At 40.6% G+C, this 72,089-nt stretch overlaps 1 protein-coding gene and 1 long non-coding RNA gene across 2 annotated transcripts; one reads left to right on the top strand and one right to left on the bottom strand.

Annotated features, from left to right (window-relative positions):
- Positions 1-18,374: 18,374 nt before the first annotated feature.
- LOC119906290 (PDZ domain-containing protein 4-like) lies at positions 18,375-71,731 on the bottom strand. The gene is made up of 17 exons (XM_038723858.1): positions 71,602-71,731; positions 46,962-47,012; positions 44,294-44,396; positions 42,319-42,565; positions 42,114-42,198; positions 40,077-40,175; positions 38,916-38,978; positions 36,453-36,554; positions 29,624-30,117; positions 29,284-29,467; positions 27,323-27,773; positions 25,855-26,269; positions 25,683-25,753; positions 24,142-24,485; positions 23,227-23,367; positions 22,414-22,526; positions 18,375-20,660 (listed from the first exon to the last, which is right to left on the bottom strand). Exons 1-17 carry the CDS (start codon positions 71,659-71,661, stop codon positions 20,417-20,419), a joined length of 3,267 nt encoding a protein of 1,088 aa, XP_038579786.1. The 5' UTR covers positions 71,662-71,731; the 3' UTR covers positions 18,375-20,416.
- Positions 20,520-21,390, top strand: LOC119906291. Its single transcript, XR_005444958.1, has 2 exons — positions 20,520-20,602; positions 21,074-21,390. It is a non-coding gene; the product is annotated as an uncharacterized LOC119906291 (long non-coding RNA).
- Positions 71,732-72,089: the final 358 nt, after the last annotated feature.

Raw genomic sequence — 72,089 nt, 5'->3', positions numbered from 1 at the left:
TGTGAACAGATCTGTAAATCGTAATCTGTAAAAATAAAACACTTTCTGCAAATACAAAATGAAGATTTGTAAACTCACAAAAATATTTTGCAGATATAAAACAGATCTGCAAATACATAACCAAAGTCCACGAATATATTAAATAATTTACGATTAAATTAACCACATTTATGAGTCTAGTTTTAATTTATAAATTGTTGAAAGGCATTTGTGAATATCTTAACATTTGACAGAGATGGGGACTCCGACTTAAGTTGGACAGGCAGTGACTTGAGACTCGACTTGAGACTCGAGGTGCGGGACTCGTGAACAGTGTTTATTTTTCGGAAACATCTGATGAGCTCGCTGTAATTCCCCTCCAGGGCTTTCAAGATTTATCAAAAGTGTGGAATGAGATAACGCATGTTTGAGGAGGAGCCACTCAAATATTTGCAGCAGCAGCCCCAGCCAATTCTCTCAAGTTTTTACTAGCAGTTAAATTTTACCTATAGTGCATGATTGACCTGAACAAATATAACAATAACAATAGGTAAATCTGATAAAAGGCCATTTTTATATAAACTTGTATTTCAAAAATACAAATGTATCAAAACTAAAGAGAAATTTGGCTGTGTGTAGCACTGCTGGACACAGTGCTGGACAACTTGCCCTATGCATGCCAAGCTGTGTGTGTGAGTAGGCTACACATTTCAGCTTAAGAATGGTGTTTTGTGTTGTAATTGGTTGTTGCACATTTTAATTCCTTGATGACAGAGGTAGGGATCTTCCGCTTGAAGCCCTATGCTTCAAGGTCAGCCATTTTCACCATCATGATGGAAGCACTCTATCCAGAGCCCAAATTCAGAAAAACATCTCTAGGCCTTTCCTTAGTTTCAGGTAGCCAAAGCTAAGCCCAGTGGTGGACAGTAACAAAGTAGTACTGTACTTAAGTACACAAGGTATTTGTACTGAACTTTATTTATTTTATTTTCATGCCACTTTCTACTTCTACTTCCCCTCATCGCAAAGGGAAATATTGTACTTTTTACTTCTGACAGCTTCAGTTACTAGTTTCTTTAAAAAATAAGCTTATTACACACAAAATGTATGAATAGTTTGGTTCCATTTACTGCTTTTATTTGATTATTTTAATGTATTTTTAATCATTTTGAGGTTTGAACTGACAAAACAAGCATTGTAAAGGTGTCACTTAGGGAACTGTGAGAACATTTCTTTTCTTTTTTCAGAATTTATTACAATCAACTAATGGAGAAAATAATCAGCTGATTAAAAATAATTTACATAATTGACAGTCGCATCAGTCAATCAGCCCTAGAAATTTTAAACAGCTAGAAGTGCAAAAACAGCAACCACCATCACAACTGCCGTAGAGTCAGTGAAAGCTGAACTTTGCTTGTTGTTTCCTCGCTCCTCCCGTCCCCAGGCTCTTATTTGTGCTCCAAGGAGCGAGGACCGAGGAGAAATCACTGGGGAGCTATGAGCGAGGATACATGAGTGCATCTTTCACGGTCTTTTACTGACCGACACGCCTCCTTATTGGGTTGCCATTATACAGATTGGATGCTGCAGCTGATCGGACTGATCTGATACATCACGACAGATAACACATTAAAAGTGTATCACTGCAAAGTCTTATGTTTGATTTGTTTTATGATTCACTGTGTAGTTAAAATCCGTGTTCATTGTAGGTCTGAACCCCACACAACTTTCTTCATTTATTAGAAAGATTTTTATTTCTCCTATTAACTTTTATTATGGTAACAATTAAAGTCAGAAAGAATCGGAGAGTCTGTCAGCAAGAAAAATTTTTAACATAAGTTATCGTCATTTCTATTCAGTCACATGTGAGGCTGGTCATTCCTGTGTTTAGTCCAAATACATCACAATAAAACGTAGTAAACAAGTAAGGAGTCGGACAAGTCACTAAACTGCAAGCAAAGGAAAATAAAGCCTGCACATCCAGCCATCGATCTTATCGACTGCATCTGATGAAAGCAGACAGCAGACATGTTAGGGCATGTATCATTTCAGGTCTTTTGATGTTGCAATGATGCCATTATGTAGCATTCCACAATATGTTAAATATTGTTAGTGCTAATGCTAGTATTTGGGAGCAATGCAGTCAGAAGGGAAGTATTATGTCGGATTCAAGTTCAATTGAATGTTAAATGAGATGTACATGACCTGACTGAAAGATGACTATTGGTAAGCTGTAACTGAAGATACAAAACTATGTTATGATTAAGGATAATGATATGGAATTTGAAGAATATCCTTAAAATGGATTGTGATTTTGTTACGGCAGAATAAAGAAGGCGCTTGAGTTGGTCACACACGTATATCTGTTCCTTACTGCTTCGCAGCCATCCAGAACTGTGTAGCAAAATAGCTACTGGCCCAGGCAACCCTAGGCTTGAGGCCGGTGACATTTGCACCTTCCTTTAAAACGTATTAAATACAGATGCTGTTGCACTCACATGAAATTGCGTTTAGGCTTGGTAGATCACATTGCGTGTAGTAAATAAATGTATTTGCATGTTACCTTCCCACTACTTTGCATAATTTAAACGCCCTTAAATTGCGCATTCATTAAGCTCTCTTGCACTTTCGGAAGACGTCATTCTGCGTGCACACCGTTAGTAGATCAGCTTACGTGTTAATTTGCTGGTGATATAAAGTTTGTACACGTTTTTACTCAGGCAAACCTTTAGTAAATCTGGCCCATGGTGTGTATCCTTGACATCTAACAACTGACTTGAATGCAGTACCTTTTTCATAAAATCCATGTTTTACAGTTGGCATGTCACTGTAGATCAGTGGGATAGTGTCCTTCGACAGGAATGTTTATCGCATTAACCAGGTGTGCTTCCATTTGACCAAACACGTATAAATGTATAAAAAATACTCCAATAAGATCCCTTTCAAATTAGCTTTACTGGCAGGAATGTATAGCAACAATATCGCCAGATATCTTTTAATCCATGTATAGAGAATTCTCTCTTCCTTCCCAGCCCTCTCCTGTGTCCCTCGCACAGGTTACTTCTTGCCTCTGGTTGTGTGCCTGCTCTTGGTTTTTGTGCTGTTGGCTGTTTTCTGCTGGTCTGCTACAAACTGAAGACAAGGAGGAACAACAGAGGAAATGCAGATAGCGTACACATGAGGTGACGGTCTTAAGCTTGTTTTGTCTCCGTTTACATGGGTTTCAATGGTTAAGGGTGAGAACTTGGACTTTGGGGCAGAACAGTGTGGCTCTGTGGATAAATGTGTCAGCCCCTCCATTGGTCCACTACTTAACAATGACTATCTTAACAATGATTTCATGGATTGTCATGAAATGTAGTTCTGCCCAAACAATAAATCCTGGAAACTCTTGACTTTTCATCGAGAGCACCAGCATCTTAGAATCTCATATTTAAGGGGCCTTCAGAGAACGAGTGGTTGTTGCATCCACCGGCGGTGTTTTTAGGTGATACCACGTTGGCAGCAGTGGCAGACAGTGTGGGGCCGGATGCCGCTGTCAAGAACGAGAACAGCATTTTACCATTGCTATGTGAACATGGAAACCACAGAAACTACAGTAAGAGAAATGATACAGGAGCTGCCTGTTCACTGCCTGTTATCTGGATGATTGACAATGAGCGACATCAGTTTCAAAATCTGACTATCCAGTCTGGGACATTTATCCCAAACATTCTGTATTAACCATGTCCTGTTGCTAACTATTTCCTCTATTGGAAGTTTTGGCATTAGTTCCGATGTGCCCACCCTGAGTTAATGGGCTTGATGCCACTGGTCATCACAAGTATCATGACTTCCTTTATACCGTTTGTAATCATAGAAGATAACAAACAAAATGTACACGTACTGGCAGGAAGCAACATTTTTGCATTCACTGCAGCACTTTAATGAGTGAGCAAAGATTAAAAATGAACACAATATTCTTAAGCTTTAAATGTACATATCATAGAGAAACTGAGGTTCATGGCTTCATGCCGTGTCTGTCTTCGATGCTTCAAAACTTCAAACCTTTTTTCAACACAATCAAGAAGAAGCCTCAAAAGCTTCATGAGGCTTTGTCTGCCCATCACTAGTTGGCGGAGGCACAGGAGTTCTGAAACACAAGAGAAACACAGGACTTACACAGAGTACAAACGATCATTGAAAACAAGCTTCACAAAAGAACACTGCAGACAAACCGGCCGGCGGTACCGCACCACATGAAAGGGAGGGAAAATGAGAGAAACAAGGAACACACCCAGAGTCACAGAACTGGCTGCCAGAGTAAATGCTAAAGCACCTTCATCTTCCTGACTGATCAGAGTTGAAAGAGTGAAGTGATAGAGGCAGTTCTCCTGCAGTTGAATGATTTGTCTCCATCAGGATCAAATTCAGAATGAATATCCACCGTGTTCTGTTCTTCTGCTTCTTATCAGGTGAGCAACATTGCTCTTCTGGCACTTGCAGCTGAACTTCGCTAATGGCTTTTCATCTCATCTCATTCTCTGATTTTCATCTCTTCTGCTCACTTCATCTCATTATACAACCCTGTATTGTTCCTTGTACCTTCACCTCTGCTTCTCTGTGGAGTGGATCAGCCCTCATTATCCCGCAGTCAGTGTACAACACAGGAAGTACTGACCATCAGGATTCTCTGTTCATCTTTTCAACAGCACTGTGTGGTGGAAACACTGGGCTCGTCAGTGCAAAAGTCTACATATTTACAGGAGCTGAGGGAGGAACTGGTGCAATTAGTTGCTATTTGCCTCTGTCTGGAAGCAGGAAGTTCTTCTGTAAGAACGAATGTAAAGCAGAAGATATTCTGGTTAAAACAGATGATGTCAGAGCTCAGAGTGGCAGATACAGCATTGAATACAGAGATGGACCTTCTGGAAAAGGAATTGTGACTGTTACCATCACACATCTGACCAAGTCTGACTCAGGACGGTACAGGTGCGGTCTGGGCGGGACTTCGGTTCCAGAATCATTCATTGACTTTGAGGCCAGAATTTCAGATGGTGAGTTTCTACTGGAAGTCATAAGACCTTGGTTGAACTGGGCAGCTGACAGTGTGACTTTGTGGATCTGTGTTAATGTGAAGCAGGAAATATTGTGATCAGACTGCAACATCTTACAGGAAATACAGAAACTAACTAATGTTTGCTGATCTTTCCAACAGCACCGCTGGATGGACACTTTGATTTTATCCGTACAAATATTGAAGGAGAGGATGTCACACTGGGATGCAGCAATACTGTCTACGGAAGGCGGAAGTTCTTCTGTAAAGGTGAATGCAAAACAGAAGAGGACATCATAATTGAAACAGATGAGAACAGAGCTCAGAGTGACAGATACAGCATCGAATATATAGAAGGATCTGCATTTGGACTGGAAGTGACCATCTCACAGGTGACCAAGTCGGACTCAGGACAGTACAGGTGTGGTTACGGCAGAGCTCTGTCTCCAGATTCATACCGCACGCTTCAGATCATTGTCATAGATGGTGAGTTTTTGGTTTATTGAATGTCATAAAATGGGTCTTCATAATCCTACCTTCTGTTCAGTGCATGTTAATTAAAAAAAACGTCCATTGTGGATGTGAACCACAGAGGGTTATAGGTTGGCATCTTAACCTCTAATCGTACATTTTAATGAACACATTTTATGGAATGATCACATCCTATACATGGGAAATCTTATTAATACTTGTGTTGATCAGGAAAACTTAGAGCTTCTCTCGTCAGCAAAAATCAAAATTTTGTTTTTGTGGTTATTAATCAAATAAACCAACTTATAAACTTTTGTATATTTTTTGTGTATGATTTTTTTTAATAAGTAGCATCCAATGTTGTCACAGTTCTCTCTGTGTAAAATCTGCAGGAAGCATCTCATCATCACTGTCTTTGATGTTCACAGCTCCAACCACTTCAAAACCAAACTTGACTCCTGGACCTTTTTCAACATCTGTCCCATCAGCCTCCACACCAACAACAACTGAGAGTTTAAGCTCCAGTTCAGGAAGTTTCACATCTTTACCAGCTTACCCTGAAACCACCAACCAGCCAACAGGTACAGTTCACGGTGTACTGTTAGTCCTCCTGCCAATCACTTCTCTTTGCCAACTTCATCTTCAACGAAACATATGTTCTTAAAACAAAATAGATTAAATAGATTATATTCCTACCTCTTTCTCTACCTGTCCACCAGATGTCCTCTGACTCTGACTCCAGCCACTCCCTCTTGTTCGACAGTAACCCATTTCCCTCCAGTCCCAGTCACCTGACCTTCACCTACCAACTGTTCACTTTCCTTCTCAGCCCTGAAGATATTTATTCAGCCCTTTTCTACTCAGTCCCTGCCAGTTCGTCAAAGGAGATGTGACTCATACTTTCTTCTTCAAGCCTGAACTTGCACATCTACTTACCTACCAGCATCTGCCTGTAACCCTTTATTCTCTTATCTCTCTAACCTCTAACTTTTTTGGACATTTTATGGAATGATCACATCCTGTATATGTGAAATCATATTAATACTTGTGTTGTACCAGCATCTGCATGTAACCCTTCCTTCTCCTTCCTGCCTGCTTCATCTGCATTTGGGTCCAATCTTGCCTAACCCAAGCTTTTACAAAACTATGTTTGTGCTTACAGTCAGTGTTACTCACCAAAACACTTTGTGTGTATCCTTGAGGGTCTAACAATTGATTTGAATGCAGTGCCCTCATCATGTCACTGCCAACTGTAGCTCAGTGGGACAGTGTGTCTTTTGTCATGAATGTTTATCACATTAACCATTAACCATTAACCCGTGCTTGCATGAGAACAAACACAACAGGAACTAACATGTAGAAAAGAAAATGGTCCACAGGCCTGCTAGTGGTCAAAAAGTTCACAGGGCACCGTAAGTTCCCGATAAAAGACAAAGATCCCTTTCTTTTATATTGTGTGTATATATAACACTTGTCTCTCTCTCTCTCTCTCTTCCTTCCCAGCCTTCTCCGATGTACCTCACCCAGATTACTCCTTTGTCCCCCGTCCACGTTACTTCTTGCCTCTGGCTGTGTGCCTGCCCTTGGTTCTTGTGCTGTTGGCTGTTTTTCTGCTGGTCATCTACAAATGGAAGAAAAGGAGGAACACTGGATTGAAAAAAAGAGCAAATGCAGGCAGCGTACACATGGAGGTGACTATGTTTAACTTGTTTTGTCTTTATTTGCATGGGCTTTAATGATTAAGAGCGAGAACTTGGAGCTGGTTTGCATGGACCTCTAACTCAGTCTGATCTGCTGGGTCATTTGGGTGGAGCAGCAACTGTTCGATTAGGGTCTGAGCTGCTTGTATCTGATGCTGGCTGTACACCTCTTGCTGTGCTCGAACTGGCTGAGGCTGCCGGTGTTTCACCCAGGTCTGTGGGACTTTCTAAAGACTTCTGGACTGGGTCTGTGCTAAGGCTTGGCTGGCTGGGGCTGGTTGTGGATCAACTTTGCTAGCATTAACTGACTGGCTGGAGTCTGTGCTTGTACTGGCTGATGATCCAGCATCTACTGACAAACTTAAGCACAGTCTCTGTAAATTGTAGTAACTATACTTGCTTGATATTAATTTTATCAGCTGCATCAGGCCCATTCAAACAGATCCCACGGGTTCCCTTTAATACATTTTCAAATACACAATACTATTTATGGCTGAATACGTGATTCTTATTATTTACTGACAGATGTACATCCATGTGGCCCAGTCTGCCCTGCTAATCAACATTTTAACAGTCAACAGTAAACGACAATACATTGCATTCCATCTTGCATTAGTCTATTTTAAAATAAATATTGTCAGTTCTTTGCACCATTACTTTTACTGATTTATGCTTATGTTTAGGTCTAATTATGGTATAATTTACCTTGTTACATGGAAACAACCCTTCTCTTAGAAATTATCTTGTACTTCTTGGTCTGAAAGTCTGACTACTGCTGTGTATCAGGTTTGATGTCATTGCTGTTTTATTTTCAGTCCATCATCTATGAGGCGGCTGCGGCTCAGGAGATGAAGCGGGTTGCCTACTAATCAGAAGATGGAGGGTTCAATCCTTGGCTCTTCAAATCTGCATGTCAAAGAGGGCAAGATAATGAACCCCGAAAGTGTGTGTGTGGATTTGTATGCAGCAAGGAAGCATTTTATTCCTTTCTTGTTTGCAGATTATTATAAATGATATTATCAATCCGGTGATGATACTGAGGTAATTCTTTGTCTCATGGCAGACAAACAAAATGACGTAAGTATAAATAAATAATTAATGCATAAAAATGCATAAATCAATAAATAAATACATACATACAATTTAAAATAAATACATTTTTTCAATGAAAATTCTAACATACCCACTAACATGTGAATTGGGTTTATGTCACGTATTTTATTTCCCCTTAAAGCACTCTGACAGAACAGGAGTTCAAACTGGTCAGCAGCAGGTCCGCCAGCAGCCTCCCACTCGAGGCCATTGCAGGGATTTAATTATCTGAACCATTTGTGTAATAACTAAGGTTAGTTAGCTAGCTTGTGTCATGTAGATGAATCATTTGCTTCTGTCTGGTTTGCAGTGCTGCCCCAAGCTAACCAATCCTGCTACGGATTGATGTTGGCACCACCAACTCAATTTGGATGAAGGTACAATAAATAAATGTAAAAGTACAGAAATAAATAAATGTGTGCATAAACAAATGTAGAAATACAGAAATACATGTAGAAATACAGAAATAAAAAAAACATGGAAAAACAGAAATAGCTTGCTATCAAATGCATGTTTTTATTTAATGCGGCATATTTATGCTTTTTCGTCCTTAATAACATTTTGCCACTTGATTATTCTGAAATGCCCAATCTGTCTTTAGAAATGTTGGTGTTCTTGGTGATTCTTTCCTAGATTTGAGACAACTGAAGGAATAAATGCAGTCCAGCATTTACCAAGTCAGCCATGTGTCATTTTGCAATAAAAGCCAAGAGAAGCCAGATTTCCATTTGTATTTGTTTGTTAGTTATTTTACCAAATGAAGTCACTGTATTTGTCATCCTTTATTTGTATTTTGTTGTTCAGCCCAAATGTATGGATCTTGTGGATTCCTTTTTATGGTTTTGGGGATTTAGTGGTATGCGTAATTTTATGGACAGATACATTTAGGAATTTTAACCATTTCACATTAATCATTAGTCAAGTATTTTAATTATGTTGATATTCATTTTTGGGTGTGCACAGGGGCCAATAACTTGTTAAATGTTTGATCTTTGATGTATTTTTGGAGTGGTTAGCTGTAATAAAAAACTATGCATGGAACTTTGTATGTTGATGTTCTCTACTTTATTAGGTGTATTAATATGTTTGGATATAATTGTACCAGGGCCGCCCCAAAATAAAGATTTGCTACCCAACTAGTAGTCAGGTTGTCATGATGTTATGGCTGATTTGGCTTTAGCTCTGACATTTGCAGAATAATATTTTGAGACAAAAGTCGTAATATTAAGAGAATAAAATCGCAATCAAATGAGAATGAAGTCATAATATATTAACAAAATCTACCTGCCCCTCCTGTTATTGCTCTGCTGATATGGTAGTAGACAGACACAGTGCCTGTTTTGGCACTGCTCTTCATCAGAGGTGGAGAACCAAAACTGAAAACACTTGTGATCAGACATAAATCTCAACACAGATCCACACAAATGTCAAACTTCAGCACATCTGATAATGTGCAGCTCTCACACTTCAAAGGGAAACATCCCGGAGCAGAGAGACAGGCAAACAGAGTAAAAGTGTCTCTGAGCGAGGGGGACAGAGACAGCAGAGAGAGCGACAGGTGTCTGTGTCACGGCCAGCTGTGTCATGTTATTCTCTCACTACTTTACAGCGGACTGTGTAGCAAATCCTACAATGACTAGACACTGACTGATAACATTTATAGGCTATATAAATGTTTTGATTAAAATTATTGCTGGGGACAATTCAGTTGTTGCTGACAAGCCCTGAAGCTCTGAGCATGCTCTCTTTCTCTCTCTCTCTCTCTCCTTTCACTCTAAATGCAGTCAGGCTGAGTAACGGTGGGGGGGTTACTTGAACTTCAAACAAAATATAGCAATATTATTGCGAGTAGCCTCAGTTCTTTGAAGACCTGCGAGACAGGCTGTGTCATTAAGATTATTGCATATTAATACATAAAATATTTTTGATGTTGTTGTTGTTGAGTTACATTCAGGGCTATAGTCAAAACATTCGGGGCTAAAGCCCTGGAAAAACCACCTGGCGATGCCGATGATGTATAAATACCTTACATAATGAACAGTTGTGTTTTTATTACCTTAACATGAGCCACTTATATCTACATGCACCGCAGGTCCTCATGGACATCGGCATGTTGCACGCTGCTCTACAGAGCCGACACATTGAACCTTTAATACTGCTGTTTTCCTCTTGTATTACTAGTTGCACTGCAACATCAACAGTTATCTAATGAAATGTTCAATTGAAACAATTACTGGATTAATCAGTTGGTGTAATGGACTGGCTGTGCCACCTCCTCAATTTCTTGTGTTTCTACCGTTCCCACGAATTGTGTGTTTGTTTGCTCTGGGCATGCCAGTAAAGTCACTCTCTCCTGCAGGTGAGTCTTTAATTCTGGGTGTGGTGCTCCATCCTCACTCCTACCCCACTTCACTGGTGATTACCTGAGCATCTGACTCATCCAACAGTAGAAACCCTGCAGTATATCATCCCTGGCTCTTCACATCATTCTCTAATTTATATTACATTTATTCTTTTAGCTGACGCTTTTATCCAAAGCGACTTACAATTGCTATACATGTCAGAGGTCGCGCGCCTCTGGAGCAACAAGGGGTTAAGTGTCTTGCTCAGGGACACGATGGTGGATGGGACACAGTGGGGGATTGAACGCGGGTCTCTCACACCAAAGGCAGGTGTCTTATCCATTGCGCCATCACCACCCCCACACCAGATCTTTCAGTCAGCTTCTTGGTGTTTGCACTACATTTCTAGAATAATACATTTTTGTGGCTCATTAAGTAAAAAATAATAATTAAGAGCTTCTTAATAAGCATATGCAACTTTTTTGGTAGATTATAATACATTACCTTTCAGTAAAAATGCGCATAAACATTTTAAAACCTTTGAGTTTCTTTACAGCTTATACATGCATTACCTCGCTCTGCTTACCAAGGGGTTCAGTACTTGGGGAAACTTTACAGATTTGGCAGCTTTCACATATAGAGCTGCCAGCTTGAAGGACATAGAAAGCCTTTCAGACAGAAAGCCCTGCAGGCAATCTTCTCCAATGTTATATACTATCTCAAACATGTGAAAGCTGCTTTCTGGCTGTTCCTCATCAGACCAGCAGCTGTCACTGTTGACCACATTTTCCTAAGGCTTCTCTGACATCCAAAAATGGTCCTTCGATTTTTTTCCTTTTACTTTTCTCTTGAGGCTGGATTTTGAAATGGTTTTATACACCCATTAAACATGGAAATCATGGTTGTGGCATGCCTGGGTTGGGGGATTGATTGCAACTCCTAATAATGCTATAAAGATATTCTTTCACAGAATTTAAAACAATCTAAATCAAGCAACAAATACATAATAGTCTTATTCTGTTCTGTGTAGATGATCTATAAGGATGTAGACAAGCTGTGTAATATCCAGTCTAAAATAACAATTCTTAAATGATAACATTGTCATACATTTTATCTTATTGCAACAAAAACCAACAACATCTGTGGATCTCAGCTCCAAGCCCATTGGTGCATTTTTGGGGGATTATTTTCAGATGTGTATGAATGCACACGTGGTGCTCAAGTCTAGTGAGTATTTGGGGCAGCAGGACGGTGTATGAGGGACTTAGTCTAAATAAACTGCAGTGTGTGTTCATGGTGATGAAGTAACATTTTATTAGAATTTTAATAGAAGTCCCATTGAAATAGAATTTATTTTACAAGGGAGATCTGGCCAAGAGGGCAGCTCAATTAAAAGACATTTCAGCAAGTTCAAAATTACAATACAAAAACACAACTATTTTAAAAAATACATTCACAAGCAGCAATGACAGAGATATGTACATATAATCCACATAACTTGTTGGCATGAGTATGAAAGCAAGTGCATATGTCAATTTTGTAGGCAGCCATTGAGATCGGTGTTCCTAACTTAAGCTTAACCTGAAGCTTATTCCAAGTCCAGGCTACTATTCTACTCCGGTTTTGTTTAAAATCAGAGTTTTAAAACAAATACTGTTTCCGTCCACACCAGCGTTTTTAACTATGTATCAGAGTTGATCTCCATCTATATTAAAATGACTGAAAACGCACATCACAACACGAGTGGCCGTTCACGTACACTGGGCATGTGCGTGCTGGTGTAAATATGAAGCAGAGGGTCTGTTCCGTGGTTACAGAAGATTTGTCAAAAGAAGAAATGGACCAATAATGAGCTTGGACTGTTACTGAATGTACCACGGGAGTTAAAAGCAACTGTGGCGGCAGAAGACTGTGAGTCATCACAAAGTAAACGGCGGCCTGCACAGTTCAAATGTAGGCTGTGGACCTTTGGCTTCAATTCGCCGTTTATCTGGTAACAAAGGATAAAGATTAATCCTCCATCACAGTCAGTCTTAAAACTCCAGCACGTTTCTATAAACCAAATAATAAAATGCATTGAACTTAAACCAGAATTAACCTAGCAAAACACGACACACATTTTAAACAAAGGCCACAAAGTTAACATAACGCATTTTCACCGGCAACTAAAAGCTGACGTTCATATAACATGTTTAATATAAGTAATTAAACCAGACTTTTACCCACAAGAAGATGATTTAAAATAAATATTTAACGGAGCTGACAGCACATGTAGACTGTTAAATTTTGGGGTGCACCGCTCAAATCTGCAGGGGCGCAGCAGAGGGCGCCCACACCACACCCAAAGGTCTCCATGGCAACAATGTCCATCACACTCACAACGTACATAATAAAATAAACAGTATAATAAAACTAGTTAACAGTATAAAAATTAAGATTACATTTAATAATACCACACACAGTGATGGCAAGTGGAATCATTAACTCCGCTACATCTGGTGGAACAGTGGAAGTCTATGGCTCAGAAGAAGTAGAGATATAAGGCTTCAATACACACCCAGTAGGCTGCTCGTTAGGAGATACAATCAGTGCTGGTTTTGGTATTTTCATAGATGTTGGGAAAAGTGAAATTTCTTCTCTCAACTTGTTTATAATGGAAACACTAATGCAGTAACACAGAACAGATGAACATTAGCCCACACACACAGTATAAAAGCCATTCAGTTTGTTTTACACTATATAAACAGAAAAAAAGCAGCATGATTCTCTTGGCGATTGTGCACACGTTAATAAGTCTGAGATGGATGGATGGAGACGACCAGCTCTGATCCTCTCTCGCTCTCTTGCTCTAACATAAGTATAGTTTCTCACTCTCACTCGGCCTACATGTTGTTTCTCATCTGTCTTTCTCTTAGTATCCTTCTTCTGCTGACTGCCCTCCTTTTATTGCTCTCTGTTAGTGGAGATTACTTTGCATTTTTCATGCTCTTTTCTCTCATCATTTTTTATTTTACTGTTCTGGCATCTGTCCCAGTTTATTAACAAAAACATATTTCAGCTTCTTTTCTCAACACTTCTCCCAGCACTAGTTTTTCTTTATGCCACAGACAATAGGATGCCACACAGATAATTGTCCAGCACCTCTGGTGGAGCTTGACAGCGGTAATCTTTTATAAACTGATGCAAGATATTGATTAGTGGATGATATAAGATCATTTACACATTCATACAGACATTATTTCAATACTACTGTCACGATCCTGTCTGTGTGTCTTGTTGGGGAGTCTGGGTTTTGGTTCCATGTCTTTGTTCCTAGTCCTGAGTCTTAGTTCATATCTTAGTTTTTACTTCTAGTTTAGTGTGCTCTGTCTTCTGTGTTCTAGTTCTGTGTTCCCGTTTAGGTTTTGTCTGTTATGATCACTGTGTTATAGTTGGTCTGTTTACATGGGTTTCTGTTATTGCCCCCCCCTCCCCCGGCGTCTCTCGGCCGGCCTGTCTCGTTAGTCCTAATTCGCCTCACTTGTGTTTCTCCCGCCTGCTCGTTAGTCCCTGGTGTTAAATGTTTGCTGTTTCTGTTCACTCTCTGTCTGGTCATTACAGTGTGTTGTGGGGTTTTTTTTTAGCCTGCCATGAGCAGTCTTCTGTGTACAGTGTCAGCCTTGGATGTCTGCCTGAACCTTGGATCTGCGTTTACCCCGTGCCTCATTTTTTGGATTTATCACTGAACTCAGCCACTGCCTGTAAGTGCGCCCGCCGTTCGTTTGTAAAGGTTACACACTCTAACCATTCATCTTCTGTGTTGACAAGACACAGGTCACTGCACATGGATGTTGTTCATCAAGAAATAGTTCCAGCAGATAACAAATTGGTTTTTTTTGACATTTCAGTTTGTGTCCAGATTAAACAAATGTCTAAATGTGTTAATGATGTTTAGAGGTGCTGTTTGGTGCATTCTTTAGCCTTGGACATGCACAGGCTAGCCATGTGCTCCCAGACCTTCTGGGCCTAGCCCCGTACTTAACGCAAAGACATGAGAGCAGTATTGATTGTTTCAGAAAGAAAGCAAATGAGTGCATTTCCCAAAATGTCAGACTACTCCAGTAAATTTTTTTGCTGGACACATACACGGCCTTCACAGCTTCAGTCAGATGATGTTGATTGCTCTACTGTAGGGTGAGTGTCTCTCTAACCTTTGACTCCATGTTCTTAATAACTGTCGGAGAGGCTCAGACTGGTTCTGCTGTTCTGCAGGAATGACTTATGTGGTGTAACGTCTGTGTGTCAGTTATGATTGATTAGTCTTGTCAGAATGAACAAGCTGCTCTGCTCTGTCTGCTGTCACTGATGCCGCCTCCATCTACTGTTCTTTCATTCAAGCTTCACCTTTTTTATTTGTAGTTTTATCATTTCTTTATTCAGTATAATTTTGTCGTTATTATTTTCAGGCTCTCTCCATCTTCTTTTTTTTGTTTTTTTTTTTTTATCCACCCAGTGTTTCGACTTACCTCTCAGAACACTTTGGTGTTTCTCTTTCACAATCTGTACATTTTCATGCATCTGTTCAAGTCTTTTTTATCTTAAATTTCTTTAAAGAACTTACACTTTGCAATTTCTCTTCTTTCTGTTCAGTCATCTCACCCCCCTTCATTACCTTCTTCCTGCTGTCCATCCTCCTCTTCCTCTGTTTCCTCCCCCCCCCCAGCTGATCTCAGACTCCCTGAGCTTGTTACTCACTGGGCTGAACCATTTCAGTTTCCCTTTCTTTCCTTCTAAACCCTGCAATTGGCCTATTACCCAATTTCTCTGTTTCTCTCAGCTCAGTGGAGGAGGAATTTACATCAGTGCTGTTACACTGACTGGACATGAAACAATGTCAGATTCAGTACTCCTTGTCTCTCTGTCTCAGATCACCTGGGATTTTTTGTTTTTGGCGTGTGTGCTTACTGCCACAGCCGAGAATGAGAAGGTATTTACGTCAAACATGATGTCAGTGTTTTTAACAAAATTATAGACTTTTGCTAGTGCTCCCTAGAGACTACAGTGTTCATTAAAGCCAGAAAATCAAAGTGTTGGACAAGGCAAACAACATATTGGTCATGTCACTGTTCTTGGAGTCTTACCAGTAGTGGAGCAGATGTTTGTCCTGAAGCTGATGCTTGAGGAAAAGTCCCTGAGTATTTAAATCAAGACACTTTCCTTTTACGGAGCAGAAATGTGATCAAGAAATTTCATGGTAATTATTCCATTAGATTACAAAAGACTTTGTCATGGCACTTGACAAAAGAACAGGGAGTGTCAAACATGAAAAGGGCTCATCTGTGAAGCATTTTGTGGAAACGGCACAATTCTTTGTGGGGTTTTTTTGTTTTTTACTTCAATGTGTACAAACGTCATGAAAATTTCAGAATGTTTTTGTGTTGCTCTGCATATTTGGATGAAATTCAATAATTTTCCTGAATTATTCCTCAAGACCTTCGTAATATAATTCATCCTGTAAAAACAGATAGTCCAGGGAAAACCCTGTTAGCCTAGAGATTAGAGGCACCTACTATGAGCCACAATGTCACTGGTTTGAATTGAGTAATGTAATTGGCACGGCAGACATTCACATTGTAAGAATTTTGTGTCATTTAAAACTTAAAGAGGTAGTATTCTGCTCATTTTCAGGTACAAAATCTTATTTAGGGGTTGTACCAGAACAGGTTTACGTGGTTTAATTTTCAAAATACACCATATTTTTCTCATACTGCTCATTTCTGCAGCTCCTCTTTTCTCCCTGTGTGTTGTACGCTCCGCTCTTGAGCTACAGAGTGACGCATCTTACTTGTACAAAATCTTTGTTGGGAGTTGCACATGTGCAGTCCCCAGGTAAGGACCACAAGCCAATCAGAAGCAGAGAAGGGCGGGTCGTAAGAAACAAGGTAGTGTAGCTGCTTCAGACTGCGACCGTAACCTAGCAGATGGTATAAGTTACTCACAAGTTCACAACATCATTGTTCCACATCTTACCATAGACCACCTATAAAAATCACCATATTTCAACTCAATTTTACAAAAAATTGGCCAAACTATTTGAACGTTTGCTCAGTAGCTTTCACATCGGGTGTAACATTAGCATTATAGCTATAACTTTAGCTGTGTTAGCCAACGTTTACAACAACTCTGCACTTCAACAGTCTGAAGTTACATTGCTGTGTTTATTTTAAATATAATTCACAACCAATAAAGCCTACTTACAGGTTGTGAATTTCCATGCCCAAACAGAGTCGGAGTTGCATCGTCTTTTAGGACTAAACGTTGAACTGTTGCCGGTGTTCTGACGATCTCTGCTGCCTTTGCCAAAAAATGCTACCATAGCGCAAATCAATACTCGACTCTACTCGGCCCTGCTTCGTTTTCATTGCAGATAGTACCCAGTGATAGTACGTAGCTTCTCGTCAGAAACGCCGCACATAACTGCCGCAACGTAATGTTGAATGCGACACACACACCAGCGATCCACACAGCTTTCTCTTTTTTAAGTTAAAACCTTTCAACATTCCTCAGAATGTAAAGACAGATAAGCGGTATGAAAACCTTCCAGCTGTGTTTTCCTCTGCCGTTGTTGCTGCAGCGGTCTGTGTGACGGCGGGAGCAGAGGGCTCTGTGAGCGGGCGGCTGGCCGGCTTCACACGCTCCTCCCCACGGGTCACAGCAGGCTTCCCCCGCAGCCACTTGCAAATAACCTCAACTCTGAAAATATTCAATCACTTCTCGTAAAACTGTCAATATTGGAAATCTACACAGCTGATTTCTCACCTCAAAACTTCTCAGAAGTGGATTTAGTGATGAAATTCCATATAAAAACTGTAAAATATAAAACTTTCTGTTGCTGGCCTCTGTCTGGCGCACGCAATGTTGATGCAGTGAATAGTGAATATTCTCTCTGACCAATCAGGGATCGGTCGTGTTTTCACGTTACATTTTAGTATCCCTCAGCTCGCTTGGAACCTCGACGGAGGTGATACGAAAAAAGGTGCAACACTTCTACAATGGAAACCCAGACAAAGGGCCTCCGCTCAGACTGGCTTGGTTTGAGGGCGTCCCTGAGCCCGCTAGCCGCTTGGCAAGCTTCATGACGCGTTTTCATTGTGACATCACAAGTAAAGGAAGTGAAGGGCTGGACTACAAACGACCTGTTTTCAAGCGTCAGTGACCTTCTTCGTCATAGTCGAATCACCTTCATTGTCATGGTAACAATAACAAACGTGGTTAACATTGTGAAACTGTCACAATTTGAACAAGCTACTTTTGGTTAAGGAAAAATCAAGGTTTGGGTTCAAATGCTACATTAGTTACATCAGTTATGTTTGTAAGTTACGTTACGAATGTTGCATAGGTTAAATACTTTACTTATCAAATAAGTTAATGTTTGGTTTCACACGGGTCACAAACAGGGGGGCTCCTGGGAGCAACTTGTTGGACCTAACATACGCCATTTGATGACACCAGGCTGAAGACGCATACCCTGACACTTTTGATCTATTGGTTCTAATGCTGAGAATTTCTAGCCTTATGTTGCCTCGGTGCCCCTGTGTGGGGTAATTATGGTCTCTTTCTGCAGGTAATGTTACCCAGCAAAGAATTTCTGAATGTAGTTGTGCCTCGATAATTGCTGTTAAGTTTTTCACACGCCTTACTTTAGACAAGCAGACATGAGCTGACACATTTGTTATGTGACTCAAAGAAAGACCAGTGAACACTTCATACATCTCATTTCACTTCATTTAATTGTATTTTACTCTGCATTTTTTCACATTTTCACTACTTAAAATGTCTGCACAAGGCTTTGTACACTACACCACTTTAAATTCAAGAATTGTGTCCAGTAATTCACAACGTTCAATAATTAATTCATGCATTTAAATAATCAGCATTAATATCTCATTTGACATGGGTCCAACACAACCAGCTGTCTCTGAAGCCCGAACCACACTGTGAACCATCCTGCTGCCAAGGGAAAAAATCCTATAAACAACAAAACTGAATAGACTTACTATTAATATTTAAACATAAGGTTTTAAAAAAGTATAAAAACAGGAAGAAATCCTCAGAGCAGAGATGGCAAGACCAATGTCTGCTTTTCATAGGAGCAGAAAATAGCCCAAAAACAGTCTCAAAAGGCATTCTGGGAAAGTGGTTTACAATGGTGCACCTTTAAATTAAAAGGCAAGTGAGAAGTAAAGCAACTAAATGTCAAGATCGACGAGATCTGACAGCTTGATATTAAAGAGATTATAGAGTTTTTCCTTGAATGCACATAGAGTAGTGGTTTAATACTGAATGTTTAATAGTACAATCTTCCACTGTTTCAGTAATACTCATGATGATTTTGTCAATATACTTCTGCACTATACATTTCTGTACATTTTAATGTCCTCGGAGAATAAAGTCACTTAAATTCTGAGATGTGAAGGGAAAAATCACTCGACTTTCCTTCTGAATCTTCGGAGACGGAGAAGTTTAAGTTCAATGGTTCTTCACAAACAAATCTTGTCAATTCACATACAGATTCTGTTGAGCATTTCAGTGTCGGTACTCCACGCAGAGAAACCGTATCATCACAGATCACAAAGTTTCTTCCCCAGTGATTGGACACTTCAGCTAAGTTCAGAAAGTCAAGTCTGTTGCCTCCCATTACTTTTCCGCAAACTGGACAACAGGATTGTCAGCACTTTGGATGTGTGGGGAGAATAAACACAATGTACCAACTGTATGTTTAGCTGTAAGGTAGCAAAGAACTGTACATGTATTTAGCTGAGTGGCCCCAGAAGCCACCAGGAACGCAATCTTTTCCTACCATTTCCTCCAGTATCTCTTCTTTTATCTTGTTGTACATTTGTGAATGAGATGCATAAAGTTCCTGGATTGGACAACTTTTGCTCAAGATAAAACATTTTTAACTAACCTCAGTTTGCATGACTCTGGGTGAATTTGCATCTTTGTGCCCCCTCATCTTTCCTTTGACTTTATTTGCATTTGCAGCGTATTTAAAATTGACCTTTCATTCTGTCTTAATCTACCAGGACTAGGAGAACCTGTGAGAAAATAGTCTCTTTTGACCAGTCTATCATGGAGCATCTTCATGAGGTCAAAATGGGGGCAGAGAACAAGAACTAACGGTTTCCTTTGACTTTCAAAGCAGTTTCATGCTTTAATATCTTTGCTAAGTTTTAAGAGACGTCATGAAGGTGAGAGGTTGAATAACCTGGTTCCTAACAAGTGTCTTGTTTATGTCAAAGAAGTTTGGTTCGGAGACCTATGTCCTCCTGATCAGGATCCCGTTCAGATTTAAGAAATACAGACATCCAATCCCTTAAGTCATTTGTTCCCAGATTCAACCTTCAGGACTTGTCTTTGAACATGAAAAGTAACTCAACCATTCAGGTTTCTTCAGTTTTTCAGGATTATTCTGATTTTAGTTTTAGGCTTTTGTGGTGCGGCGTCTTGTTGGTCATCTCTACCTTTTCAGGGCTATTCTGACATTTCATCTCCTGCTGAACTTTTTCCTTTACTTCGTTGTATCTTTCTCATTCCACTTGTACTCTCTATCAAAGACACTGCAGGTTACAGTTTTAAGTTTCCATACACAAATGGTCCCAAGTTCCTCCCCTTCTCACTCTTTCTCCAAAGTCCCACTCTCTTCAACGGGATTTTTCCGTTTCATCTTCTTTCCAACTCAAATAAATCTGAAGCTTTAATCTTTTTTGAGTTTGTTTCTTTCCTCATTTCTCCTCTTCTTCCTCTCCGTCTTCAGATCACACCGTGGTCACAGAAAGAAGAGGGTTGTATATTTTCTTTCCGTCTGGCGACCTCGAGCCATGAGCCAGCAGCTCCTGGATGGTGATCCAGTTATCAAGGATGCGACGATTCCTTTTCTTCATGATCTTCTTCTGGCTCAGTAATAGAATATTGTTGCTGGGGGAGTCATGTTGGGGATGAAGGTGGGTAGTCTGGGATGAACCTGGGTCTTCAGCGCCTCCTGTTGATGATAAAGTGTCCCTGGACATAAAACCAAAAAGTGATTTAGCAAACTGTATCTGAAGAAACATCAGCTAAATTTGTAGTTTTACATATTGTACTATATAGACCCTGAAGTAGCCCAGAAGTCCACTAACAAAACATATTCTAAAGCAAGTCCTCAAACCTACATTAAGCTATATTTTTGACATTGACACAATTCTTCCTGTAATTAGATAAACTGCAAAAAATCTACTTGTCAAATATATTTCGGGGGTCAGTGGGATTAAACAAAATATCTTGTCAAGATCTGTTTTTTGTTTTTGTTTTTTTTGCCATCACGTTACGATCTTGTGCGCATAAGTTAAACTCTTCTCTGAACAAAATCATTTCTGAAAATCTTTGAGCAGTAAATCTTGGTTTTCATGACCTAATTTCTGCACTCTTTCTTACAGCCAATTGAAATTATTGATTTCTGTCGGTGTCAGGTTCAAGAACCAGTCACTACTTGTTGTCCCTAGAACGGAGGGGATCGAGCTTTCTCAGTCGCAGCCCCGAGACTGTGGAATGAATTGCCTCTTCATGTCAGACTGGCCCCCAGCTTTCCGGTTTTTAAATCGTGACTTAAAACTCGTTTTTTTTCCCCTTGGCTTTTAATCCAGGATCTGTATGCTGCTGTTATTTCTATTTATTGATTCATGTCAATGTACAGCACTCTGGTCAACCTGGATGTATTTAAATGTGCTAAATAAAGAGAAGATGATTCACTGTTTTCAATCTCAGTGTTATCAGAATTTAGGATTTCCATAAATTAAGTTAGGATTATTTTGTTTTATAAATTTTCACACTGCATGGCAGAGGGAGGTAAGAGTTGTTAACATTAATCTTCACATGTCATGATGTGGTGAACACAGATGGGTAAAGTTGTAGCTCTTCAGTGACCACAAATTAGGTCCTAATGACCCCTAGGTTTAAAAAAAAAAAAAAAAAGCTACGTAAATCAACCTGAAACTAAAATCTATTTAAAATACTTAATGACTCAAACAAAACATACTTTTATACAATTACCATAATATAGTTCTCATAGTGGTCCAACCCCATAACCCAAGCTGAAAAGCTCAACTAAACAGTACCTAATCTTTGCACACAGTCATCTTTTTCTTTATTTGTAATTAAGTTTAAATTTTTTTTTTTTTTTCTCCCTATCAGGACTTGAGGGTTATGGAAGAATAAACCTGTCTGTATTGAGGTTCCCCTATCATTCCATGCCCTTCAGACCACACCCACTGGGAATACTTAAACACAGGGTTTCTTTGTCTTGTCTGTAAGAGGGCCTGTGGGGGGTTGAAAGGAGCTGTTTTAGGCTTCTCTATATTTATCCAATCCAAGTGGGAATCATATTCTGCCCAGTGCCTAGCTAACTTGCTATTTTAAAATACAAAGATTATATATTTCCACTTCTGGGAGTACCATGCCGCCCTTTTCCTAAGGATTACACAGCTTCTTAAAGCTGATCCTCAGCCTTTTCCCATTCTATAGGTTCTCTTTGACAATTAGATTTTATTGTTTAAAACTAAAAGGTATAGAGACCCCAGGGTCTAATAAGTAATCATCTGCATACTGAAGTAATTTGTGTTCACAACCCCCACCCCCATACACCAATAACGTCTTTGTCAGCTCTTAATGCTGCAGCAATGAATCCTTCAAGTATTTTCAGTGCATGTAAGAGGAAAGCCCAAGTTACGGGTTAGCCCTCGTTAAAATTTTGGATTGAACTGGACTTTTTGTACTCTACCTGTCTCCTTTGAGGTAGTCCAGGCGGCTCTGCATCATGAACTCCCGTCTTCGTCTGTACTCTCTGGCTCTCAGCAGCTGCTGCTTCCTCTCCTCTTTGCTCCAGTAGCGTCCCTGTTGGAGCACATTTTAGAAGACGTTCAGCAGTGGATTAATGGGTTTGTCACACTGTACGTGGTCCTGGTTTAGAAATAAGGGATTAAAGTGACTTTGTTCTCAATAAGTTAAGTAAATAATGATAAATTGAGATATAAGTACAGTGCAAAGCGCTTTATAGCGATCACGGTTACAGTGATCAGCTGCGTACATGGATCCAAAAGCTTGGGACAGAATCATTCCTCTCCAAATGCTGTTTAAATGATGTACTTATAGTAATCAAGTAGTCCGCTTACACTGTTACATTTGGGTCTTTTCATACATGATAACATAGGGGGAATATGAATATTGTTTTTCATACTTCAGCTGGGCATTTAGAGCCTCCAGTTTATTTTCAGGTTGTTTAAACATGTAAAAATGCACTGAAACCAGTGCAAGCTGTGGATTAATAGCCAATTTCCACTAATTGTACAGCACAATTCTGATTAAAGCTATATCCTCATTATTATTGGACCTACAGTAAGCTATATTGTGTATATAGAGTACAATATTTATCAAATATATTAAATATTTCATTAAATATGTACATTAATTTGCAAAGCATTTGAAACCGCTGTAGGCTACTGTGTTTTGAAACTGTCACTACAATTCAGTGAATTGCAAAGCTGTCTGTTTCTTTACTTTATTTTCATACAATAATCTACAATTGCAGACTCGCCTGTTTCATCTCGCTGGCAGCATCGTCGTCTGTCGTCATGCCGCTGCGTTCCTCTCTGATCTTCATGGCTCTGGCCTTCAGGAGACGATCCCTTACCGGCCGCTTGGCCACATAACGAGTGCCATCGCTCCGGATCTTTACCTGGACACGAGGAGAAAAAAATCCATTGCCTGTTTTCCAACATCCTGCTAAAAGCGAGCATTTAGAGGTAATCCAGCATGTTTCCTTTAAGCTCTCTGGGGTTTCACTTGGCTTTATGAAGTCGTTGTTCTTGAGCTGCTGCTTGTCCTCAGCTTTCTAGCTCCCTTCTACCCTCAAGGCTTGAAGCTGGATTTAAGGAAATTGTTTTAATTTGATAACTACATGAAGCTGGGTTCCTCAGGCTCAGTTGGAGGGGGTCCTTGAAAATATATTACTGTGTATTACTGTATATACACGTTCAAACTTTTTATGACAAAATATTAATGCACATTAAGGCTGGTTAACATGGCTGAACACAATATCAAGATAGTTTTAAGGTTTTTCTTTCTTTACTCATTCCAGCCTCTCTTCTACACACATAACCACCCATTTCAAACTAGGCACCATAATGTAAAAAGATAATAATACCCAGATATATACAAAATGTTTGCCATTGTAAATATTGAAAAAATGAGTAAATCTGTCTGAGTTCTAGGTTTGATTTTCCTGCAACATAGTTCATTGGCTACTTTTGGCAGCCGACTCACAAATTTTTGGAGTTACAAATAAAATTTATCAAACAATACTGAGGTGACGGTGATAGATTACCAAGAAGGTTCAGTTCATTTCAATCATCATTCTATTTAATATTAGTCAAAGCAGGAGGGTGGCTTGGCTACAAGCACTTGGTTACCTTGACTTGTCTTTATTGTCATCAGTATGATCAACATTTACCTTCCACTCCATGCGTTGTGGTGAGGCAGTTGATGAGTGTGTCAACCCGAGCGGTAAGGCCAGTCCTAACCGCGAGGCACGTGTATGGTGGTCCTCCAGGCCACATGGGGCGCTGTTCACACTTCTGGGACTGGCTGGGCCGCTGCTGCCTGTGCCCATCCCCCTCTCCTCGCCCTCGGCCATCGCTCTGTCTCTGACTCGGTCTAGTGGGTCCACCAGGCCCTCAGATGGCAGGGTCATGCAGCTCTGGTAGCGCTCTAACGGTTTATTGTGGCTGTGGTGTCTTCTGGTGAAATAGGGACTCGACTCTGCGCTTCCTCCTCCAGGTCTGTCAGTGGCTCTAGCTGCAGTGATAACAGTAAAAGGGTAATAGATAGTCAAAAACCAGAACATAAACCATGAACCCACAGTTAGAGGGACAGTGTCTCTTTCTTTTAAGTTTTCTTGTTAACAAACATCTTTATAGTCAGTGTCACCAATATACTGTATGTTGTGTACATCGTTGAGGTCCAACGTTATTGCATTTCCTTCTTCATAAGCATCTGAAAAGCTGATTTTGAAACCAACACTCAAATCATGTTGACATAGCTAGTGTGTACTTCTTCCACCCAGTGTTGTTGACAGATTGCTGTTTCTTGGCTTGTTACGGGCGCCACCAGTCAATCAGCAGAAAACATGAAACCAAGGGACACAATATAGCCTCCTTTCACAACAGACAATGGCAATTTTTGAGGTTAAGTGCAGTTTCACTTATTTTCATATTTATTACGGTGCCCCTAAGGAGATAAATTAGGTTTTCTCTCTTGCCCACCATGGTATTTGTTGTTCATGAGAAACGAGATTGATTTACTCGATTTTGCTAAACTTTCTGGTACAGTGCGATTCACCCTTTGTTGTCATTGAGTGTGGCCAAAAGGCATTTTATCACCCCCCCCCAGTCCAATAATGGTATATTAGTAAAATTTAAGCAAGCAACCTTGCAACATGTGTCTTCAACACACATTTAGCATGGGTCATCTCCTCAGTTGCGATGCTGCTAAATAATGTCCTGCAGACTTTAAGTAAAGCAGTTTGTTGCTTCTGTTACGATGACACGGATCAAAGGTTGAGTGAGTTGGCCATCAAAAATATTGGTGGATCCTCAGCACTTCTTGTCCATGTGTGAATCTTTACTCAAGTGAGACACTGAACCCCAAATGACTCCTAATCAGTGTGTTGGAAAAATGTTGGACACTCGTCTAAGTTTGGATGCGTTTAATAGAGAAAATAAAGGAAGACTCCTGTGGTCTGTCTTTGATTGTAAAATTATCATTTTTTTGTGGCTTTTAAGTGTCCTGCTGCTGGTAATGACACTATTAGGGAACTTTTGCATATAAATGGCTACTTGTGGGCAACTAAAACGGTCGCAGAACTATTCCTTGTGACGAAGAAGCAACATTCACAGACTGGTTTTGTGTGGGTTCATTAAAACACAGTAACAGAACAATTAACACAGAGTTGGCATTTGAAATGCTTCAACTGGAGAAGCACGCATTGTGTACCTGCTCTGGAGCCCCGCCCTCCATCAGCCACACCCCTTCTTGAAGATGACCCCGCCTCTCTGGTCAGAGACCTGATGATGCAAACAAACCCAGATAATATTACATGCAGTTTTACAGAGTTTAAAGTACTAAGATGTGTAGAAAGCAGTGAAAGCAAAACCATGAAGGAGACCTGAACTTGGAGGGTGTAGAAGGGGTGGAGCTTGAGCCATGTGCCATATTTCCACTGGCTGTTTCGTACTTCCTGTAAGTGCTGGGGGAGAAAGAGCTGCTGAGGTTAGAGTGGCGTCTCTCTCTGTCTCGTTCCCGACCGTGACGCCGTGGGGTGAGGGGGGAGTTCAGAGGGGGGAGGCGACTGAGGGGAAGAGGAGGAGGCGGTGACATCAGTCGTCTCCCTCCATCATCTTCCTCTTCTTGTAAAGGCGGGATCTGCTCGGTGCTGACCAACGGCGTGCTCCTGCAGCTCTCCCCTCCGGTGTTGTAGGCGCTGGTGCTATCTTTGTCGTCCGATCGCTCTCTCTCTGGGAGCTCGTTGATGGCTGACAACTCGTGGCGATGAGGGTCGTCGTCATTATCATTATCAAAACCTTGTAAAATAAGGATTTTTTGTTTTTATTCATTTAATTATCATTTTTAAACATCAAGATACTACAATCCACACTTTTTATTTACTTAACATTTGGAGATTCAATCCCAGCTTCACCTTTAACCGGTCAGCAGTTATTTAAAGTAAACAAAGATCCAGGACTCAACAGGACAATCTTTCTGTGTGGTGTCTGCGTGGATTTCCAGTTTCTCCCACCATCAAAAACATGTTCGGTAGGTTCTCCAGTCAGTGCTGTTTGACCAGACACTGCATTTCAATCAGTTGTCCACTGCTCCCTTCAGGGATGGGCTAAATGCAGAGGGTGAATCTCGCTATGTGTGTGTGACAAATAAAGTACTTTCACCTTACCTTAGACAACCTTGATATCCCAAACCACTTACTAAATGTGTTGAAAGAATTGCAGTCTGGATTTTTTTTTTTTCTAGTGCAGGAAGTGTATTAGTTATATAACTTTATTTAATCAAGAAAGCCTCTCTTACAGGAGGAATGGGATGGGTGGCCAAGTTCTTTTACGAAACAGTATTCATGAGGTAGCTTAGTCTGGGTGCACGGTGTGCATACAAAGTGCTGTACCTTTTAACACTGGAGACTGAGGTTTGCATACTGTATATTTAAGCTGCAACAAGTTGCCAAAACAAAACTATGAAAACATTAATCATGCTTTATTTGCCAGGAGTGGAAACTTATCTAAGACTCAATCACTGTAAGTTTCCTAACTATGTTGATTAAAAAAAACTAGTAGTAGTTAAATGTTGTTTTTAGGAGACAGGGTTGGTTGTCTTTCATGGATAGTTCAACATTTTGGAAAATGCACTTCATGTTCTTGCCTAGAACAAGAATCAGAACCCCCGGTAAAACCACAACTTTACAAACATTTCCTCTTAGTTAGAAACGAGATTTCTCAAAAAAAAGAAGTCTTAAAATACATATGAGAATGTATTTCACATTTCCGAGGATACTAAACAAATAAGACAGGATGTCGGATTTGGGAATTTCTTTCACACGTTCCTGTGTCAGTAGTTGTCATGGTTACCTGCTTCTACAGGGCCTGGTCGCCCTGCTCCTGCTGCCACCGTCTCCTCCTCCATCATCCAGGCTTTCAGACATCTCTCTCTGAGCTGCTGCATCTTTTGTGCCCGGAGGATGTTGCGGCACTTGAACTCCAGGTGGCGCAGCTCCTCCTCGATCAACGCCAACTCGTGCTCACTTAACGTCACGTTGCAGTTCACGTCGACCACCAAGGCAGAAGAAGCTTCCACCTCTCCCTCCCTCTCTGCCTCTTTTCTCTCTTCCTGCTCTTTCACCTCTGCTTTGATGTCTTCATGTTCTTTTTTCACTGCTTCTCTTTGCTGTTTTTCGCTATTCCTCTCGTACTGGCACTTGATCTCCAGCAGCTCCTGGTATCGCTGGCACTCCTCCTCCGTCAGGCCCGGCATCATCATCATCAGAGAGGGCTGATGATGGTGGTGGTGGTGGTGGTAGTGCTGCAGGTCAGAGGTCAGACGTTAGAAGCCAGAAACATCAGGAATCACTATCTCTCATAGTTTTGAGTTATTATAATTTAAAACTAGAATTGTACTGGAGGAAAGTGCTGATTAAATACTGTGTGTGTGTGTGTGTGTGATTTATTACAGTAGTCAATCTCCTAATATTTAGTTTCATGTCTCTATCATTTTTAAATAAAACATCCAGCTCTGTGGTGGTGAATACTCGCCAAGTCTTATCTTCCCATTTTTCTCTGAGCTTAAAGTACTTAGTATTTTCATTACTGAATATTCTACTGATGACAGTTTTGGTGTATTAAATGCCAAATACAAGTTACCAGAGCAAATAACTGCATACAGATCAACAGAGTAGCTAGCATTTCAGTAGGCTCTCGGTCTTGTTACATGACTGACAGGAATATTTGTCAAAATGTCTTAACAAAAAAAAAGACAAATGCTGTCCAAACAGCAACCATACTGAAAGGGAACATTTGCTTTTAAAGATGTCTGCATCCCTACAGCTGGTATAATGTTTCATCTCTTTTTATCAAGCAGCACTAAACACAATGGAAGCACTGGTCTTGTTGCTATGAGACGACAGCCCAACTGAAGTGCACCACTCTAGATAACAGCTTAATGGTCTTTCTCAATGCTGAAGTACAGTACATAGGCTACCCCTAGAAGTCCATCTGAGTCATTAGGGACATTATAAGTTGTTAAAGGAAGTCGAGCTATATTGCATTTTTATTTTTTTTTTTTTTTCATCTGTCAACAAATCCCATGAAAAGCCCAAAACAAACAATGTGTTGGTTTATCTCTTAAAACTTTCTGACTTGCTGTCTGTGGTTCAAACCCCGGGTCCAAGCCCACTGGTTCCCACTGAAGATGTATATCTATAAAAACACTTCACAAATATATTGTTTGTTTAAAATAGGCTCTGTAATTTCCAAAAACAGCTGCTCACTGCAGTTTTTAATCAAACGTAACTGTTTACTTGTAAAGACCAATGTGGTCAATAGGAAAATAGAAAATGCCCTAAATCAATAATGTGTTAGTGTATCTTCGTCAATACTTTCTGACTTCCTTAATGTCTGTGGCTCTTGGCTCTGAAAACTAAAGGTTTCACTTTTAAAAAGGCTAAATCGTTTCCAAATCAGCTGGCCACTTTAGTCTTTAACAAATGTTACTCAAACAGAAGGACATAGTGGAATTGTTGGGGACTATTTTCAGTGTTGGATGATTCCATGTGTGGTGCATTAGTGAGTATTTAGGGGCAGCAGGACGTGTCTGTGAGACTGAGTCAGAATAAACTACACTGTGTGATCAAGGTAATAAAAGGTTCTTGGACAACAATGGAGTTTTATGGCTCAGAGGAAGAACAGATATCAGGCTGCGATACATGCACAGTACTTGTTAGAACAATACATGTTTTTATGGAATTTGATGACAATAAATTAAATGTAGAATATCACCAGACTTGTCCTTTTAACAAGACCTCATTTTAAAATACCTTGTGGTGGTGATGGTGGGGGCTGTACGCTGCTCCTCCTGTTCCTACTCCAGCTGTCCAGTCCGGGCCGGGGAGGGAGTCGGAGCTAAGGTGGAGGTCTCGGAGGTGGAGGAAAGGAGGGGTGGTGTCTCCTCGGCCATGCCCGGGGTTGGGGCCGAGGCCGGGGCTGGGTCTTGGACTAGGCCTGGGCATAGGAAACATGGAGGGGTTTGCTGTGGTATACTAAAATCTAAATCATGGTTGAAATCAGTTTAAAGAGTTTAGGATATTTAGCTGTTTTCTTGCTAAATAGTTCTCTACTCAAGATATGACACGGTTGGATTTAATATCTCTGTCCTACCTGGGGCTGGGTCCCGGTCTGAACTTCCTGGTGCTTCCTGGTGTGTTGGTGGTGTTGGTGTTACAGGCACTGGTGTGATCACCCAGCAGGTCGTGTTCGGAGGACTCCTCGTAGCGGGTGCTGTCGTCGGTCCGGCCCACTCCGCTGTCCAGCTCCTGGCTGTTGGACAGCAGAGGAGCCAGGCTCAGCAGAGGAGGGAGGGGTACAGGTGGGTCTCTGTCCTCCTTCTGTCCTCTCTCTCCGTCCTCCCCATCCTCATCCTCTTCCTCCTCCACGTTCACATCACCCCCTGCACCTTCTCTACCTCCTTCTCCTCCCCCCGGGCAGGCCAGTCCTTCTCCTCCTCCTCCTGTTCCTCCCCCCCGGCAAAGGCGATAATAGCCAGAGAGGTGAGAGGAAGTGAGGGAGCAGGAAGAGGTTCGAGGATTTTGGTGGAAGCCGCCTCCTTCCAGAGTCAGCTCCATGTCCTCCTCTGGATCAACGGGGTTGTCATTCTGGAGAGAAAATCATGTTGGAGAGAATTTTTAATACATTTCCAGATTCTTCGATATGCAAATGGCTGATATTTGGCTATATTTAATAACCATGGTAACCTCAAAAAGTTCTAATTGTATTGTAAAAATGTCTTCAGACTGGAACTTATTAGATACACAGGAGTGAAACCGAATGTATACATTTCAGCATGTTATAGCATTAATCTCATAGTACAGCTGATGACAGATCATTAGTGCACTAATCTGCTGGAGAAGTCAGATGAAAAATCAGACAATCACCAAATTCATTAGGATAGACCCTCTGGAGATTGGTTTTATCCAGCAGACAGACTGGACACAGTGCTCCAAGTTGGTGCCCCCGTCATTCCAGTGAACAATGCTTTCTTTAAGGCGTTAGTTTTGGGATCATTGCACATACTCAGTAGAGTCCTCCTCTGGCTGAGCTGCTCAGCTCTCCGAACACATGTATTTTATATTTGGGCCTAATAGCTGAGAATAGTTTTGGAGTGTTTGATTCTTTCAGGGTCCTAGCGAGTCCCGTTATGTGCAATTTCAACTATTGGCTTTGTGTCAGAAATGCTGCACAGCCTGACTGTTTCTGACGTCCAATGCCAGCAGCGTGGCTAAAGCTGAAAGACATGGCAAAGACATAAACCCCTGCGTATTATATCAAAATGAGATCGGTGTGGTGTGACATTTCACATTTGATAGAAGCTTTGTTATGAGAACCCTGAAGACCGTCATGTTTTTTGCCTGAGTGCACTGATTGTTTTGTTGTTGCAGAGGAAAACGTGCACAAACACAGGAGAGGAGGCAGAGAAAGAACCTGAGAGTCCAACTCAAGCAGTCACACATCACTGAGTGCAGGGATTTAAAAGTTGAGTTACTGCAGCAAAATAAATCACCAGTACTATTCCAGTCAGTTTCTCAGTTCTGTTCTGTTTTAATAGGATTGTTGAATATGAGCAGCTCTTCCAATTTGTTGCTGTTGGCAATAAGAACATCTCTTGTATTAAATTCAGGTCATTAGAATATTATTTATTGAGTGTAAACTGAGTGGTTTCTTCTTTAGAGGCTCGTGTGTCAGTGTTATTAAACAGAACAGAAGTTGTGGGTTCTCTGTTTTGTCTTCATGTCTCCACATGACTTGTCTTATTCTTAATCTTAAAGGGAAAGGATCATTCTGGTGATATACTATACTTTTCTAATTGTCAGTAAATCCCATGTGCAGATCCAAACCAACTATTAATGTATCTACCTACAAGCACTGTGTGCCCATCACAACCTGATGTCTCGTCTTCATCAGTGGGCTTGGAGCAGAGAGCCACAGACAGAGTAGGAAAGTCAAAGTATTGACGGAGACGGACGAACACGTTGTTGATCGAAGGCTTTTTCTATTTTCTTATTGTCAATAAGAAATATCACTTAGACTTTGTGTTAAAGTTGTGCACTTAGTTGTGATATTATGCCAGTATTGGTCTTCACAAGTAAACGTGTGTGTGTGTGTGTGTGTGTGTGTGTGTGTGAACAGATCAATCTTCTCTTGTATCTGTACTTGTGTGATATACGTGAGCGTGTCTGACCTCGAGGGAAGAAACTAGGTCACATGGGATATATTTCTACCCCTCCATTTCATCCATCATCCCTTCATCCCTGCATCGTTTCATCTGATACCTTAACCTCTGTCTCCTCTCTGTAGACTTCACAGCAGGTTGTTAGAAAGTAAATTCTGTTTCTCTGCTACAATAAAGATTTTACCATCTATATAAAATCACAAAACCACTACCAACAGTATTTGCATTTTACTGCATGAATGCACTTTAATTTTACAAGGTGTAATATCTATTTTTCACTGAGAAATCCACTGACAGTATAATTAGAACATTTCAAGCTCCACTTAGTAGCTTTTTCCAGAGCTTTTAATTGAACATTACAGTCTTGTAAAAGGCTATTAAGTGGATCTTGAATGAAGATGTTTTTTGAACTATTTCCGAGGTAAAAAATTAAACGTTCACTATCAGGACATTATTGGTCTAAGACTTAAAGCCTAGCTAGAGTCTGCAGAGTTCATCACACTCCAAATACATGTATAGCAATATTATATTATATAGCTGCAGTACCAGAGGCTGCAGTTTCATGGCCGTAGTTATTTTGCGACAGCGCAGTCTAGTGGATTGGTGGTGGTAATGCCCAGCAACACAAAGGAGGTCCACCCCGTCTGCTAGCACGTCGGCCGTGAGGCCAATATGCACAGCTGTACGAGTAGTATGTAGTACCGGAGGCTGCAGTTTCAGGACCCCAATCCTAGGACCGGAACTGCATTTCTAGGACCCTTGTTTCCTTTGATACTGACGGCTGGCTGGCTGGTTGGCTAGCTATGTTACTCTTGACAGCCCCCTGAAGCCAACTACCCTTACCACAACCATCACCGAGTGTGTGCCTAAACTTAGGTTATTGAGTATATGCATGTCAGCTGTAGGGTTAACAAAACTTCTTCATGTTGCTGTGCATCACAACCACCACTCCACTAGATGGCGATGTCGCCTAAGAATTACGGTCCTAGAACTGCGGGCCCTAGGATTGCGGGGCTCCTGAAACTGCAGCCTCCGGTCGTGCAGCGACATAATATTGATAGAGGCTGACAATATATTTCAAGTTCGTCCTGAGGTGCAACAAGAAACATAATAGGATCATTAAAATTAAAAGGGTTCATCCTTTCAGGAGATGGAATGTGATCAGCATACACAATAAAATAAACTTACTAGACTATATTTTCATTTTTGACTCAAAATTAGGTACAATTCAATAGTCACTGGATATTGGTAGGGACATGTCCCTACTGGCCCTACTAAATTCGACACCTTTGTTATTCAATAAGAAACACATTTATAGAATATTATTTTCTATGATTGTGTTATTTATTTTTGTTAGGGTTTTTTTTGCATTTATTTGATCTTTTTTGGTGGTTTTTTTTGCCTAGTCGATAAAACATCTGTCATCTCCTGTTCTCTCATTACACGGAGATCTTACCAGCTCAGTTGTCAGGAGTCTGAGGACTGACTGACGGACAATTTATTTTATTTTGGTGAGGGTGCACATGCACTCTGTTCACATTCATCAGTGAATATGTACACGTGTGAGTTTTAACTGACGTGTATGAATATGCCGTCTTGCAGTTCCTCTTCTGTCAGCAGATGTGGACACACACTCAGGGACCTGCTGTCATACTAAAAACATTCATCGTGTGTGTGTGTGTGTAATAACACAGAGTACACACGCAGCCATGAATTTTATGTATATGACATTTTGCTGTGAAGAAAAGCGACTGTGAATCAGAGTGAAAGTAAACGTATGTGCAGCTGCGTGCGTTGGTTTTAGATTGTGAGCATTCTGTAAAGAAACTGTACCTTCCTAACGAGATGAGTTTCATTTTTTTATTCATGATGGTTTAGTTAATTTACTAGATGTTAGCCAGGCAGCCCTTTTTTGAGGGGGTGGAAGGCTACTGCTGTGCAGGTTAGAAATTCATGTTTGCAGAGGTTGGTGCTTGACATGTAAAGCTACACATGTTCCAGATGATTCCAATCCACCAAGACCAGCCCAGGAAGGTGGATAAATGGGGGGGGGGGATAACCTGAGTGTTGATGATGACGATAGAAAAAGTAACAGAACTCAGCATAGTTACTAACTATGTAAACTATACGTCACACAAAACTGCGCAAAATGCATACATACATACATAACAATACGTAACACAAATGGCTTCAGTGGGGATGGATCTGATCCTCCAATATTCTCCCCAATTGTAACTTCACAATCAACAGTCTAGTGGGTGGAGGGCAGATGATTAGATAACAAAATACATCTAGTCAAGGTCTGGCTTGATGGTGGCATTTAGAGCAAAATCATGAGGGTGTCAAAGTCAATATTCAAAGTGAGAATATGTTCAGCAAATGTTGGCATTTACAGCAATCAGGGTTAGAAGATCCAGTCCTTCAAAAATGTAAAGTTTTGGCTAATGATAGTGCTAGACAACCAGGGTCACAGGGTCGCCAACATAAATCAATATTTGGAAAGCAGGGAAAGGACTGTGACCACACTGTGAACCAAACGGTGGCTTTTATAAAACTTTCACCTCCTGTTCGCCAGCCGCCGCAGCAGCAGCAGCAGAGCAGCAGATATGAGGAGAAAGTAGGTTAGAAAACTAGGCTGCGGGCGAGCTGAGTGATGAAACAGGAGAGACACTGTTCGACCCGAAGTTATGATGTGATGACTATTTCTGGACCTAAAAGTGAAGAAGACTATTCTCAGAAAGGGACTCACTCAGTTTAAACTTGTGGTGAAGTGACTGTTTGATTAATGGGTTGATCAACAAGTATTTAGATAATTTTTATTTATTTACATGTCAAGCAAGTATTAAACAGTTGGTACTAAAATGATCAGATTTGATTGAAAAGAGAATATCTTTTAGTTTTGGCCTGCTGAACAAACCAAGCTGTTTGAAAACATCCCGCTGAGAACTTGTGTTGCGTTTCTTTCTGTATAACATTTTATAGGCTAAACCCTGCTTTGAGCTAAATGCTAACATCAGGAAAAACTTAAAAGTCACAAGTGATTACAGTTAATTCTCTGGACACAAAATTACAAAATTTCCTGGCAATCCACCCAATAATTGTTGAACCTAAGTGGTGAACCAACAGGCTGATAGTTGAAACCTAACATGTCTATAAAGATTGACTACAAGGTTAAGTTCAGTTTAAAGCCAACATTCTTGTAACTGAAAGCAAGGATGGTTCCCTCTGTGTGGCCACACCTACGGCTCAGGTGATGCAGATTAGGGGACATTATATCGTGAAATAATGAGATGCTTTAGAGCAGAGGCAGGCCTACTCTGGGGGGGGCTCCAAACAGTTTTGGAGGAGACTTGGTAAATTAAAGTGGGGAAAAAAGTATTAAATTAGTTATCAAAAGCAGATCACATAGTACAGCCTGCGTGTGTGTGATTTTGTTAGAGAGATTCTTAATGATTATAGTGGTTTTGGGGAAGTTCACTAAATGTATTTGGTGTAGTCTGAAGTTATGTCAAACAGTAATATTTTCTTGGCTCACTTATTGAGTTTCTATGGGATTAAATAGCATCATCATGATCCCATGGGTATCCAGGAACTGAGCAAAACCAATGCTGCGTTCCATGTAACTCGGAACTGGGAAATTTCCGACCTCCAACCAGGAAAACTACCCTGGAACGCCACCTGAAGTCGGAAGTCCTACTTATGAACTCGGAGAAAAAAATATGTCCCCCAACTTCACAAGTAGCAGCTGAATTATGTCACAAAACAATGTCAGCGCCCATGGATGCACACATTGTAAATGGTAAACCATAAACTAAAAGGCAACAAAACGTATATTTGCATGTATTTAAATTAAAATAATACATACGGTCATTTAGTAAAACCTGTTCTGCATGTACATTAATGTAGAAATATGTTAGGCCTATTAGGTAGCTGGCTACAGTAAAGAATCTCATGAAGTCATCTTCTGTGCATAAAATGCCAAAACATTAGGAAGTGCAACCTACAACATTGACTGACTTGAGGGTTACCAACTGATGTAGGGGTACACAGAACTAGTAAAGTAGGCTATAGGCTATTTATGTCAGTTGTTGCAGTTAAGCTGCCATCTTTTTAATTAACCCCTAAAACGCTGCTGAGGGTGCAACTGTGTGCACACTTTGTCACGGTCAGCCCTGGTTTTCGTTCACTTTCGGCGTCATGCACCACCAATGCACCTGGAACACTTTGAGGTCGGAGGTTTCAACTGGGAAATAACCCAATTCTGACCGGTCTTGAACGCGGTATAAGCAAGTAAACTAACGCCGTGTGTGGGGGGGCTCCTTTTTCCAAGCTTTGTTTGAAGGGAGACCCCAAGTCTCAGACTTTCTAACCTCTGCTCTAGAGCCAAAGTTAGCTCTGATTGAAGTAAAACACAGGATTTAAATGCTACTTTCTGCATGTGAACAAGCTGTAGCACTCACAAGTCTGAACATGTTTTAGGTAACTTAGTCACACACACACACACACACACACACACACACACACACACACACACACACACACACACACACACACACACACACACGGCTGACATTCTTGTTCTGGAAGATGAAGACCAGTTGAACCTTGTGGTCGACCTGCATTGTACAGTGCGTGCTCCTCCTCTATGAAAGAGTATCACTAGTGTGAGTTAACTTTGGTTTCTATGGTTACCTGCAGTCTGTATACCCTGAGCATTGATTTAGGATGATGGTTTGACTGTGTCGTGTTGTGGGACATCACCTCTATATCAGGCCTGGCGAGCAGCAGTGAGAAGTTGATGCTGTCCTCTCGGCTCAAAATGGCCACCGCTTCCTCTCTGTTCTGAATATCCACTCCGTTAATCTAGAGGGGATGAGGCGAGGTACAAAGATCGGTTACTTTATATTCATTTATAAAAACCGCAGCCATTGTTCATTACTCAGTGTAACTTACTCTACATTTCAAGTAGCCCCTATTTAAAAACAAGATATCTTTGTGTGGTTCATCATTGGTGATAAATGATCCAAACATCCCGTGAGGTGCGGCGAGTGTTCCTCTACTGCCACTACACAATTTTGGATTTATTCACTCACATTAGAAACATTTACTAAAAGCTTTTTCTTTTTACATGTTTATTTACAGCATTATATGTTGAAATTGGCAATATATTAACTTATTGGGAGAAAACTGGTAGATCTATGCAAAATTGGGCGTAAGATCCTCGTTTCGCTGCGAAGCTTCGACTCTGAGATTGACATTCAAATCAGGCTCTACCCAAGTAATGCAAAGTATAATGTTATTTGCAGTACTAACACAGTCCCTATAATCTTGCTACTATAAGGTATAGCATTTTGAGTAACCTGAAATTGTGTTATATTTGATTAAATATAGGAGAGAAAAAATGGTACGAACAGTAAATTCTCTTTTCATGTCTCACTTAAACACCTGTGATTTATTTACAGATGTGTGTGTTGTGTTAAACGCATAAGAAGAATAGAATAAAATAGAAAATAAGACTTCAAAACATGATTATAAAATGTATGAACCATGTCACAGTTTGTTATTATTTGGTTGTACTGTATGTGATGACATCTATCCAAAAGCAGCTGCTGGTCTATTCTTTTCACATTTCAACGTCACCTTCCCTGACGCTGCTTTCACGAGGTCGTCAGTCGAAGGGCCAGGGGATAATGAACAAAGAAATGTCAGGAAGGTAAATTTATTCACACTCGTTTTTCATTGTCAAGCTCTCTCAGAAAGGACATTGAACATGTGGGGCTGTAGCTTTAGAGCGGAAACGAAAACATTGTTTTAACAGGATACAGGAAAAACTCCCGCAGACGGCTCCACTTGCTAAGTAAAAAAACAGTGAATGGCACCTTAAGAGCTTAAGAGAATGGAACACTATTGATCACCGGCAATTACATAGCTCGTAATGATAACAAATAAATGTTTGTACTGTAATCCTTGTTGAAAGATTTACAGGGAGCTTTCCAGTTCCGCAAGCCTCATTTAGAAGATTTTCAACTTTATCTAATATCTTCATGATGGGGTGGCGATGATGCAGTTGTTAAGACCCGTGCCTTTGGTGTGAGAGACACGGTTTCGATTCCCAATGTGACCCAATCTGAGCAATCTGACACTTAACCCCCTAGTTGCTCCACAGGTGCGTGACTTCTAGCAATAATAAGTGTATCACTGTGTATCATCCTCCTCTTATTTTGTGTAGGAAATGAGCATGTTCAGTTTCTTTTATTGTTCTATTCTTTCCTGTTTATGATGTCTGTCTTGCTGGAGGCTGTATCAGTGTAAGTCATCTGTCCTCGGACACTCTCAAATATATCTTTGTAGAGCAGTGTCCTCTCTCTTGTTGGTCTGGTGATTTGTCACCTGCATCCATTTGAGTGGAACAGTGAGTTGGTAACACAGGGTGACAACGTTGTCTCACCCTCCATCTCTCTTTCTGTCTATTTTTAGGACAGCAGTAACTGGGCTGCTGACAGCTCTCTCTGATTGGACAAGGCTGTCCCGGGGGTTCCAAGTATAAATTTACATAGTTTGATTTGAAACTATTTTTAACCCTCATAGAGCCAGCTAATTTTGCAGAGGACAACTTTGTATTTTCAATCTGCAGGAAATGTATTTAACGTATCCCTGAAGGTCAAAATTCTATATTTATGAATACAGAGATTTTTCTTTGACCTGAGGGTGAAGTAAAAGGTAAAGTTAGAATCAAAATGATTTGACCTCTGGAGTGCATGAGTGTGATCCGTAAATGTTAAAGAAATCTGTTTTGTTAAGTTTGATATTTGGTGACCAGAGAGAAAATGTTTAGAGTTTAGAGTCAGACAGAACCTACCAAAAAAAAACAAGATACAACCTCGAAAAGGTTCTGGAGATCTTACCTTGTTTGGCATGTTGTTACTAGTTTATCTACAACACAGATTACTCGAAACGCCATCCTCTGAATACCACTGAGTTGTGGTTGAATGCTCCAAGAAAAGAAGCTAGTAAGTTGACTTGAGTTTAGATTTTCGTTTTATTAGCTCAACTTTAAATTGAACTGTTTCTCTAACCTACAACCATAATCCAGCTACAATAGTTAGGAAGGGCATTTTAACAATTTAAGTGAAAAGATTTGTGCAACCAGACAAATGTCCAGATCTCTGGATGGGTCAATGGTCCCTATCAAGCAGAACAGAGTGTAAGTTAGTGTTTGTGTACCTGTAGTATTCGGTCACCCTCTCTGATGCGTCCATTTTTGGCTGCGATGCTGTTTGGATTAACCTAAAGTGATAGTGGGAGAAAGAGAGAGAGAGAGAAACAAACCACTTAAGAAATTGATGAACAAATAAATTACCTCATGAATTAAGAAACAAATTCATTAATAGTGACTGAATTAATGCATGAATGATTAAATTGGTACAAGTTGGCTGACTGAATGGAAAGAGAGTGACTAATTGGTTGGATGAATGATTCAAAGGAGAAGATAATGAATAAAGTGATTACTGGATGGAAGTAATAAATAAATGATAAGATAATAAAATATATGTATGAACATCCGTTCTCATTCCCAGGTCATCAAATAACGACACTGGTTGGTCCAATCCTTGGTGTCTCATACAGACGCACATGGTATTAGCATCTCTGTGAGGCAACCATTTAACACGTGGCTAACGTTGTGAAACGGGCCTAATTATTGGTTTAATTAGTTTTAGGCACCAAATGTACTTGGTTAGGTTTAGAAAAAGATCATGGTTTGGGATAAAATGAGTGCTTCACTTTACTTTGTGATAGGTGATTGCACAGTGGATAAGATAAGATAAGCCTTTGGTGTGGGAGACCCAGGTTGAATTCCCACTGTGACACCGATGTGTCTCTGAGCAAGATATTTAACCCCTAGTTGCTCCAGAGGCGTGTTACCTCTGACACGGCAATTGTAAGTTGCTCTAGATAAAACGGTCAGCTTAATTAAATGTTTACAGCGTTATTTAACTTTAAATAAGTAAACTGGTTTTGGTTTCACACGGGACACAAACCCCAGTCTCCTGTGTGAAAGTCCAAAGTGTTCCATCCACCCCGACCACCTCCCTACATCGACTTTATATGACCTAAAAAGGCTTTCTGGCAGCCCGGTGCGCCTCGTATAGACGCCAAAGAGTACCTTGTGCGTCCTGGGAACCTGGGAATGGGAACTTTTGAAGCTGAAGGAAGAGAAAGGTGAGCGAGTCATGTGAATAAATAAGCTGTGTTTATGCATCATTAACAGACTTTAATGCATTTTATTTGCAATCAAACCAGTGAAAAGATAAATGAGTCAGTTGGAGGTTAAATGAACGGGTGAATAAACTCTGGAGAGGAGAAAGAGTAGGATGAAGACATCACCTCTCCAACATAAATCCCAAGATCCTCCTCGTCTTCCGTCCTGTAGCAGACTGTCAGACCCAACTTCTCCTGCTGACTGGATTTGTACAGCTCCACCTCCTGGAGGAACAAGGGGAGGAAGACTGATTGACCGTCTGAGCTGGTCTGTAGGTGGTCTTCAGACCAGAATGCGGCACAGCAAAGTTCACCTCAGGAAATGGGCGATGGTTGAGGCATGGCGACGAGGTACAAGACTACTCGCAGGGCTAGATTGTGAACTACTGTAGCTGACGGGTTGGTGGACACAGTCTTTGTATGGTTTTTTTTTCCAGTCTTTGTAGGTTGCAGCTATTATTCAGCTCTGTCCTAAGCTTTAGAACAAATACTTAATAAATCCTAGGAGATCAGAGACCATCCCATCAAAGTCCAGTTTGGACCATCATTGCTGAAACCTCCTTTATATGGTTTTAGCTGAAGGGCATCGACAGAGGAAAGTCGGTGATTTAGGGAGGAAATGAGGGATGTAACAAAAGGAAAAAAGACATCAAGACATTAGAAAGTAATTTAGGGGGGGGGGGTATAATGATGGTGGAGATTGGGAAAACTAATGAGGGCGGAGAGAGTAGAAGTGATTTAGGGAGAACAGAAAGTCTCATTGGTATATGAGAAAGACAGAGCAAGAACGTTTCCACTTTGCTGACTTCTTTAATGACTAAATTGCCGTTTGCCTCAGGAAACAGCAGTGAACCAATGTAGCAGAAACAGAAGAAGTGCCACTCAGCCAAACGGAGTGGTCCATTAGGCTTTTGTAAACTGAACTTTTCAGTGGCTAAGACCAGTCTGACCATCACTCATCCTGCTCTTCTCCAACAGACAGCTTGTAGAAGTCAGTTTGTTTCAGTAACATGTTTGAGACGGAGTGATTTTCCAGCACCAGCAAAAATATCTGGATTTCCCTTTTATTTCCTCCTTCCATTCCTTTTCCGTCCTCCAGGTCTCATTTCTTTGATTCCTTGCTCAGTTCTTTGTCCGTGTACGTCTTCCTTTCCTCCCTCTCCGTCTTTTCTACCTTCTTTTCATTGATCTCTCATTTTTCCTTCACTTTGTCCTCATATCCTCCCTCCCTTTCTTTAATACCTCTTCATTCAATTTTACACTTCAATTATTTATCCCCTCATACTTCCAGCAGAATCCCATTTTGCTTTTCCATTTCTTTCCTCATCCTTCTTCTTCTTCCTTCTCCTCTAACCTTTTTTTTTCATTTCTTTGATATTTTCATCCCCAAATTAACCAATCCCTCAACCTAACCAGACATTTTCTAGCATAGCTGTTTATCTTTTGTACTGAAGATTCAACCAGGTGAGTTTATTGCTATAGGAGAGCTTCAGTCCCGTCTATCCGAAAATAATGGGATTTTTAACCAGGGACACCGAAACAGTTCCTCAGAATTTGAAAATGAAGCTTTGAGTGTTGGTTGTGCACCTAAAGAGTGATCCACTATGGGGCCAATGCAACTGTGTTGATAAAAATTTAAACACATCTGCTCCATGAAATGAAACGAGGTAGACAGCAAATTTCCCAGCAAGTCAGCAACCAGATTTTGTCGTATTTTGTTCATTTTTGTAGGGACTTCAAATATGCTGAACTACTAAAATGAGCCTCCCTCTCTTGCATTTACATTATATGGGTGAGAACCCCCCTCCAAAAAAAAAAATAGCTCATCAATTTGTGCAACAAAACAGACTTTCCTCTCTGAGCACGTCTGTTGTCGTAGAGCGAAAGTGAAGAACCACAGCTGGCTGCCCTGCTTAGTTTATATTCCAGATGTATTCATCAGCTAAATTACTTGCACCTGTCTTTGTCTTATGCATAGAGTCACAGATGCGCAGCTGGGGATGGCACTGGTTTCTCTCAGGTCTTAAAGCTCATTACAAGGGTTAAGTACTTGAAAATGGGAGACAGGCTGACAACCAACTGTGTTATTGAATGAAATTTGCCAGACATTTTCTTTTTATTAATGACAATTGGTTGCTGGTGATCCAGCAGCAGAGTTCTCACCTCATACTCCAGGTCTTCCTGCCTGTCCACCTCATGGTTAGAAACGTCAAAGTAGTCATCGGGGTCATTGTACTCAAAGACACAGCTGAGGGAAGGAGGAAGAGATGGGGAAGACAGAAAAATCAATACACATCATATCTAACATCATTGATTTTTCATGTCTAGAGACTTGTCAAAGCCAAAAACACAACGGGTCAGGACATACAACTCATTGATCCCATATGGTCCCACGAGGTGAGGGAGGGGAGGAGAGGGCGGAGGTGGTGGAGGGGAGGAGGTGCCGCCTCCCCGGTCATGGTGGTGGTGATGACCTCTGTTCCTCCCCAGCGTCAAGATGTTCTGGAAACTGATGTCCGTCTGCGTTGCGTTGTCGATGCAGTCGGGAATTGCCACCATGGCAACGGAGTAGATGGAGCTGCTGCCGGTGCCATTACCGCTGCACACTAACGTACCTGAGAAGAGGAGGAGGGTCGGAAATTTAAACGGTGAAATAACAAAATACTGATGAACAGATTTAAACACACATTTCCTGTTTCGGTGTATCTTCAGCTGGCTCTGACAGTCCTGCTGGCATAGAGTGGATAGACGTAATGACAACAGCACACAATGTCAGACAGGCATTCATTCAGTTGTTCACAAGAAAGGTGACAAAAATGGCTTAATAAAGGTGACAAAAATGGCTTAATAAAAAATTAAAAACTCTGCCTACTTTTACAGCTGGACACACCTGACAAATTATTGTGTGGGTGTGAAAGTCAGCTTGTGAGGGAAGGAGGTTTCAGAGGCTGTTTGACTTCCCGTGAAGCATACTGAGGCCTTTACAGTTCAGAGTCCTCCTTTGTTTAACTTTCACTGGCAGGTTCAGCCAGTAGAAACAATGACGCACTGAGTTGGAAATGGAAAAGCCATCATTCTAACAGAGCGGCGTCACCTTGTTTTGGTCAGCATCAAATTACAAGACTACCAAACCGGTGACCACACCTTAACACAATACAGCTGGACTTTGTTCTGATAGGCTTCCCCTCTAGTTCGTCCTGTTCAGCACAGTTGAAGTATTTGACGTTTAAGCTGATGCCGACTGATTATATGTTCCAGTAGGACCAGGACTTCAGTTAGTTAAAGCAGCATTTTGTAGTATTATTATCTTAAAATAACTCTGTCCTAGCCACTCCAGCCCGGAGCGCCTGGTGTTGTAGCACTGGAGCCTGGGCAGGAAACCTATTAGCTGGCTTGCTGTGTCTTGTGTTGCTGCACTTGCTTGATATTTGGCTGTATTTGCAAAGTTGGCATCTTGCTGGTTACATCACTAATGTAATCATAACCAAATGCACATGTAGCAGCTGTCCTTATTGACGGCAGCTGTGAATTACACTTTGAATTGTAGGTGCGCCAAATCGCACAAAATACTAAATCTTACATAATGTTGATTTTAAAAAATCTGTGTTCAACTTACAATATAATTCATCAATAATATCATGAAGACCTGTGCAAGATCAGATCTTCAGTAATTTATGTAAAATATGAGACCTAATACCTATACCTATGTGCCTGTAGTGAAAATAAACCAATAAGACACTCGAGAAAATCAAAGTAGATGGAAGCCGCCTTTTGTGTGTATATATTTTTATCTTGAGAACTGTTTGCTTGAATAAATGAAGGAGAAAAAAATCACAGGGTAGGAGAGGACAGATGGCATGTGACTGATATTGAAACAGAATTATAAAATGCTGCAGTTACATCTGAAAAGATGGTAAGAGTCAATTATTTGAGAGAAAAAAGATAAGAGGAAGTGTCAGGAGATAAAATAAGGGGAAAAGATGAAAGAGATGTCAAATTGTGACAAGGAAGAGGGCGCAACATGAGCTGAAACTAGATGGGACTAAGATAAATCAGATACATTTATTAGATGAGATGTAATGAGGCAAGAACGTGGGAAACACAAGAAAGAGGATAAAGCGAGGTTTGTTGGAAGTAATAAAGAGAGAAGATATTAAAAGATGAGACGAAAAAAGACAAGACAGGAAAAAGAGGATTCCCATCTGACAGCAGCTCAAAGTTTCAAAGAGAGCAGCAAAGAAAGAATTACCACCTGTGTGAAATGAAAGGAGGTAAAAGCACTGAATGATAAAATATATGCTCATGCATGTTTCTGATGTTTTGTAAGCGGGACATCGTTTTACCTTTCCTCCTGTGACTCTTGCGGACCGACCCGGGTTGGTGCAAAGGCTCCTGGGAGTTTTGTGGTCTGTCTAGCGGGAGTTGAGAGGGCCTCCGTCCTCTGACCTGAAGAGGGGATGAGGTTTACAGCATGTAATTTATAGAGCATAATAAATGAGTAAATAAAGAATAAATACAATTCATATGGAGAAATAAAAATGTGCATCCACCATGGCTAAATGAAGCACAAGTCAGTAAATTTTGCAAGTCGCAGTACTTATTGCATTCCTGCTGATCCTTACTGGAAGGCCGAGCTCTGATTGGAGCATCCAGAACAGACACATTATGAATATAATATTATGTATTATGTCTTTCCAGTTGCTGAGTTGAGGATGCATATGCACGTACATGCACACGCAGGACAAACTATCCTGATCAAAAGGTGGCGGTAACAGGTCAAGGTATGCTGCAATGTGCCAGGAAAGAAGAAGAATAAGCTAATAAAGACGGATGTAAACAATTCTAGATTTAAAATACTTATTCTACCTTAATGTTAGCTGCGGCCAGATGCACTGATAGATGAGGACAAAACGTAGGAGGAAAAATGCACCTGAAGAACAGAAGTGATGATCAATGATTCAAGACAGATTTCAGAAATCCGGCACCTGATGAATATGAAAACTGAAGGTAAAACTGAGAAGAAAATAATTCAAGGACAAAGGATGAATAATAATGAATCAAGGTTGCTGCATAATTCAGAGTATCTGGGGGTCTCTATTGTTTGAGATAATAAATCAACCTTAATCAGCTTATTTCTGAAATGCTCGCGGAGTTTTGTTTCAGGGAAGTTTGTAAAGCTGCAACATTCAACTTTTAACAGAAATCTGGAAAATGTGAATCAACCTTTTGCTAATTTCCAAACTAGGAGCTAGGGTTTCATGGGTTTCCCTAAAAGAATCAGAATTAGATCAGTCAGAGTTTCGCCATTATCAAAGTAAACTGTCAAAGCATATCTGACACCAGTTATTTAACTTTCGCTTAACATATTCTTCTGTGGTGTTGGTACCAGTTAGGATATTGTGATTTTATTCTACATGGCTTTCAAAACATGAGGGACTGCACTGTCTCATGCTTAGTCACCCTGATGAAGAGACTTAATGTACTCTTGTTGCATTCTCGCTTCCTTATACAACTCATCCACATCTATGGTCCCATCCGGGGGAAGTTATTATCATCACTTCCCGCTGTGCTGAGCTTGGTGACAACGCCCCAGCAAAGTTGCCAGACCTCAACAATCTACATATTTAAAATTGACATAACAATTACCTCCACCTGAGTTAACAAGCTGAAAGTAATATTGCTTTAAAAATTTTTTTACAGTATATGTTTTCTTTACTGGTGTTTTTACGGTCCAGAATGATCCATGAACCTCAGCTTTTAAGTCAACATGGACAAGAAGTCCTTGAAGTGGTCAAAAAAACAATTTTTAAAGACAACTGGGCAATTTCCGTCTGCTGGCAAAGACTAAGGGCCTGATTTACTAAAGGTTTGCAAGAGTAAAAATGTCTGCAAACTTGATATCACCAGCAAATTAACACATAAGCTGATCTACTAACGATGTGCTCGCAGAATGACGTCTTCCAAAAGTGCAAGACAGCTCCTGTTGTTCATTTAGTACTTTTGCCTTAATGAATATGCAATTTGGGGCGTTTCAGTTTTATTGTGCAAAGTAATGTGGAGGGCAACATGCAAAAACATTTATTTATTTACTACACGCAATGGCATCTACCAATCCTAAACGCAATTTCATGTACAACAGCATCTGTATTTAGTACGTTTGAAAGGAAGGTGCAAACCGCTAAGTGTTGTGCAGAGATGGCTGCTGTTCACGGAGCGACCGGGCACCGGGGCTGGACTGGTAATCTGGCACACCGGGCAAATGCTCAGTGGGCCGAAGCACCTTTGGGGCCTGTGCAACTTAAATGAAGTATTTATATAAGTGTTTTTAAAAATGCTCGGCCCATAAAGACTAGGCTTAAGACTTTCCTCTTTGATAAAGCTTATAGTTAGGGCTGGCTCAGGTGAGTCCTGAACCATCCCTTAGTTATGCTGCTATAGGATTAGACTGCCGGGGGATTTCCCATGATGCACTGAGCTCCTCTTTCCTCTGACTCTCCATGGCGGAAACCATTAAAACATTTTATTCGGGGTGTTAGTAAATCCAGCCCTTAGTGTAAATGTGATATCTATTTATTTTTATTAACTGTGCAAGATGTGAATTGTTTAATATTCCACTTTAGTGTTTTCTTACATTTGAGAAATACGTTGATATGTTGGACAGTTATACTTTGGTCAAGTCAACTACAGTGAGCATCAAGGGACCAAGCGCAGATAGCTTTAAATGTAGATGTGAACATATGAAAGAGAACTAAGATGTTGCTCAGAAAGACTATGCACACTTATCAAACCTTCCTCAGATAAATCAGTGATTAAAAGCTGTATAGGTGACAGTCTGGGAGGAAATATTCTCTATCTATCATCAGTTTTATGGGAGTGGAGCCTTATTAAAGATGACTGATAGGAGGCGGATGGAGAGATGTAGGACAGGAGAGGCAGTGGAGAGGAAGAAAAGTCTGTCATGGAGGAGGATCATTGAAAGCTGACAGATAGCATCATCCAAGTGTGTCCTACCTTTACGTTTCCATGTCTGTCCATTGGCCGCAGGGAGTCGAAGGCTTTTTGCTAATGAGAGAGAGAGGGAGACAGAGATAGATGGCATTGCCCCAAGATAGTCCAGAGGAGAATAAAGCCAAGGAGAAAGAGAACAGTGAGACAAATACAGAAACAAGAGCGACATGAACATTGAAAACATTATATCTTTTTGTATTTGTTTGTTTGCATTGCCATGATAGAGAATTCAAAGTGTTGGTGTATGGGCTCATATTGTTCATTGTCTTGGTTGTAATTTAGGATTTCTGAAAGAAAATCAATTAACTATGGCAGATATTTACAGGATTAAGATATGAGACTTAAAATCAAAACATGAAAATTAGTAATGTAATGAAAATCGTTATTGTTTTGCCAGAAAAAGTCAAATCATGTAATTTAAACAAAAAATGTAAGGCTCATTTTGAAACTGAAGATATGGGTAACAAGTCTGTGAACTGTGGGATAAAAGGAAGATTGTGATTGTGATTTTCATGACCTCTCCTAGTTAGCAGTTTAGCTCCACCCAAATTCAGCCTTAGTGAAAGTCTAATCAGCCTGAATTGAAAACAAACCTGTGTGTAAATGTCAGAAGATAATAGAAACAAGAGGAGTCCAACATTATATGAAGTAAAACATTCCTATTTGCGAATGGAAATGAAAACCGTGTCTCCAGCTTTGTGTGTGTGATAAGATGAAGACGCTGCAAAATCTCTTCTTCTTATGAGTGTCTGCTCGGATGTTGTGATAATTCAAATAAAACTACAAGAACGTCAAGGATTACGAAGTAAAGTCCAGGAAAAATTCTCATTTTGGTCCTTTACGTAAAAGATATCAAAGATACAAGAGTCCAGGAGACTAGGTGGCATCACACCACCAACAATCCAACAGAATAAAATGGTCATTGTCGGCGTCAGGAAAGTCAATTATACAAATGTTTTACATAAATCCTAATTTGATGTTCTTAAAAAGCAATGAGTTCCCCCTACCCTAAGAAAGAGGTCATTTCATCACATTTTACTGCTGACTGCTTTTTAAATAGATTTTTCACACCATGTTACTAATTGATGAGCACACAAGGGGCATGTCAAAACCAACCTAGTGGGCTTTCTCTAACCCCTGGTTCATTCCCACCTCAATCAACAGCTCATAACTAGCTTACAAACAACGAGCCGCCAGCAACACACATTAGCATAAGTAATATAGCTGTAAGCACAACTGAGTGTGTTCGGGCATCACTCGGGGCAAAATGAAAAGAAACACCTGCTTGCAAATGAGAATGGAGGTAATTATTTATGGATTCAGAGTTTCTACGTGTGTGTCTGTGTGTGTGTGTGTGTGTGTGTGTGTGTGTGTGCACTGTAATGTTGTTAATACTGTGTGTGTCCTTTCTCAGATTTCCAAGCATGCTGGAATCGTCACTTGTGAAGTGAATGTCTGCAGACGTACACACGTACCACACCCACATGCAGGAGGCCGCACGCTAACCTGCTACTTCCAGGTGACGCCCACACACACACACACACACACACACACACACACCAGCTCATGAATACTTGCATGGCTGCACACAGACACACAGCTCTGTGAAACACACCTCGCCTCCTCCCTGCCTTTGTTTCAGAGCTGATTGTTATGCATTACATGTCCTCTGCAGGTTGGCTGGCTGTGTGTGTGTGTCAGTGAACATAAGGCCTAAGCCAGTCAATACCGACTCAATAACCACAATCATCTATCAGACCTGTTGTGGTTTGGTCACTGATTGTGTTTCATCTGCCATTAAAGGGGTCGGCCTTGACTTTCCACCCTGACAAAACCCATTTCTCTGGGAGACGTGTGTTTGCTTTTGAGTGTGTTGAACGCACGCATTTGATGGCTGTTTTTTAAATAGTAGAAAAACATCAGAGCCTTTGTGGGCGGGGCTAAAGTTAAGCGTAAGTTAAAGGTGGTGTAAGTGATTCTGAAGAAATCAAACACCATGACAAATACTATGATACAGAGTGAACAATCACACAGCATGTCATGTAATTAACATTAGCTAAGTTGTGGGTTAGCGTACTGTGGATACAGTTGCTGCTGCAAAGCGAACATGAAGCAAACATGCAGATAGGACAGGACTGTCCCACAGCCAGCACAGCAGCTCCAGACAGCGATACTGTCCTGCTGGCTAAAATCACAACAACAGCATGTCTTTGTGAACTAGAAAGTAAGCTGAATGTCTGTGGGCAAGTCATTTAACGTTACCTGACACACAAATCACGGCGTAGTAGTAGTGTTGTGTGGCTAGGCGTGGGCCAGTTTGTTTGTTCCACATTTTACACAGTCAGTGCTGTGGACAAACACCGGGTTCGTTTCAGCCCACACATGTCGGACAGCTAGGGGACATGAGGATTAGAATTGCTTAACCCTCCTTTAAAATGACAATCAAAGTGGCAAAACTTCAAGCAAAGTCTGTTTTTTTTTACTTTTATTTCAAATACATGAGATTTTTAATAAAGATTTATTTCATTTTAAAATATTTCACAGCGTCGATACTTTTCCAGTATTTAACAGCTAGCTTTAATTGATGTTTACACTCGGTTAGTGGTTGTGAGTATCTGTGCTGAGATAATAGACTGGCAGGTAGATGGTTTAATGGGTGGGACTGGCAGATTTGAATATTCAGTACCCCAGTATTATTGCTTTTTGTTTGTCTGTGTGGATTTGGCAGTTGACTGTGAATGTGTGATTATTCCTGTGCATGATAATTACAACATTCTCCGGCTGCGCTCCTCCTCATTATACTGGTGTGTATGTGTGGTTATAGGGGCTGACTGGGCCTCAGCCACATTAGCCCGACAGAAAACACAGCTGAAGTGTGAAATTAATAACGGAACGGGAGAAAAGGGCTGACTGCACTCTTTTGTTGTCTTCTATACAAGATCTTGTTTCATCTAACGGATCTTTGTGTTTGGCTGGACGGAACAAATCTCAATTAGAAGCCTGTTGTGTTTTATCCCAGTTAAAATGGATTATTGATCATTGTCAACAGTTAGTGACCACAGATGCACTCATCAGTTCTTCATTTGATGTTATGTAGTATCAAGAGGCTAGTCAGCAATTTACTTTAAAAATGGTGTTAGCTTGAACTGAGACTTTATTACTGGTGGGATATTGATTGTTAGCAGGCAGTGTTGGCATTCTGTGCCTTCATTATGTTCCAAAATACTTCAGTCAGTATTGACTAATAATGCATGTGGTTTGTCTTCTAATCCATAGATCCTGCAGCTTCAGTGTCTCAGGGGAGAATTGAAAGAAATCAAACATGTTAATGAAACAGTAAACATTTTCTTTATTACCAGCCTATTACAGCCCAAAGTGCTGGTAGCCAATTAATTTAGCTATTCTGAACCACTCAAGCGGTGCTTGGTCAAAACTGAAATATCCCAACTACTATTGGATAGATTGCCATGATATTCTCTACAGACATCCGTCGTTCCCAAACAATGAATCCCTTACTGCTAGTGTAGATCCGCTGTCTGGCTAAACTGAAATTACTTTGCTGATCTCTCAACATTTCTCTGGTGCCATCATGAGATCAATTTAAATTTGCAATACTTTGTTTATGACCAAATATCTTTAAAACTGATTACATCTCCACCAGCCTCTGCTGTATTTTGTGTTTAGTGTTGAAGGGTAAATGCTAACATGCTAAGCTAAAAAGGAGACCCTGGTAAACATTATACCTGCTAAATATCAAGATGTTCTCATGCATTTAATTCAAAGCACTGCTGTGCCAAAGTATAATATATCATATATATAATAAAAGTTTATTTTTCTAAGGCAGGGTTCAGGATAGTGAAAGATGTTTTAAATAAAGAAACAGAAATTGATTACTGGTTTTTGACAAATATTGTTGGATGTAACTTGTGCAGAATCGTATAATAGGACAGTGATTCCCATAAATACTGGACTATTTAGCAGATAAGCAGGTTAACATTCTTACAGTTACATGAATTAACTTCTTACTTGTTTTGTGTAATCCAATATTTTATTTTGTATGAGGCTTCATCCACACTGCTACGTCTTTAAAACGGACCTTTTGCCACGTTTGCACCTCCCATCCAGACTAAATGGTAAAAACGAAGACCTAAAATGAGAAGTCTGAAAACGCTGCTGACCCCGTTTCATTTTCAGAAAGTCGGGTGCTGTACGGGGGACTTTAAAAACGATGACGCAGACGCTCACATTTGGCCTCCTGATTGGGTCTTATCAGTCATGCAAAGCAAAAACCCAATGCTACAGACAGAGTTTTGTTTTGGTATTTTTATTCAAATCTTTTGTACTGTACAAGTAACACTTATTCAATTGTACTGTGCATGTCACCATCTTTACTTTATGGACACCCAGTCTGTTTCCCACTGCCACAGCTGCTTTGGACTCCTATGTCACTTTCAGTAAAAGTTTCACCTCATTGTCGGTCCATGCAAAAGACATCTCTGATGTGGTTTTTCATCTGTCGCATTACTTTCTTCTTTTGCCAAATTTTATGCAACTGCGGTTTACACCAACAGGCGCATGCCCAGTGTACGTGAACGGCCTCTAGATGTACGTTTTTAGTCAGAGATCAGTTCTGAAACACAACGAAAACACTGTTGTGGTCGGATATTGTTTTCATTTTAAAACTCTGTTTTAAATAGTAACATTTAGCCTAAGTGTGTTGCACAAACCCATTCTCACTCTCCGACTTGTCACATATCGACGCATGGTCAGTTTGTGACGCACTGGGGATCCTTATAGCGTCATAGTTCAGTTTTTGACAGTAAAGGTAATGTATTGACAGTAAGTAGGAGGTTGGGGTGGATGGAGGGCCAAAAAGCAGGAGACCGGTTTCGTGTCCAGTGTGAAAAAAAAGTGCACCTTAAATATTTTTATTTAAGTAACGCAAGATACATAGATTGTGTAAGTTAGGCAAGTGACGTTAGTTAACCTACGTTAACTGACTTGCGTAGTTATTTTAACTCAAACCATGATGTTTTCTTAACCCTAAACAATACTTTTTGTTGCCTAAACCCAACCAAAATGCAGCTTCACAACTTTCAATAATGTACCGTTTCAGAATGGCTAAAGTGTAACCGGACGTTGCAATTTATTGTTGCTAAGCATTGCTAACTTCACCGCGGAGCTCTAAACGTCTAAAAATTATGCTAAAAGGGTACCCCAGGGCGTTGAAAAGCAACGCCAAAGGGCCTTGACCAAGCGTCAGTATGTGACAAGTCAGGAGTGAGAATGTGTTGGTCGCACCAATATATCGGAGCCCCTCTGCTAGCTTAGCATGAGCCATGACATGTAAACAGGCAGCAGGACTGATTAAAGTGAAAATATTGACAAGGACAGAAACTGAAACAGAAGGTTTGCCTTCAGCTTAGAGGTCCGCTGGGCTTTTAAATACAACGTCTCGCATGCTGCAGCTTTAAACTCTTCCGATCACTGCAGCACAAGAACATATGGAGGTAATGGTGATTATTTTTATTGTCCTGTATTGTTGTTGCCATGTGTTCAATATGTCGTCATCTCCATCAATATCGCCCCCTGGGGTTCCTCCTCCCTCTTCATTAACTATTTACTGATTCCATCAACACACATTTCCCCTCATCTATCAACATACACACACACACAGAAATAGTTTCACATCAACACACTCTCATCTAGCATTAATCTCTTTCACCCACCCACTCCCTGTAGTGCATGAACACACTCGTGCACACACACGTACACACACCCATACACACTGTGGAGAAAGACATGGGACAAGGGATCCATTTTTCATTCCCAGCATGCCGAGGGGATAGCAGAGACGCTATAATCATACCAGAGAGAGGGGGAGCTAAAGGAGGAGACAGGGAGCGGTCAGAGAGAGAAATGGAGGAGGAAAGAGGAGATAAAGGGTGAATCCAGGCAGGGATAAAGGAGACAGTCGGGAGAATCTGGGGAAAATGGGGAAAAAAGGGAGGAAAACTGGGGGAGGGTGAAAATGCAAAACACCAGGGAAGATGAAAGTGGGAGGAAAGAGGAGAGAAATGGAAAGAGATTTCTACTTTTAGTCCCTTTTTGTCTCTTGCACTTACCTCTCGCTCTCTATCAATCCTTTCAGAGTCTAATAGAAGTCAAGCTGAGGACTGAGGCTGAGTGCAGACGGGAAGATTACTGAAAACTACCAAGACCAGGCAGCCACTGTGGAATAGTGACTTTATTCAGTGTGTTTCATAAGATAGACTATATCTGCTCATCTACCGTCATTCGCACAGAAAAAGAACACTTGCGGTCATGATATCAAATTGTGTATGAGAGAACCTATTAAGAAAAGCTAAACATTGCAAAACGTCTTTGAAAAAGTTGACATGTCAAAAAAAAGAAGGTGTGAGAAAGACTGGCTGAGTTGCTTTTGAATATACCTTGACACTGATACGCTGCTGCCAATGAAGATGAGGTGATTGAAAAGCTCCAGAAAAGGGACCAAATGGAAATGTATGTGGGGTAGTGGTTTGTGATGGTTCAAATTGTTGACAGAAACAGATTATTATTTAGACGCACATATTAAAACTACAGAAATAGAGGACAACACCTAACAAATCCAGCAAGAACACCAGAAACATGAATGTCAAAATGCAATCAGCCGATCCACCATTTCTACACATTTGGCACATTTCAGCACATATATAAATAAATGGCTCTGACCTGAAACCTGACACGTGCAACGATCCTGACTCGAGTCTTGAAAATTAAACTTATGTAAGATTTGGTGTTTTGTACAATTGGTTCCCCTACAGCTTGACAGTGTACAGAGTTATTCACAGCTGTCCTAAAGGAGGACAGCTGTACATGTGCATTTGTTATGATAATTACCTATATTCAACAACTAGCAAGTCGACCGCTTTGCTAATACAGCCAAACATGAAGCAAGTGCAACAACACAAGAAACGGCACACCAGCAAGTTATTACTGACTAGTCCAACAGGCCAGCTCGCCATCTGTTCTGCATCCTTTCAGCTTTTTCAACTTACGCCAACGAGTAAAAACCAGTCCAATGTTTACTCTTGTCTGGTCTCTTGCTAGGTCACTCTTTTTCTCTTCCTCACTCCCTCTGATAACATCATCTTCAGTCTATTCTATTAAGCCTCTGTCAAATGATATCCATACTGAGAATACCAAGCTAGCTTTTTCTTATTGCTTAGTACGTGACGAGCTGTTATTTAAAGATAAAATGACTACACAGTGTTGCTTTAGACTAAATAGATTCTATTCTCTCTTTTTTTGCATTATTAGACAGAGAGAGTGAAGAGGCAGACAGAAAATGAGCGAGCCAGGGGGGCATCACAAGCTGGAGTAAAACCAGCGATGAAATGCACTGGAACCATTCAGCTACGTAGGTGTTCCAACATAAATTTACTCTCAATGCAATACAGGTAACTGGGACAGGAGAGTGACAATGAGAATCACAAAATGCCAGCTGATTCTGTCATCTGAAACTGTCCCAATGCTCTCAGGCCAAATTGGTTAGTCATGGGGCTCAAATTACTATAATCAACCATCTCACAAATCCTCTGGATAAGAACTCTATATAAACAAGGCAATTTTTCTTAGTCACTAAAAATGCAGTTGAAAGTTTTTCATCTGACAAACGACTCGCAGTCACCACAAATGAAGAGGAAGCACACAGAAACACCTCTGAAGAATTCAAATGAGCGTGTTCGCATCTGCAGTGTCATCAAACATTACAGACACGCAAACAAATACATAACTTTGAAGAGAAGCAAGAAAACCCTACACACCTCAGCACACACTCGCCTGCTCTCACAAAGAAAACACACATCTGTTGTCTTTTAGGATCTCCTCAGAGCTCCAGCCTCCTGGAAACCTTAAGAGTTTCCTCAAAACTCTTAATTATGATTCGTAATCCAAACATATTTACATTTTACCTTCCAGGCATTTCACTGATGCTTCTGTCAGAGCAACCATAATCCACTGCATTTCCCCCTGCATGAACACATTTGATACAGTAAATCAGTCTGTTTGTCTGTGCCCTCATGAGAGCCTTGTTTGATGCTGATGGTTAAGACTGTAGTTCATTTTCTCCGAGGATTAAAATAAATCAACATTAACAGTTTGCAAACTCTGGTCACAAGCAACACTTATATAAATCCGTGAAGCACCCTGACCTCTAAATCTTTATTCTTCTGTGCTATGAGACCATCACATGGAAGGTTCTTCATTCAAGTCTGAAAATCTAAATGGGGAAAGCGAGTGGAGATGAGGTGGGAAGAGTAAGTGGCAGGGGCGTTGCTAGACATAAAGCTCTACTGGGGCACAGGCCCCCCCATCACCCATATAATTTTCCCATAGCTTATGAAATGTGTCACAATGTGCTTTACCAGCTTCCTTTGCTTAACCCATTACTGGCCGTCTAGCAATGCCATAAAGGGCTTTGACCGGAGCATTGGCACACATACTTATGTTACCACCACAGCCAGTCCTGTCCTCACTGGGGCTCTAAGCAAAATTCTGCTATGGGGCCCTCCTACCTGACTCGTGAGCCATGTATAAAAAATGCCAATGCTGCACAGTCACACCTGATATCACATAACTGGCTTAAGATTCAGCATCTCCTCTACTCACAACTTAAAATTATATATAACAATGCTTGCCAGATATTAATCATATCATAGCTGCATCAGGTCCATTCAAACTGGCTCCCACAGGTTTCCTTTAGTACATTCTCAAAGGGAAAATACAATTTATGCTATAACATGACTGAATACATGATGCTTATTATTTACTGACAGATGTGCATCCATATTGTCCTGTCTGCCCAGCTGATCAACATTTTAATAGTCAATAATCAATGTGAATCCACTACTTCCCATCTTGCATTAGTCCAGTGTTGTAAGGGGGCGTGATGGCGCAATGGATAAGACGCATGCCCTTACAGTTCGCTTTGGATAAAAGCATCAGGTAAATGATGTATGCCGATGAGCAGTGCCATCACAGCAGTGGATCGTCTCGACTAGTCCCACATGTTGCTGCTGGATTGCACAAAGTTTCATTTCATGCACGCACATATGAACGCATGTTCACGCGCGACGCGGTTATCTGTTCCAAGCTGCGGTTTATAAACACCATGGCTCGTTTTTTTGCGAGGCTTCACAACGGGAACAACGTGCTGTTAACAAGTAGTTTTATTTTGAAACTGTAACCAGACATTTCGGATTTATTATTGCTAACTTGACTGGACGCTGCAGATGTAACGTTATTGTTGCTAACTTGACCGTGGAGCCCTACACGTCCAAAAAACGACGCCAAGAGATCTAAATCATTTTAAAGGGGCACAGCAAATGAATACATGGGCACGTGCCTCAGTAAAAAGGGTCTAGCGACGTCTATGGTGAGTTGCATCACAGTTGACTGAGCTAAGAGGCACATAAGAAATCCGGTGAACTGGACTAACCAACCATAATGAAATGTGCTGAAAATTTAACATATTAATGTTATTATCAAATGTTCAGCAGTGGAAATTGACTTGTTTAGACTTTCAAGAGGCTACTTTGTTTCAGTTTGAGTCTGACCTTGGATGGAATCATTTGATCACGAGCGAGCATTGCATTGTGTAATGATTCCTTTCACACTGCTGCTCTGTGTGTCACAGCTAAACATTTCCTTTCTGAAGTCCTGTGACTCACATACACGCTCACATGTAAGAGCCCATTAGAAACCCGGTTACATGTATGTGTCCAGTAGAAATCTAGCTGGAGAAATCATGTTTCTCAAATCCCTCACCCCAATTACCGAAATCAGGTTTCTTGTTTACGTGACATTTAAGAGATCAGCATATTAAAGAACGCAGACTACAACCTGATTACTTAAGTGCATGTAAATGCACGAATTGTAAACTGAGACCCTTGCCACAGCAGGCATTTTTAATCGTCAAACAACAGTGGCTGCTGGCTGGGTTTTGAAATACCTGCCTCTAATGTACTGCTGCCATCCAAGTACGTGGGAATAAGAGAAACCTCAGAGACATTTTAAAACCTGGATAAATAAAACCAAAAGTATTTGCATGCATAGACACCACTGGGAGGAAGTGTTAAATTAGTGTTAAATAGATTTGGGTGAATTGATCCTCTAATGTTATTAATCACACCTGTGCCTTTTGTGTCAAAATGGCCACATGTGAGAAAACCCTGCTGCTAATTTTCAGATTTGGCTCTGCACATTCAGAAACAAATCCCGCACTCACAGCCATAACATCACGCAAATGATTACCATTTCATTATTTTGAAAAAGAAAACAAAGCAAGTAAATATGAACACATAAATTATTTAAATTGCATATTATTAGCTTTCAGCTAGATGAGATGGGCACTGTCACACACTGACACACATTACAGAACACATTTATTCCATGAGTTATGTGCCTATTATGTAAATCCACGGAGCTCGCTCTAAAACTGCCTTCACATAAACATGTATCACTGCCATAATGGGTTTTAAGATTCACAGTAAGAATTATTTATTTTATTAACTTTACCTGGATACAGCAACACAGTGCCTTGCTCATGGGAAGCACTTACAGTCGTGTTTCAACCTGCGAGCACATGTACGTGGAGCACATGAAGTGTTTTCTAGACATAGACTATTTTCCTGCAGAGGTTGAGAAAATGTTTTTAAAACCCCGTAAAATAATATTAAATCCATTTTCATTGAATCCTGCACAGCTCATATCATAGTGATACTAAAATGTTCCAAACAGTATCTATATGCAAGGGCATATTCCATTTATTGTGCTGGATATGTTTCCATGCTCTGTATATGACTGCATCTCCAAGTTTAACTGCTTGAGAAAATAAGAATACTACCATACTGATTACCTCCAGCTTGTGTGTTTAAGATTCATAACTGCACAGCAAACACAATACTGATCCGTGCCATTATTCCCCTCCTGGGGTTGTCTGCTGATCTGAACTGCCATTACAGATAATGGAGTCTGACGGCGTCTCTTGAACACTCATTCCCATGCAAATGTTTAGCTGGGGATCGTATTACTACTATACAGCATTTCCTACTATATATACTGTAAATATATCAGAAAGACAGACAGGGAAAGCGGTGTGGAGAGATGATGGTGAATATATTAAAACATCATGTTATTAAAACATCCATCCAACCACCTACAGATAATGTACCCGCTCACCCTGTGCAGGGCTGTGGGGGTCTGGAGCCGCCCAGCAAACTCCTTTGGTGAGTGACACCTTTCACACTTATGAGGTGGTAAAAAACCTGTTCTTTCCTCGACAGACTCTGTTCTCTCACTGCTTCTTCAGTCCAAATGCTCTTACCAAAAGAGAAAAACTGGATCACTGAAGAGATGAATTTAACGATTTCCTGCTTCAACCTGACTTCTTTCTACAACCGGGTTCCTTGTCTGGCTGTAAACTTGGTGAATAGGTGAAACGTCTGTGTATGAAAAGCAAAATATGTGAATACTATTACAGTAAACACTCAGTTTGGGGCTGAGGTTCAGCTGGAGAAAGGGGTGACAATTACAGTCCTATCAAATAATGGATTAGCATTACTGGATTATAAATGCTGCCAGTGAAAGCAAATTATAATATTCCATTTTTAGGCCAATTTTACCAGCATCCAATGGTGGAAGATTGGTTTAAGTAAAAGTAGCCTAGTAAAATAATGTGTAACATTATGAAAATAAAATTATGTAGAAAAATGACCTGTATGGTGTTAAAACAATAGATAATTACGGATGCCTAGATGTGTGAACAGCATTTTAATGTAGCCAGTCAAAGTGGAGCTAATTTTGAGTACTTTCTACTTTCAGTTTAATCTATAAAAATTCATAAGTTTCTATGTTAAGTTAAGTAAGCCTTGCTATTATAACTAAAAAAAAAGTGAAATGTGCAGTATCGCCCTCTGAAATACTAAACTAGAAGTATACAGTATACCTCAAAATCCAGACATTTGTAGTAATCCATGTAAAAAGCTGGCAAAACATCAGTGTAAACAGCTGAAATGATTTAGGTCACTGTTACCTTTTGTATTAGGGAAAACATAATTGGGGCTGCAACATCATTTTACCTGCTGATTACTTTTTTGATTAATCAGAAATATGTCAAGGTTTCCCAGGATGAAGTCTGTTAAAATGTTTTGTTTTGTCTGACAAATGGTTCAAAACTCAAAGAAAAAGATACTGGATTTACTCTGATACAAAACATTTGAGAAGCTGGATTTACAGAGTCTTTAAAGCATTTTGGCTCGATGAATGACAACAAATTAAAACACAAGCATAATTATTTTTGATTCATGTTTTGTTGATCAAGTAATCAAGTAAAGCATTCAGTGCTTGCTTACTTGATTTTTTTCATCCTAAAAAGTGGCTGACATCTCCTCTTACATTTTGCCATCCAGCTGCTGCAGCTGCTCTCAGCCCTCTGTCTTCTGTGGACCTGACTTCAGTATCTTCCTGCTGTGGGTGCAGCAGCAGTGTAGCATGGGATTTGTAGCAACATGTACCACCTGGTGTTAAGCAAAGAGCCAAAGCTGAATTTAAACGAGCCAATTCTGTCTCCAGAGCTTCTCTCTGCTGTCTAATGAGCCGACCGCTCATTAAGACTAATGTAGTTTTCATGACTTTGAGATAACACGAGTAAAAGACGAACATGCAGACGAGCCGCTGTAATGTGCATTTATTCTTTTCTCCTGTGTTGTCTCTCTATTAGTCTGTCAATCATGCTTTTACTCTTTGTGGCTCTGAGCTGTGGAGCGTTAGATCTCGTATCTGTCTCTGTTCCAACACAGTTCAGTTTAATGTGGACTGAAAGGCGCGTGTCGTAACTCTCCATGCTAATACTGACACAAAGGTATGACCGAGATGTCAAGTTAAAAATATAAAATGTAATTATTGCCGTGGTAAAGGGTTTTTTTTGCACCCAAATCCAACTTGGACATGTTTTAGGTTTTAAAGGGGCATTATGTAGTTTCCAGCGGCCACTAGCGGTTCAGTTCCAAGATTGCAACCAGGTGTGTGCTCGTACGCGTGCTCGCTTGAACTCGTGAGCGAGCATATTCTGAAACACAACCACTTTCATACAGAAATACCACAATAAACGCAGAAACGGCACAATGCTCCCTTAAAAAGGCAGAGTGACAGCGGCTATAAACAGGCAGGGAGAACAGACAGAGCTGGAAACTCAGGTAAACTCCCACTGCAACGTTACAGTAATAGTTTTATCAACTGCAGGTTGAACTAATCCATGCCCGTTACATGATCACGGTACATTTACTGCATTTAGCCGACGTGCTACAGCGTTAGCTCGCCTGCTGCTTTTCAGTAACCAGCTTTACTATCTGTGTATCTTTCACCGGAGGCTCACTAATGTCAGCACAGCTTCATGTACCGGATGATGATGATAATAAAACGGTTAGTGAGCTGGAGTGGATATTATAACCAGACTGTGTCACACTTTATAACAGTTAGACATCTGAACCCGTTTGGGCTTCAGCACATAAACCTTTATTGTTGTTTTGGATCCTTACGTGGAGCCTGTGTTTTGCTGTGAGCCGGTGGTTTTATGGTGTTAGTGGACTGCATGTCGTTAGCTGCCGTGTTGTCGCTGTAGTACGAGAGAGGCTCGGGAGCACGCAGAGGGCTGAATCCGACCCGGAGACCTCACATTAAAAGCAGAATAGTGCACTGGAGAAAACAGGCGTGTGCTTCATTACTGAGTGAGTTTTGAGCCCATTGACAATAAGGTAATGAAAATTTTATTAATTTCATTAAAAATTTACAAATAGCCCCTTTAATTAGATTTTTGTTGAAATCTGTTGCACTGGGCGGCTCAAAGCATTTTGGGAAATGGTCATATTTCAATTCAATTTTATTTATATAGCGCCAAATCACAACAACAGTTATCTCAGAGCGCTTTTCATAAAAGAGCAGGTCTAGACCGTACTCTGTGATGATATTTACAGAAACTCAACATTTCCCACCAAGAGCAGCACTAATCGACAGAGGCAAAGACAAACTCAGACTCAGAGAGTAGTGGAAGTACCGAGCTGGGGTTGGGACATGATTTGCCTAGCTTAGCATAAACACTGGAAGCAGGGGAAACTGATACTGCAGTCTGGCTCCAGAGTTCATTTTGCATCCTTTTGAACCAAGCCAGAAGCTTCCGGTCTGAGACATGAATCTAATGTGTAAAGTGTAATAAGTAAAGTCCCTTAAACCTGCATTCTTTTGAACGGCCAGCAGGGGGCACTCTTCTGGTTGCAAAAAGACGTCCGGTTCCATTAAAAATAATGGTAAAATGACCGTATTTCTCAGCTGATTTATCACCTCAGTAAACTCTTTCCTACTGAGTTTATGGTCTCAGTCGCTAGTTTCAAGTCTTCTTCAACACAGCATGATGTTCATTTAGTAAATTATGGTCCCATTTAGAGGAACATAGACCAGAAAGCAGGGGAGGCTTTAGATTATCTATGATTGATATGTCGTTACCGCACTGTGTAAATTTAACCAGCGCTGTTCACTTTCTCTGGTGAGCACATTTAGTTTTAGGCCTGTTGTTCGCTAGACAAAATTATCAGCCCTGTTAAAATAACAGTTAACCTGAATTACAGATGCACCTAGCTAAGCAAGCTAGCTAGCTCCACAAAATGGCCGTTAGCTCCACCGTCTCGTCCAAATATGGTCACGTCCGGTGCCGCTGGTTGCAAAAACTCAACATGGCGGCGTCCTATCGGCCAAACTCGAGGCTTCAAAACTACAGTGCACAAACCAGCGGGTGACGTCACCATGACTAAGTCCACTTGATCTCTGCCAGGTGTGTCTGGGACATATGGGTGGGGAACAGGAAGTGCAGGAGTATAGTTTATGCACAGTTTAGTCTCAGTTCTCTTTAAGAGATGATGGATAGAATGGTGTAACCCTGGATTCGCCTAACTGTCTAAAACTTAACAAGAAAACTATCACACAAAATTAAACCTCTCAAGACAAACGTCCAAGCTTTACCATGGGCTCAGTCAATAAAATAGGTTTTTCAAAAGATTGCAACCACACCAGGTCCTTAAGCACACAGACATAAATGTGCACACACATACACAGGATAACAACAGAGTGAGTATTTGCTGTGGGAGATGGTTGTCAGATGCACTGGGTGAGCAGTGCTTTCAGTTTTCTACAGATGGTACCAAACCTGAGCACCTCACCGTGACAGGCAAGACTTCTGGATTCTGCACACAGAGCACCGACTGTTCCAGCACATAAATTCTCCTAAAACCATAGAGTGTTGTTGTCTGTTTGTGTATGGATGAAATGAACGAGATCCAAGTTCATTTGTGAGCTTTAGAGCCAGGCTAGCTGTTCCCCCGGCACCAAGTCTTCATGCTCTCATTTTCTCTCTCTCATTCTTGGAAACTAAGTGAATAACTATTAGTATAATATTTCAAAATGTTAACAGTATCTGGAAAACCCTAGTCTGATAATCCACTGTTTTATATTCGCTATATTTGTTTTATATGAATGCATGTAACAGCTCTAGTTTTAGCCGTTTAGTTTTGACTCTAAATGTTTTTGACCGCTGAATTAAACCTCAGTTCTTTAGAACTTTTTTACTAATGACACAAATGTCTGCATGTCTCCTTCATCTTTCTCTCTCTCCTGCATGTCTTCTGTCTCTCGCCCTCTCTCTGTAATGATGCCAGTGACAAAGTAAAGTCGTTTGCAGAAGCAGCTGGTGGGGTTTTCTGTCTGTGTGGGTGTGTGTGCTCATTATAGCAGATCTGCCAGCTCCAGTATGAGAAAGCATAAATACAGCTCCTCCTAATGACCCCGGTTACTGCGGCAACAGCATCCCATTGAGACAAATCTGACAGCACAGCGACGAGAGGAGGTGACTGAGATGGAGGGAGGGGGTGGGGAGGTACTACAGGGGAGGGAAGGAAAGGAGAAACAAGATTGAGAAAGAGGGAAAAGGGAGATAAATATGTGTATATTTAGAGGAGAAGAAGAGGGTGAGAGGCAGATTGATGGGTGGAAATGGAAAGAATGGAATGAGATGAAAGAGAGGAGTTAAGGAGGATGAGGGTAAATAAGAGAGAGAGGATGGGTTAGAGGTGAAAGAAAAATAAGAATGAGAGTAAGGAGGTTCTTAAAAAGACAGATAAAACATACATGTTGAGCATCTAAGCTAACATGAGTTACCAGTTTTAATGGACTGGGGTGGAGGTTGCACAAAAGCTATTTGTTAATGTTCAGTTCTCAATCTAGTGTTTTGTCACAGAATAACATTCACACAGGCTGAAGTCTGACTGCAGTTCACCTGAACGTTCTGCTCTCACAGTCAGTAAAATGCATTTAGTCTGACAGAACATTGGCAGAACATCGCCTGTGGATACATCTAGAACGAAATGAAGCATGGGGGGGGGGGAATTAAATTAAAATACAGAGATCACAAATACACCCTGCTGTGCCTACACAAATAATAACAAATAAAAACAAGGAAGTTGCATAAAACAAATTGAATCAGGTAGACAGTAAAGTGTCTTGTGTCTGCAGAGCGAAGTGTTTGCAATTTAAAATACAGTTATTGTAGCAGCAGAACAAAAAGTGTGAGAAATTCTGGGGATGTAAAAATGACAAATATCAACACTGGTGAAAGGGGAGAGAAGGTATTGAAAGATGGCATTAATAATAAGAAGTGTAGACCATGTGAAAAGAAGAATGGAGGGGGGGAGGGGAGGGCAAGAATTGAGTGGAAGTGGTGGAGGTAGAAAAAGACCATGAAGAAGAAATGAAAGCTATGAAGAGAGCAAGACTGGAGCGAAGAAAATGAATGGGAGAGTGGTGAAGAAAGAGAAAAAGGAAAGACAGAAGGATAAATTCACAGAGAGACAGGAGAAGAAAGGAAAGAAAGAGGGAAGTGTGCAATTCATTCAGTGTGAGTGTGCTCTTGTGTGTAGTTGGACAAAGTGTGTGGGATGTGTATTGTGTCCATGTGTGGGAGCGAGGAACTCAAATGAAATGAAATAAGACTCTACACCTGTCTGCTTCAACACACACACACACACACACACACACACCTCTACTGTAGAGCTTCAGTGAGCCCTGAGGGACACACACACACACACACACACCTCTTTGATTCACCCGGTTTGATTCCTGACGTTTGATTTACACTTCATATGTTCTTTGCTTCGCAGCAGTCGTTTAGCTTCGCTCAGACAGACGGAGACTGAAGCCACCAGAGAGGCGTTCAAATGCTCCGAGGCAGCGCGCGCCAAACCGAGGCTGCAGGCTCGTAGCACGTACTGAAAAAAAACGAGGCATTTATGAGGAAATGACTTCCACTTACAGAAGGAAAACATACCTCGCTGTAATCTGTACCGTCACTGTTATCTACTTTGCTTATAAATAGCCGTATTACACACACACTGAAATCACACTTGTGTTTATTACAAATTTAAACAGTATGATTTTATTTCTGCCTCTCTAGTCCTGATCTTTCAGACCACAGCGCCTGAACCATCATACAAAAAACACTTGCACTGCTTAGAATTGTAGTTTTTAAATCGAGATACAGATATTAGTTGCAGCTGCAACCTCCACTGTTTTGTAGAGTGTGTCTGTGAGTGTGTGTTCGTGTGGTCACTCTATTTCTTGGTTTCTTTCTTGTCTCTGTACATTCACGAGTCAAACATCTTTGGGATAAGTGTGACTTCTTTTACTGAAGTTAACACATTTTTTAAGAAACCTCAGTTTCCAGCACCTTGAGCAAACCCACAAACACAACACATTTGCATCCAATCACGTCTCTCCATTGATTTTGTAAGCTGTATGCAATACCGCCATCTAAAATTAGCCCCACGTTCAGACTGTGCGCGTGTGTGTGTGTGTGCGTGTGTGTGTGTGTGCATGTGATTAATGAGGTCTGTAATGGATTCTGATGACCTCATGAGATTTGAAGAGGAGATGATAAGCAATCACACGCACACACAAACACAGCCACACACAAGCACACAACCTCTGATACGTAGCCAAGGTGACAGGGGGCATTGTGTGTGTGTGTGTGTGTGTGTGTGTGTGTGTGTTGAGACAGTTTGACATACTGAGGCGATAACTGTGTAACTGTTGCTAGGGGAGAGGATGCCATCTGTGTGTGTGTGTGTGTGTGTGTGTGTGTGTGTGTGTGTGGCAGGGAGTACATATGAGAGTATGTAAGAATGAGAGATTGAAACATGGGGGAAAATGAAACTAAGCAATAGTGCAAATGACCTTCAGCTGAGAGTCTATCAACACACCCAGGGCAGTTTATTTTTGTACAACAATTCATGCAAAATGTTGCATTCGTAAAATAAAAGATAAAAAGTTTGGAGTTCTTCCAGCTTGCCTAGCTGAAGTCCCTAGTTACTGACATTTTCTGTCCATCATTGCAACTGTACTGGACAAAATATGAACAAAGATTATAAAAAATGTACTTACATTGTTGGCAAAAATCATGTTTAGTTTCCTAGAAAGATTTACACGTTTACTACAAAGAGATTATCAATTTTAGCATCTTTTTGGGAGAACATCAACTGGAAACAGGAAAACAAATAAAAATGACTGTTAGTTTTAATCAAATTTTGCAGATTCAAATAAGTATCCATAAATAATTTGTGCGTGCGTGCGTGCGTGCGTGCGTGCGTGCGTGCGTGTGTGCGTGCGTGCGTGTTGGGGGTTGCAGGGATCCTTGTAACTCCCTGTAAGCTCCACTCAATCAGGACACAACAGCTATATAATGAATGTGTTTCCCAGGTGTGTGTGTTTTTCTCTAGAGGTGACCTAGTGAAGATGGTAATGATGGCTAACAATCAGGAGATAATGTGGAAACCAAAACCTCAGAGGAGCAGGTGTGAATGTGTGTGTTTGTGGGCCTTTTCCAAATCAGAAGCTCTACACCCTCAGACATGTTCTGTAACATGAAGTCAATACAGTATATAAATGGGGGGGGGGTTACAACAACCAGCATCAGAATCCAAGTAGCTACAAAATTTATCTCCCAATCTGAGCCCTGCACGGGTCCAGGTTGCAAACCCACATCTGCAAAACTCCCCCCTAACCAAATAATTACCTTCTAAATCAAAGCCAGACACTATCAAACCATTTAATACGTCCCACCAAGCTGTACCCAAAACCCAACACATGCTCAGGTTGCTGTAGGAGCACATAAGGGCTAAAAGACATATTACATTTCATAAAATAAATAATAGACATCAGTGAACATGCTACTACTGAGGCAGAAGCACTCTCCATGTTTTCAGCAGGTTCTGTTCAGGATCATACTCGAATGTCTCCAAAATCGCACATTCACAAACTAATTTCCTTATGGTGTATTACTTCACTAATTCCTTTGTAATTGTCAGCATGACTACTACTATCACTATTTGGATTTACTTTAGATTTCTTCTTCTAATCATTGTCTTAACTTAATCGTGTTAAGTTTTCACATTCAGTCCATACACTCTTTTGTCCTTGTCCCTTGAACAGAGAGACAAATGAGATGGAGGTGATAATGCTATTAATGTGTGGGAATTAATTAGGTCATTTGGAAGCAGGGTGGCACAAATGTGATGTAATAGAGGGAACAAAATAAAAAAAGTCCATATGACAATAGGTTCTCTACTCGGTGGGTGTTTTTGATTTTATTTGCTGGGGTTTTTATGTAAAACATTTGGTGCACGAAGGTAAAAGAAGAGGAAAGTTTACAGGTACAATGGAGTCAAAAGAATATAAAAGTGAGTGTTTTATGTATGAGGGCCTGCAGCTCCTCCATAAACATGTGCAGTTTGAGGATTCCTGCAATGCTTCTTGACACATTTTCTGAATTCTAACTTTGTTCTCGACACACTGAGCAGTTTTAGCATGTTTGAAAAATCTAACTCAGCCGCAGTAACCACAAAATGCATGTAAAGTTTGTTATTATAATATATTGACTTAATCCACTCAGAAAGAGCTGAGCTTCAGTGAATTTAAGGGACATCCAGATCAACAATCGCCTAACAAGCTTACTGTTTATATATTCATAAACCATTAATATATCATATAAAGATAAATTATCAACATTATATGTAAAATCTCCTCAGATGAAGTTTTCCCGTCGGAATAGTGCTTAACAAGATCTACATAATGTTGTGTATTGTGTGTTTATGATATTTATTGATGTTTTTGTAAGTAATAATGTAAAAACTTAATCCATCAAATCAAAATGATTCGAGCTGAAATAAGATTTGAAGCAGAGACTATACAGCTGGTGCTTAGTGGGAAAGTATGAGGGCAGCAGCTCTCCAGTAAAGAACCGTCAGAGGCTAAATCCCAGTCTCCACAATCACTGGCTCATGGACTCTGAGGTGCGTTCCCAGTAAGTCTGTCAGGGCTTAAGGCTTTCCCACTGTCAAATCATCAAGTGCACGGCATTTTGAGCCCTTAAGTTAGTTTAAATGTAAGTGTGTGATGCTGCTTTGATAACAATTTTATAAAAATTACTGGTAATTTTCAAATAATCAATTTACTCTGCAAGTTATAAATGTTTAAATCAGACAGTGGTCCCTTCATTGCCTCGGCCGTGAGGAGTCCTAAACCACAAATTGTTTTGGCGTAGTAAAGGTAACATAGTGTGATATGTTGCAAAGTGCGGTGCTGTATCATTTTGGGCCCTTGCAGACAGCTTAAGCACTCACCAGGTGACGTCAGTTAAGTTAGTGAGGGTTCAGGGCTTAGGCTTTGGGGTGGAGATTGGGAATGATTCCACAGTTTCAAACCAGGAGTCAAAGAGTCTGGTAGTCAGAGTACTGTTTCAAAGGGTTCAATTCAATTCAATTCAATTCAATTTTATTTATATAGCGCCAAATCACAACAACAGTTATCTCACAGCGCTTTTCATAAAAGAGCAGGTCTAGACCGTACTCTGTGATAATATTTACAGAAGCCCAACAGTTCCCACCAAGAGCAGCACTAGGCGACAGAGGCAAGGAAAAACTTCCTTTTAAGAGGCAGAAACCTTGAGCAGAACCATGGCTCAAGGTGGGCGGCCATCTGCCTCGACCGGTTGGGGTGAGAGAGAGAGAGAGAGAGAGCAGCCTACACAATATACACACAGAGGTACAGACAGTGAAGGTGATGTTGCTATAGACTGAATGAAAAATGGTACAGATATTTAATAGTGTTAATGGTAACCATCGTAATGTTAATGATTATAATAACAATAATAACAATAAGACTAGCAACAATAGTCGTTGCAGTAGAGGTTGTCGAGCAGGAACACAGGGGCAGCAGGTGACCCGCAACCACAGATCCAGACTCCACAGCTCCAGAGCCAGAAACCTGCAGGAGTTCAGCACCATGGACAGCTCTAGATGTTACAGTAAAGAGCATAGAGGCAAAGAGTCTGGTAGTCAGAGTACTGTTTCAAAGGGATCAGCACCATGGACAGCTCTACATGTTACAGTAAAGAGCATAGAGGCAAAGAGCTGGTAGTCAGAGTACTGTTTCAGAGGGATCAGCACCATGGACAGCTCTACATGTTACAGTAAAGCATAGAGGCAAAGAGTCTGGTAGTCAGAGTACTGTTTCAGAGGGTTCAGCACCATGGACAGCTCCATGGTGGTCTATAATGAAATCCAGCACCATTGGTTGTTGCTTATTTGCATACGAAACCACATGGGCAGGAGTCTGGGGTGGTCCAAGGGCACAACAAATCATTTGAATTAGCCATGGATGACCACTGACTGTTAGTAGGAAACAGGAAAGGATGTTGTATTTTAATCATTTCTATGATCCTTAACCAAGTACCTTTTGTGCCTAAATGGTTAATATATGTATAAAAATATATGTCTACTTGTCAGAAGCCTCCTTATTCTCCTGCCATTGGACATCGGACTCTTTCTTTTCTGGACATTATATACTGCTACAGTACTCCAATAAGTCCACCTTATCTATGAAAAACCCTCATATGGGTTCTTTTATGTTTTTTTATGGTTGGTTTGGAGGACTTGCTGACACATTAGCTTGACTTCTGGCTACAGAAGAAGCATATATATCATTAATATATCTCTCTTTCTCTCTCTTTTGTGCTTTGAATTTTTGATTTATTGGACAGTAACACAAATAAATGCATGAAAAAAAATGCCATCACAGTGACAATCCAGATTTATCAGAACTGTCGAGTATAACACAAGAAAGTTACAAACTTATTTCCATTGTGGTCCTCGTTGTAGTCTGATAAAGATGGCAAGGTAAGCTACAGATGACTAAAGTATCTTGTACAATCAACCCTTACAAAATACGACTAAAAGACTTAACACATCCTAATACAATAAATAAAATAAAAGAAACACAAATACATGCACTACAATAAAAAAAAAATTCCTTAAGACTGCATAAAAACTCAATCTAATTAGCATTAAACAACCATTCACCACATGCTCGATTAAAACAGCGATCTGACTGGCATTAATTTAATTTCATCTGGGAGTTTGTTCCATCCCAATGCTGCCGTGTAGAAAAAGGTGTTTTGCCCACAACAGCTCTTAAAGCTACAAGATGCTATGTCGGTGGCACTGCCTCTAGTTGAGAGTTCCTAATAAGCTCAAAATAATCTTTAAAATACATGCAAAATCTTTCGTGTTAATCTCAGTTTCAATTGCCTCACTCTGTTTCGTCAGCCATTTTAGATCCTTAAGTTCAGAAGAGCCGGCGTGGGTCCTGTTGTTGAGGTTTATGATCAACCTGACTAATTTACTCCGTGCCTTTTAAAGTTGAACTTTTATCCTCTTGGGGATGCTGCTGTACCATGTAGCACAGGCATGGTCAGAGTGTGGCTGAATTAAAGCATTTGCTAACATTTTCAAAGTTTCTTTATTTAGAAAATTAGCCTTATCTGCCACAAATGTAATTCTTTGGGTCAATTTTCCACTCAAGGAACTATCGCAGCCTAAATAAGCCTGTTGTTGTGTTGTGCTGAACAGAGCTAGGCGAACTCTTGTTCCTAGTCAGATTAGTTGAGCCCACTATTGCTAGATTTGACTAACACCAAATAGAACAATCCGAGTCTTGAACCCTGTAGCCTGATCTTTAGCCCAGTGGATGACTTGACGTGATTTGGCATTGGAGACTGGGCTTAGTGTCCCATTTACAGTCAGTCTTGGTTTCTTTTGACTAAGAACACAATGTTTTACTAACCTTAACCAGGTCATTTTTGCACGTGAACCAAACCATTTGTAACAGCTTTGTAAGGGACTAAAAAACTCCATGCTAATAGGAGTTACAGGTCACAAAATGCTTGTATGTTATTTTGTAGGTCACTGGGACTTGTTAGCATGTCAGTCTGACTTTGATCTAACTGACAAACTAGTACACCCACCTTCTTTAACTCTCTCTCCCTCACAGTACCAACATCTTTGTCTCTATTAACAAAAAGTACTCTATCATGTTACACTTTGCTTCCTGTTGGTCACTGGATATCAACTGGATAGTTTGTTTTTCTTGCAGCTGAACACATAAGTACTAGACAACTTCTTTCATTTTCATGACACTATTCTATAATTTCACTTTTAATTGCTGAAAATTATCACTAACGACTTGATCTGTGAATTACCAATCACCTTGGGAACTTTCACACAGTATAACTCGCTGGATACTGAACAACAGTGGTAAGGTCAGTGTTGGCAATTGGAAAAATGTTTTGTTGCACAAAAGTAAAGCCAGAATTAGTCATTGTAAAATAAATGTAAACATACTGTATTCTGCATGAAGACTGATTTGACAATGACTAAAGCGTTGCACATAAGAGCATCCATGCCCATACACAGTACCGTACACACACGCACACACAGACCTGCACTGCTTTCCATGAACAAGCAGGAGGGTGTGAGCAGGGTTTCTATGACTTTCAGCCTCATGACACAATGACCTTTACAGAGAGTAACTAGACCAACCTGCAGTGATGAATGGTACCATAGTTTCCTCTAGAATCTCTCTCTCACACACACATGGTTTCCCCTTGGCTAATAACCAACCAAGCCAATCCCCCGGGGGCCTGCACACTCCAGGTTTACTGTAATGCAATTGCAATGGAATACATACGCAATGTGCTGAGACAGCGAGAGAAATGGGGTGGGTCAAGCGGGGCCCACAGCCCCTGGGCCCCGTAGTGGGTTAACATGGCTCTGTGTTTGCTTATTGATTTTCCCCAAAAAATTATATCTGGAGCTGCATAATTAGTTGATTAAACAGCAAAAACAGCATCAGATAAAATCAAATAAACATTTGCTGGTTCCATCCTGTCAAATGTGAGGTTTTGCTGCGTTACTTGTGTCGTACTGTTAGAAAAATATCTGGGTTTTGGACTGTTGCTCAGACAAAAAAAACATTAGCTTGGGCCGCGGGACATTATAATGAAAATGATCAGTTTCTGATATTCCACGGACAAAAATAATTGATTAATTATAAATATATCACTCTAAAGCTTTAAAACAGCCGGTTGCTCAGTTCTCAGATATCTGAGCCTTCTTGAACACAACAGCTCAGAGCTCTGATTTCTTACCTGGAACATGATCCTGTACTGCTCCTCTGGACGTTTGACCACACACATGTTGCAGCCCATGATGACGTCTGACACTCGTCTTCTTATCTCTCTCTCTGCTTTCTTCTTGTCTTTTTATCTCTCCCTCCCCTGTCTCTGCAGGTCACTCTGTATCAATAATCCAGCTTGTGTCTGACCTTTAACCTCCAAACTGATGTCCTTTTGATGTTTTTTTTGATTGTTTGCCCTTATAACAGTATCTGACCTTTGACCGAAAATGAGGTTCAGAAAGATAATTTTCTGTTTAGAGAATTATGTCCAAAGCTAAGATAAACTCAGCTGAAATTAAATTCTAAATGAATAAATTTGTAATCCCTGCCGACAAAGATTCTTTATGTGGGAAGAATCACTCTTGTTCTTTCTAAATGTTTATAAATCCTCAGAGAAACCGATCCAAGCACTTCTAGAGATTCAAATGTCTTTTTCTGTTTAGACACAAATTATATTTA

Source organism: Micropterus salmoides, unplaced genomic scaffold (genome assembly GCF_014851395.1).
Source record: "Micropterus salmoides isolate LMB-PRFRI ecotype aquatic unplaced genomic scaffold, ASM1485139v1 Ms_hic_scaffold_16, whole genome shotgun sequence".
NCBI lineage: Eukaryota > Metazoa > Chordata > Actinopteri > Centrarchiformes > Centrarchidae > Micropterus > Micropterus salmoides.
This window is presented reverse-complemented; position numbering and strand designations above follow the sequence as displayed.

What these genes read in the sequence shown, in the direction of transcription:
- LOC119906290 (XM_038723858.1), bottom strand. Translation starts at nt 71,661, where the DNA reads ATGGGCTGCAACATGTGTGTGGTCAAACGTCCAGAGGAGCAGTACAGG. An exon ending in TTGGGATTTATGTTGGAGAG is followed by an intron (nt 38,979 to 40,076) that starts GTGATGTCTTCA and finishes CTATCACTTTAG; the next exon opens with GTTAATCCAAACAGCATCGC. An exon ending in CACAACGCATGGAGTGGAAG is followed by an intron (nt 23,368 to 24,141) that starts GTAAATGTTGAT and finishes CCTCGTGTCCAG; the next exon opens with GTAAAGATCCGGAGCGATGG.